The sequence below is a fragment of the Dipodomys merriami genome, unplaced genomic scaffold (genome assembly GCF_024711535.1).
Source record: "Dipodomys merriami isolate MVZ:Mamm:240054 unplaced genomic scaffold, mDipMer1.0.p SCAF_8, whole genome shotgun sequence".
Lineage (NCBI taxonomy): Eukaryota > Metazoa > Chordata > Mammalia > Rodentia > Heteromyidae > Dipodomys > Dipodomys merriami.
This window is the reverse complement of record NW_027206401.1, coordinates 16,006,114-16,077,361: the sequence shown is the minus strand read 5'-3', so window position 1 is coordinate 16,077,361 and position 71,248 is coordinate 16,006,114. Positions and strand designations below refer to the sequence as shown.

Below are 71,248 nucleotides of genomic sequence, written 5' to 3'. Positions count from 1 at the left end.
TTGTCTCAAAATAGATCCCCTACAAAATACTTGGTAATTACAAATGGAAGCAGTTCTTCTATAATGGACAAATTGGCAGTCAGCACCTTAACAAAGTGGTCAAAGGCAGCGTCAGCTGCGACTGGACAAATCAACAGGGGGTACCTCTTAGTATCACACACTGAGGAAGACACAAAATAATATCTGTAGTATTTTTGCCAAAAATTCATGATCTGAATTTATTCATGAAGAAACATTAAGCAAACACAAAACTGAGGAAATTCTGCAAAGAAAACAAGCCTGTACTTTTTTTTTTAAATATGAACAAAGGCAAAGAAAGTTTGAAGAACTGTTCTGTGCTCAAAGGAATGGGGTGGAGTCCACAAAGCAACCAGAGTTCACACTGCACTGAAAGAAGCCTTGGCTCGTGCGGTTATGAAACAAGAAGACTGGCCTTGAAGGAGATCTAGGAAAAATGACAAGTACATGTCATATGGTTTCCATTCTGGGCATTAATGGGAAAACCTGTAATAACGGACTAAAGTCTGTTGACTACTTAATAGGATTAAATATTTTACCATGTTCATTTTCCAATTTTTATAAACTAGAGGTACAAAAGGTGCTAGCATTTGGGAAAATCTGGGTATACAGGAAATTCCTGTACTGCTCATACAACTTTTTGTAAACGTCAAACTCTTTTAAATGTCAGCTTAAAGTTCTGAAATTGTCATTTTGAAAAGTATCTAAACAAACAGCAAGTGAGGATAGAGTTCGGGCTGACAATCTAATATAACATAAATATGTAAGTTTTTATTTGTTGGTACCAGGGTTTGAACTTGGTATCTCACACTTGTTCAGCTTCTTTGCTTGGTTGACACTCTACCACTTGAGCCACACCTAGAGCCCAGCTATTTGAAGGTTATGTTGGAGATGGAGATTCTCAGCAATTTTACTTAGGCTGGCTTCAAACTGTGATCCTCTGACCTCAGCTCCTGGAACCATTTATGAAGTAAGAAAACAATAATGCATGCTAAAGGCATGGACTTTGAATCACATAGATTCCATTCTGGCCTTGAGGCTTACTACTAGCCTAGTTACCAGGTCTCAACTTCAGTTTCCTCATGCATAAAATACTATCTATATCATGTAATTAATTACTATTATCTCCATTTATTGTGATCATTTATAACAAAAGAGTGGCATTTATAAAGGACTTACTGCAGACTCAGCCAAGAGTCCACAAGAGTTGTTTTTTGTGGTTGTTATGATTTGCCACACCAGTGACCTAATTTATTATTGCAGACAATTTGCATATGGGACACTGACAGACAGACCTCTTGTAAGCCAATAGATTGTACTTCTAAGGTTTTGTGAGATACCCTATTGTAAGCAAATCTGAGAAATTTTAAACTTATAAAACAGGTATGCTGAAGGCGATTGTTTTTTACTAAAACAGGATTCAGGGGATTCCTTTGCATTTGGTGAACTGTCGATTTTGTCGTGACAGATCTAAGACACGAAGCAATGGTTGGTGCACGGACTGAAGAAGGCCAAGAAGCGGACCAGATGGCTCAGGCCCAGAGAGATTGCGGCTTTAAAAGTCTTAACAACATTGACTCTCTCAAAGGGGTAAAAAGAAGCCAAACTTCCTGGTTTGTCTTTTTAAAGCAGATTCTGAACTCCTTCAATGTGATGACATAGACCAAATATTTGAGGTTAAAGATTGCTTGTAGGCTCACGCTTTCTCCTTTAATCCGTTTTTTGAGATGACTCCAGGATAAATAATGAGCAGGCACAGAAGAAGGGTGAGTATGGCTCAACAGGATCCTGTTTCAGGGCTAAGTCAAACACCAAAATGTCTGGTGTTTCTAGTAATACATTTATTTTATGAAAAGGATATAAGATCAAGAGACTTCTGTGGCCGCTATTCCATTTATAAATAAGGTGTGCAAACCAGCACAAAAAAAAAAAAACATGCCACTCCACTGTCTTCCAAATATTTCTAATAATCCTTTAAGTCGAAGAACAAAGACTAAATTCTTGACTAAATCTTATCTTCAAAATCTCCTCCAAAGTTTCAGAAACCTTAGCTTTTGGACAGTAACCAAGAAGAGTTTCCATCCAGTCACTTGGAAAAGCATCTTGAGTTCATGCTAATTTTAACTCGTGGAGAGGTTCTGTAATCCCTTTCTGACCTCTTCTTGGTTCCTATGTACTCTAACCACATAGGATTCCAAAGCCCCTTCATCTCTGAGTCTTAATCCAACATCCATCCCTTCACTGGGATTTCTACCTCCACTTGCTAAAGGGAGTACCACCTAAATCATTGTCTGATACCTACACCCTCATTCAGACCCAACTCTGTATCTTCATGTTCTCGAAACAAGAGAGGCCTCCATCCTTTAAGATTCGCCCGTCATTTCTGAGCCAGAATCTTCCTTCAGTGTTTCTTTTATGGTTCTGATTATCTTTCAAAATTACATAGCTCTCCCTTATAAATTCTCCGAATATGTTTTATACAGTTAGCTCGACACATAATTTTTTTCCTTGCCAACATCATTTGTTTATCCATTAAGCCTGTCATCTATCCTCAATTTCTTTTGAAATAAATCCGAGGACCTTTAATGAATATCCTTTGCTGTCTTTGTAGCTTCCTGCTCAGGGGACATAGGCTCATTTGCTCCTCATGCAGCACAGCCTGCCATCTTCCCTCTTCATTTATCTGTTTTCTCCTCATCTTTATTAGAGGCTAACCCTAAGCCTCAGCTCACGTGCTCAGGTTCACAGGGTCCTTCTCAGAATTGTTAGAATACTAACTGTTGGTAAGATCCACTGCTTCTCATAGCTACCCCTGATTGAACTTTGGGAAGCCACGTTGTCCCCATCTCGCATAGTCTTGCCTAGCTATTCTTCCTTGACCGGTGAGTGAGCATGTATCCCTAGCCATGCCAGTTGGATTCTCTATTTTGGGCTATTGCTATTGTTTAATTTGAGGGAGGAGTTACTAATTATGTCTTGAGGACCAATGAGATAGGGAATTTCTCAGGTGCAAGCACTCTGTCTTATGATTCTCTAGATCTTGCATAAATTATGAACATCATAATTGAGCTCTGCATTTTCACTGAATCAGCAAACAGCAGTGCATTCATTATTGTTTCGGGAAAAGAAACCTAGTACTTGAGCAAGTCAACTACATATTTATGGAGCTCCTATAACTGTGTAATAATGAGCACATGTGCACATTGTATCCATAAAACAAAGACAGTAGACTAATTGGGTCATCTTAGATCATCTTTAAGATTCTATGCTGTGGCTGAAGATCATCAGTTCCATAAAAGTAACCATTGATTCTGACCTGGCACTATGTCAGACACTGGAGTTATGTGTAAGATGAAGATAGACTGCCTACTCTGGTCTCAGTACATTTTCTTACTGTTATCTGGGGTCACTCTTCTCAATATATCACATATAACAATGATAGTGCCTGGCTTTAATTTGGAACCTTTATGTTGAAAGCATTTCCATGTATAACACATCTTTTGTTATTCCTATTATGTACAAGTGAAGCTACTGTTGGGTCATGTGACTAAAATCAAAAGCAGAACTACATGAAGACAATCCTTTGACTTACAGTGATATTCCTTCCTTCCCTTTCTACCATAATGAGAATTTTTTTCCTTCAGGACACAATAAAGTACTAGAATTATATTTTATTTAATTCCTGTAATAGATTCAATGGCTAGGTTATTCTCTTGCACAAGATGAAGACAGTTTTTGAATTTCTATGAGAAAGAAATGCCAGAAATTGTGTTTGGTTACTAGTAGACTTGGCCAGTGCCTGCCAACAAATGGAACTCCAGGTCGGACTAACACCAGTGAAAACATATATCTCTCTGACTAAACTGAGTGTACAATTTTGTGGGAGAGCAAACTAGTATCACACACATGAGGATCTAGGATAGAAGACACAACACATACTCAGGTCCCCCAAATATTTATGTTCATAAGGAATCAGAATCAAATTTCTCAGGGTGTCCCAATCACGTTTCGACTGGTTGAAAATCATCTTTGTTTTTTAACTCCTCATTCCAGAAACAAAATACTTCCATCCTTTACATTATCTCTTCCCTCTGTTTCCCCTTTGTTCTTCATCGTCTCTCTTCCTACCTCTATATTTCAAAGATGATCCCTAACAACTTTCTGATTCCTAGAGCATTCTGAAAGACCCTGCTGGATCCCTGGGGTCCTTAGAGCCCTGTGAAAAGCATCTGTCTTAAGAAGCAGAAAGCTGTCTCTACTATATTTTCAATGGTCCTGGGTAGAACCAGAGGGCTAAGAGCCAATGGGAACACTATGGAATTTCTACCTTAGGAATGTATTTTTGGCAAGCGCCGTATCTGAATGTACCCAACCCCGTGCCAGTTTGCTTCTAGGGTCAACAGAAGTATGTGAAGCGTTCCAGCTTCCTTCAGAACTCATGCCATGCCACTGACTTGAGAACAGTAGCAAGTAGGTTGGTTACAACATAACGCTAGCTTAGGACACGTGCTGTAACGGGCTTTGATATAAAGACCATTTTCTATCAGCTTAGAACCTTGTTCAAGGGTACTGTTTTCTAACAGACTGAAAGATGCGGCCATCCATTTTTTTTTAAGAAAGAAATCCCTGCAAAGCATAGTTTTTACTTACAGTTCCTGCTAATGTAGAAAGACGGGGGGTACTTTCAGGATGACAGCAGTGGGGAGGAGTGAAGAGTAGAGAAGGATTTTATGCCAGGGCAGGTGAGAGATCTGAGAGAATGCAAAATGTACAATGAAATCAGGCTGTAATTCAGAAGTCTGTGCATCTCTTTGATCACTTTCCAGGATAATTTTCTAACATGAATTACTCCTCCTCACAGTATTGACAATACGTAATATCAACAGCTAGATTGGTGAAGATGCATAAATAGGGGAAATCAATGATTGGTCATAGGTGGAGAGGAGTAGAAGGCAGAGTTAACTTCTAAATCTTGCATTCACAGCATACTATTAAGCACTCCAGCCTTGAGAGAGAACAAACTCAGGTTCAAATTCGAGCTCTGTCACTTAATAATTGTGTGATCTCAGGCCACTTAACTACTTAGGTCTCTGTTTCTCTATTGGTAAAGTGAGAATAATACATTAAAGATTTGAAAATGTGCTCAATTGCTTACTACTCCCTGAATCCAATCATTTTGTCATGTTGTTTTCCTGAGAGAGATGTAGTGCATTAAATATCTAAGCTACCATCTTAAGCGTGGTCATGTGACTTGATTTGGCCAATGAGATATTCACAGACATGTTGCTAGCACAGGTTAAAATGCACTTAATTAGGCTTACTCCACTTGAGATCAGAGCTTGGAGCTCTCCAAAACATAACCAGCCCAGTGTACTGAAGGCTGAGAGACAAATGGAGGGGCCGGTTTGCTCCATTCTCCCCAGCCAAGGCCTGGCTAGAAGAAACTTCAGTAAGCTGAACTCCACATGTCTTAAGTCATCCTAGAGAAAATCAAGAGGTTTTTTGGGTTTTTTTGAACCAGTATGCCAGACACATAAGTTATTTTTGTATACTCCTGGAGCTTTATGAAGATTTGTTATGTAGTGTTGTTGTATAATCAATAGATCTCTGATACATGATGGTAGTATCTATCATGATGTGTCAATTTGTGCAGGAAAATATATGTGTGTGACTTAGCTCAGTACCGATGATAACATGGAATATGTGCTGTTCTTTCAGAAAAAAAAATTCACCAAATATTCAAAAGTAGTAGAAATGTATCTGCAGATGCGGAACTAGACTTGCTTCATTGACAAGCTTTGGGAAATCATGTCATGTATTTCCAGTTTTTTCTAAAGGACCTGAATGATGGTCCAGTTGTGTTTTGTGGGGTGGGGATGGAAGAAATACTGGGGCTTGACTTCAGGCCCTCCAGCTTTTACTTAGCTTTTTCACTCATGGATCATGCTATGCCACTTGAACCATACTTCTAGTTCAGTCGTGTTGCTGGTGAATTGCAGTTAAGAATGTCATGGACTTTTCTACCCAGGTTGGCTTTGAATTGAGATCCTCAAATCTAAATAGGCAGGATTACAAGCCTAAGTCAGCGCCTGCCCTCCAGGCATTGTATTTTTTAAGCTTATAAATATCCTCAGATATGTCCTCATAACTTAAATATTTCTTTTCCCTCTAGAAGATTTACTTTGTTAATTAAAAAAAAAAAACAACCCTACACACATACACACATGGAGAAAAGACATTCAAATGCACAATCTACAGAAAGAAGCCAAAGGCCAGCTTCCTGAACAAACTCAAGTTATGGGGCTTTGTTCCAGGGTGGGCTGAGCAGACAAGAACATTCCTCACTATCTTCTGTATTCTTTTCCTATTTGGGTAATCTTCTGGAAGTAGTTTAGTATGGTGGGGAAGAAATGGGAGCTCTTGAGTTTAAATTTCTGGCTCTGCCATCTGTGATGCTGAGCAAGTTAAGCTTTATAAAACTCTCTTACCTCATTCCCTAAGTGGGAATGAGAACAGTAACTTCCTAAGGTTGCCGCAAGGATCATATAAATTATAGCTGCAAAGCCTTCAGAGCCGTGCCTGGCACACAATAAACAGTCAATAAACATTAGCTGTTACTACTTATTCTAACAGATGATGGTGAGTTCTCACAGCTCTATAGCTAGCTAGGCTGGATTCTGTGGCACACACACTTGTTCAAGTAGGTGAGCCTGTTGCCTTGATTTAAAACTAGCACTGAACTACCCATAGCCTTGGTACACATTAAACATGATATCTCACATTTCCCACTCCAGGGTGAGGAAAAGCCACACCCATGAAAAAGAGGCTCAAGAAAGTTTGGATGAATGCCAACAATGCCACTTGCCTTCTGCTGCCAAACCATCAATTTCTCTTATGAGAAATCGGAGCTCAGAGAATCCAAACTTTACGGTAGTTCTGTACATTAGCACACAGACAAATGGCCTACACATAACTAGCCAGAGCTGGGCAGACCATCTATCCCTTGACATGATCTTTATAACAAATTTGGTGAAATTTAAAACCACAGTCTTCTCTAAGTATCGCTGTCCACATCGGGCTAGTCTATCAGGAGGGAAGCCCCCACACCTCACCCTTTCCTTCATGGAACCGCTTCCTGCTCCTTCCCTCTCTTCCTCCATATTCTCCTGATGTCAAAGACATGAGTATTTTAATCCTCGGGACCTTTATGTTGTAATCAGGACCTACATGATATTCATTGCCTCAGTTACATTAATGTCAGCATCATAGTCCGACCCAATTCTCTTTCTTACCTTGAATCCTCCTCATCTAATGCTAACAATCACGCAGGATATACAATGAGCACTTGATGAAATGAAGGCCCAAGTCACATGCCAGCATGATGAAATTCCTGAAATGACTGTCACCTTATAAAATTTAACAAGACAAACTTTCCCCCATTATCAGTTCAATCTGTTTCTCCCACAGAGAAACTTTATCCAAGCTCTGTCGTATGCTGTTTCCCTTTACTCCATCCCAGGCAGGAGAGATGGTATTTGGGGTCTCTTAGAATCAGGGACCCTTCAGCAACTGCACCCTGGGTCTCTGCCAACATCATCAGAGTTGAACTTGTGCAATCCAGCCATTGATTATTTCAACCCAAAGATTTATTTTCCTGTTTTCTAAAACACCTGTCAATATTACAGAGGAGAATACCATAGCATCATCCTTCATCCCACAAAATTCAGAAGCACAAACAAGTTTCCAGTTAATTAAAGAAACATTGATCTCCATCTGATGGAAGTTCTCAAACAAAAGATTTCCCAGGGTCCCACGTGTGTTCTACCCCAAACTCTTCTTACTGGTGTCGGGGACAGACAACTGTAAAGATGTGGGGTCAATCAGATCTGCAGGGGAACAAAGGGAAAGTCCCCCTCCCTCCAGTGAATCATGACAGGGAACTTGTGCCAACTGTTAGAATTCAGGCTTTGGTAGTCACAAGGACACAGGGGAAGAGGGAAAAAGATGTGTGTGTGTGTGTGTTGAGAGAGAGAGAGAGAGAGAGAAAGAGAGAGAGTTCTTCACCAAGGCCTGAGTTGTGTCATGTGTTCCTTGCTATGCTCTCCTTAGATAACTAACAGACACCATTAAAACAGCAACTTAGGAGCAAAGATGAGGGAGTTCTCTTATACTCATTGCTGACTGTGCTATGGCCAGGGGTAATTATTGTGAAGAGATAATGCCATCAGTATTTGAATTTAAATGTTAACATAGTAAAATCTGCCTCAGGTTAGTTTATAACAAAAATAACTTCGTGATCCTGGAAAACTTATCTGGTTTCTTTCTTCCTTTTCATTCTCCACTTAATGACTGAAGTTATTATTTCCATGGTGGTCTCCAAACCACACTCGGTTTCTATGTAGCCTGGCATGTCACCTCTGACAATTTCTCCAGCTGCCTTGTCCTCCCAAGAGAATACGATTAAAATATGAAATTCAGCTTCTGGGATTGATCTTACAAAAAGAAGTTATATAAATCACTTTATTTGCTGTTAAATATTCAATGTGTCTTCTCTTTTGAGTTTTTCCTTTAATGCCTTTTGCAGAAAAGCTTCCTGAAGAGCAGATATTAAGCTCTGTGCCTCTCTGCTCACTTCTGTTTGTACTTCTTGACTTCTCAGACCTGACGATGGCAAACTGCAAGCCCGAGTTCAAAACGTAGGCTTCCCAGGAGCAGAAATGAGCTGGAGTAGAACACCTGGGATCGAAGTCATGAGCTACCTCAGCTGCCCAGCCCTCGGCAGCAGGAGCCTTGGCTAACGAGCCATTAAGACAGAGGGCCTGCTCCCTAATCTGTTCTGACAGCGTCCTCTGCTTGTGTTAATGCACCCATTTGTCCTGCTGTCTGAAAACCAACCAGAGCTGCGAATCTGTCACTTCGCAAGCATTTACCAAAATTGCCTCTGGGCCTAGCATTGGGCTAAAGGCTCACTTTTGAGGAGCTTACGACCTAATGACTGTAATTAGAGACCAATTGAGTACTAAACTAAGTGACACTAAGTAGGAGTCTGAAGAAAATGATCACTGTGGGCTGGACTTGTTGCAAACAATCTCATATGGAGATTGCAGGTCTTTGAGGGGAAGAGGTGCATACTGTTGATCAACGCGCTTAGCGATAAAGAAGGCAGCGTGGTGGTTCTGGTTCCAGGCACAGGTTCACCTGTGGAAGAGACCCACCCGAGAAGGCAGCTGCTGATTCCTCTGACATCTGGCCCATAGCTGCTTATTACAAAGACAATGGGATTTCTCTCAAGTCAAGAGGAAATGTAATCTCTCCTGAAATCAGTTAACATTTGAATCTTCATGGTCATACTGCTGACATCCTTCATTTTGGCTTCCAATCCTCAAATACCATTGAAGGAAATGACTTGTTCCCAAGGCCAGTTCAGGCTAGCTCGAAAGCTGAAAGCATTTTCCTGTGAAGCCAGGATTACTATGGAGCCATAGGCATTTTTCCAGAGGGTGCTGGAAGAAGGGAGAAGTGGTAGAGTACCACCAGCCTTGAGAGAAAAAGCTAAGGCAAGGGTCAGTACCCAGGCCCCAAGTTCAATTCACACACACACACACACACACACACACACACACACACACACACACACACACACACACACACACACACACACACACACACACACACACACACACACACACACACACACACACACACACACTTTAAAGCCATAGTAGCTTGTCATGGTTTATTCTCTCATGCTTTACTTCTTAGCCAATCAGTGCAGCAACTTTATCTGAAACACTAGTCACTGAAACCAGAGTATGAAGAATATGGTAAATGTTGTCTTAGTGTAGGGACTCATAAATATGAACATGCGTGTGAAATTTCTGATTGTCTGATCTCGGGAGGTTAGAGAGGTCATGGGATATAGTGTTTCCATCTTCTGGGTGATATTTATCTTCCTGTGTGGCTAGGCAACTTGAAGGACTTACTGGCTTTCGCCTAGAAGTAACATCACTTTTGGTCGTGTAAGAATCAAAACGTCACAGGGCCATGCTGAACTTTCAGGTGGCAGGTCCTGTGACATTGGATCTCCTTTAGGAAGAAGAGAATTGGAATATTTGTGAAACGCTCATGTACAGAAAGCACTGAAGCTAGGAATCGATTCCTGCTGAGTTCAGAATGGTGATTTTGATTAAAAGTGGCATTTGGGTTTTTTGTGGTTGTGTGTGTGTGTGTGTGTGTGTGTGTGTGTGTGTGTGCTGGTCCTAGTGCTTGAATTCGGGGCCTGGGTGCTGATTCTTAGCTTTTTTCACTCAAGGCTGGCAATCTACCACTTGAACTGCAGCTCTACGTCCAGTTTTTTTGGTGGTTAATTGGAGACCTGAGTCTCATGGAATTTTCTGCCCAGGCTGACTTTGAACTTATCTTCAAATCTTAGCCTCCTCACTAGCTAGAATTACATACAGGCATAATAAGCCACCGGTGCCTGGTTGACTTGAGTTTTTACCTGGCATAAACTAATCATTTCTAACTGAATTACTAAGTACTCTGCTTAGCACACTGGGAAAGTTACTTCATCAAATCAAGTTTTTAGGCATAAGGTTAGAGGATTCATGAGATAGATATATGTCCTACCAGCCAAAAAGTTCTAGGTGAACACTAGCGTTTACAACTGACACACTCCATTGTCACTTGACTTTAGAATTTGAGTCACTAGGCTTAAACTCTGCCTAGTGACTTATAATTCCAGCCTCTTTAACTAAGTTACTGGAACATCAGAAACTCTACCTCTTGTCAATTCTCTTCCCTAACCAGAAATACCCCAGGAATCACACTTCAAAGGAATGAAAACTGATCCTCTCTCCTCTAAAGGAAGGAGCTGTTTAGACTAGCAGGCCCCAGGCCCTTTGCCTATGTCCCCACATTCTGCACCAGCCTAACCTTGTACCGGCTGCCCCTTGCCAGAGGGACCCTCCCAAATCACTTCCTTACCATGCAATGGGTAATCGCCACAGAGGATTTATCTATCACACATGTTAAGGCTTTGTCCTGTATTCAATGCTAGAGGAAAAAAGACAAAATACCTCACAACTGTTTGGGATTTTTTTTTTTCCTTTTCTCCAACCTCAGAGTGTTCGATTGGAGCATTAAGAGGGATTAAACTAGTTGCAGATAAAATTGGAGCAGGCGGTGATGAGGACCCCATGGAGATCATTTCTGTTTGTGGCCTGGTTTTTAAAGGAGCCTGGTTACGATACTATAGTAACTGTTTTTTTTTTAAACAATGATCGATTCTTGATAGCATCTTAATAGGATCATAAATAAGACATAACTCTAATTCTAAACTTAAATAAAGTGGTTTGTGACCTTTTCTCCTTGTTCTGCTGTCAAAATGTAAAGAAATAAAATATTCCAAGTCAGAGTAAATATTTTACTATCTTCGATTTCTCCTCCATATTTATAAGCCAAGTTGAAAGCCAGAGATCTGAGGTCAAGCTGGCGGAGCCCCATTTTCCAGTATCGAAGTCACAGAACTTGAACTCACGCCTGACAGACTCAAGCTCGTTTCGCTTACTCCAGACCTTTCTTAAAGATCCAGATTTTATATATTTTCAACTCTGTGAGCCACATGATGATGGTCACCAAACCTCAATGGTGCCTTTGTTTTCTCCAAGCAGGCCGGGGCCACACAGAAACAAAGGAGTGCAGTTATAATCCAGGAAGATGTGATTTATGGGCACTGAAATTGTATTTTCATATTAGATTCTTGAGTTCCTAAATATTATTTTACTTTCCCCCCCCAACCATTTAGAAATATCTAAACATGTGTAACCCATGAACACATATAGAGGTATCAGGATAGATTTGACCCATTCATCATAGTCTAGATTCTCAAGGTCAAACTTTCAACTTGCTAAAGAAATTATTTGGACACAAAAATGGTAATGAAGGAAGAAAAATTCTTCAAGACTGTAGTGAGAGTGAAGGGGTACTGGGTTCAAGTCCAACAATTCTGGGTTTATAACCAGTGAGCAGGATGGGTTGGGCATGGGGATGAGACCAAAGGGTTAAGGTGTTCTTACTGAACTGACTGCATTCTGGCTGAAGGCAAGATCAAAAGCCTTACACATCCAAGGCAGAGGATGCGAAGTGTGATCCAGAATGGAGGGCAGATTTCTCTCTAAACGGAGTCAATCAGATTCCTGCAAATACGAGTTGGGCAAGCCCAGCGTGGGCCAAGGTAAGAGACTGGGTTAAGAGGAGGCTTGGAGTCCGGCTAAGTTTGGTGAAACCACACCCACAAACCTCCTTCGTAGTTATGGGTATAGGAGATCTAGCCATGTACAAAGACACCGAAAAATCAGGTGAGAACTAAGCACATGCACCTGTTTTTATTAGACCAGCTTGCCAAAAATGTAGGATCCTAAAGATGTCAAACCTTCACCAAGACTTATGCCAGTCCGCCCCATAATAACGCCGCCTGTCCTTTTCCCGCTACTTACAGTGAGCAATTTATGCAGTAAGGAAATAGCTGGCAGTTGTCTTCACAGATGAAGTCAATGCCGTCTCGTTTCTTTGCCAAAAAAGCCAGGGAAACCAATTGCTGGGCTTCTCTCCCCCAGGGCTACGCAAGGCCGGTTGATGCAGACACCGGGCAGGGCTCCACCAGAGATGGGGAATGGGGAGCCTACTCTAGTTTTTAAAAAATAGTAATTTGTTAAGAGTCTTGGCTTTTGGTTCTTTTTTACTGACACTCAAGCAGCAGTGCTTAAAACATTTTCAGACTAGATGTCTCTATGGAAACCCAAGAAAACGTATATGTTTATGGTCAAATGATGGCCTAGAGCTCTCTGTCCTATTGGATCATGCTAGGCCACCAGTGATGTTGGACAGAACTTAGACTTGTTTTTCTGAAATCCTGTCAATTCCAGTGAAAGTTATATAATTATTACTTTTGCTGAGACAAAAGTGAAGAGGGGAAAGAGATTATCTCTAAACATGTTCTTATGAGGAAAAAAAAAAGGGTTTGGTGAATTGGGCAGCCATCACGAAAGAGAAAAAATGCAACTGAATGATTGCACAGCTGCCTTTAAATGTATATCCTTAAATCTCCTTCTCATCAGGGTCAAACATACTTGCTTTAAAAGCTGTAACAATTCTCTCCCTTACAGACTGCTTACACAATGCAATGGGGTGGGAGAGGGGAGACAAATTATACAGTGAACCAATGAGTGCTTTTGAGCAGGTGACCAAAATGATCATCACCTGTAGAGTCGGTCTGCTGGGAGCCTCCAGTTTAAAGATCATGAGAGCAACATGCTGCCCAGAACCCACATCATGAATCCAATCACGAGAAAACATCAAGCCAGGGTTTCGTTGGTAAGGAGCGTTCTATTATTTAGACAGTGACGATAATGACAAAGCAAGCAGCAGTCAAAGCTGGGGGGCAGAGCAAGGACTGCTACCAAAACTAGTCAGTGGGGCTGAAGATGGGCTTCAGCGAGAGCGCGCTTAGCATAACAAAGATCAGGGGTTCCATCCCCAGCACCACCCAGAAAACGTTCATGGCACAGAAGACAAGAAAGTCTATGTAAAAGTTGCTGAAGATGTAAGACAACTAAATGCAACTATACAGTGGCTATGCAAGATAATATCACATGATGTTTATCATATGATCATCAAACACTCAAGCACTTCTGGGTAAAAGCCCATGATGCATCATACGCGCGTGCTCACACGCGCGCGCGCGCGCGCGCGCACACACACACACACACCCACACACACGAAACCTCCAAAATGGTGAAAAAAAATGAACAGTTCTTGCCTACATTGAAGTTTTCCCTATGATATTCCAAATACAACTTGGGAAGAGGCACTTGTGCCAGAGAATAAGAAAGCACAAACAAAGATATTCCAGCACAATCCTTTATCCGTGATTGAAGGCTGCCATCCCATTATAGACACCCATTCTCAGCAGAGATTGTTCCAAAAACCAGCAAACACTGGATACTGTAGCAGCTCAGATGTAATCCTTTCCCCCAGTCTCTCTGAATAGGGCAGTGACTATAACCTTTTGGCATCCCACAACTTCCAGAACTATCTCTTGGCTGGTTGCTTAGGTGGTTCAAGTATCAACTGGAAGCACATTTTGGAGCTAGGACATCTTACCATTATGAGGCATGGTGAGTTGCTATACAGTATGTTACTCAAGAAACTAGAACACCTCTTCATACGTCCACAGCACCACATTAGCACATGGAAATGACTATCTGAAATTCTACAGACCTGATGTCCTAAAAGACCTCTTGAGGTTCTGCATCGGCACTGCAGTCTGCAATATTCTACCTAAATAAAGTGATCTCCCCAAAGGATGGGGGCAACTCTACTCTACCTCCATTCAAACATCCAGGTCAGTCAGTCAGTCACTGGATCATTCAAACAGAAGTAAACTAAATTGTTCAGCCATGTTTAGGAACTAAGAAATACTACTTACCATTCTCCAAAAACACAGCAAAAGCAGAACGTATATATACTGCACATTCCTAACCTTCCCTGCTTATCACTTTAATTCTTTAAGGAGTGATACTATATATTATTCGTCTTTATGGTTTTTTAAATCTAGATAGTCTCAATCATTCAACCTCCCTCCCCAAAATAATTTTATTTATCCAAGTTTACCAAGAACCTACTGGTCACGAGATGCTCAGCCCGTCTTACTGGGTGGTACTCTACTCTCCTATAAATAATCTACAAGAAAATGATACAAAGACAATAAATGTAATGAACTCTGCATGCAAAACAACATTAAGGAGCCAAAAGTGAATTATGACTAACTGCAAAAAAAAAAAAAAGAACAAGCTAATCAAGGCACTAAAATTTAATGAGAAGACAAATTTTAGAGTAGATAAAATTGAAGGTGCATGCATCATTGTTGTAGATTTGAAACCATGCATATCCTTCCCCATAAAATGTCTCAAATGCCGTTAAAAACACCACACGCAAAACCAAGCAATTATAAGTCCTTCGAAGCATGTAACTGTGATTAGCTGCTACTCTCAGCAATATAAAAATACTTCCACCACAATTACATTCCAGTCTGTAAAGTAATTCAAAACAAACAAGTTGGAGACATCGCTCAAATGGCAGAAGCAACAAATACAGATGCTTTGTATCAAGGAAATGAACCCACTGAAGAAATGAACCCATCTGAGGAGCGGTCCTCTGGGGCCTGGCACTAGGCTTCTCGTGGAACGCTGAGGCCCCCTTCTGGGAAGAGACGTATACTGCACCTGGGGCAGCTCTGCTAAACGTCAGGACACTTCTTGCACCCAATAACACTGAAAGTTTGCTGTGGATATTCTTTCCTGTGCAGTTTCAAATTTTAGGTATTAAATTTAACAGTTATAACCTGTATTTTCAAACGAGGAACAACTGATTTCGGATTAAATGTATCATGCTACTTAATTCTGCAACTGGCATTCACACCAGTGGGCATTCTTCTTCACCTTGTTCCTTTTTACTTTCGCTGTAACTTTTTGCTTTGACAGTGTCTTGTTGAACTCCCTCTGCCTTCCAAGTGATGGGGTTACAGATGTGTATCACTATGCCCAACTTTTGTTGGAACTCTTCACCCTCCAGTATATAACTACATTTTTTTCATCCATCTCTCCTTGTGAGAATACAATCTCGCTGAGGCAGAAGACCCTGTTTTGGTTCAGGGAACCAAAGAACTGTCTTGTTTATGTTATTGTCCTTTAATGCTTTACCCCTTCAAAACAGAAATAACTTAAGATTCTATTATAGCAACGTGGTACAATTTTTAAATGACCCTTAGGCACTTGTTTTAAAGCATTTTTCTATGTATTTAATAAAATCAATAGATTTCACAGTCACATGTATATAGTGTATACAAATAATATACAATGTAGAAAAAAGCCAGACTTGCCCAGCACTGGTGGCTAACACCTGTAATCCTAGCGACTAAAAAATGCTGAGATCAGAGGGTCACAGTTTGAAGCCAGGCTGGGGGGAAAAGTCCATGAGACTCATCTGCAGTTAACCAACATAAAGCTAGGACTGGAGGTGTGACACAAGTTTGGGCGAAAAAGCCAGAGAGTGACATCTTGAGTTCCATCCCTAATGCCAACACACACACAAACACACTCACACTCATGCAGCCAATACACTGGGAGACCACAACAGCTATAAAAAATGAAAATCCAACTCCACCTCCAAAAAGCCAGTTGTAAAGGACACACGTGACCATGGCTTTCTCGTCCAAATGAGTGCAGGTGACGGGGTGTGCATGGACACTCTGAAATCCCAGCCTGCACTCAGCTGGAATGAAGCTGTGGCTTAAAGACATGTACTGTTTGCTAATTCCTAAAACCTCAAACTTTAGTTTTTCCCCCCTTCATAAAAATGTTCTTTCAGCTGTGCAGAAGCTAATAGTTGTTTACAACTGTCAGCCTTTTAAAAAGCACTAATTTGTTCCCTTAAGAGAGCAAATGTTATTCTCCGTCTTCCCGGAGAACAACAAACAACACATAATACATGCTCCCTCCATGCCAGCAGCTTTTCAGGCTGGGGGTTCCATCCAGGTCACCGTGGGGCTTTCGTCTTTCATTACAAGTTCAGGATTTCTGACATTCCTTCTTCCGAACTTTTGATTTTGGTGCTGTGAAAAGAATAGAAAAAGAAATAGAAAAATAAGAACTAGACTCTTATCAGATTCTTTCCATACTAACTTGCTTTTGATTTTGTTGTGTGTGTGTATGTATGTGTGCGGCAGTATGGGAGACTGAACTCAGGGCCTTGGCTTTTCCATTCAAGGCTGGTGTTCTACCACTTGAGCTAGCGCTCCAGTTCCAACCTTTTGCTAGATAATTGTAGCATCTCACAAGCTTTCTTACCTGGATTGGCTTCAAACAGAGATCCTCAGATCTCAGTCTCCTTTGTAGTTGGGATTATGGGTGTGAGCCACCAACACCCAGCCATACTGACTTGTTTGAACAGAGGTGCATTACATGCAGCAGGGGAAAACTAACCATTAGGATTTTCTTGCTTGTAGAAGGCCTTTAACAGTTCCACAGCTTCCTCAGCCCGATATCCAGGGATGCACTGATGAAATGAAGGAGAGAACGAACACAAACCTATGAACACATGGTCGGTGTCCATAAAAACACCAGTGCATGCCCTGCTGCACATATACAGCCTCCAGACACATAGCTCCTTTGGAGATACGAGGACACTAGTAGAGGTGAAGATGTACATTTCAAGAAGAATGGACAAAATTTAATTCACTTTATCATTTATCATCGCTTTATCACAATTACATGAGTCAGGTAATGAGTACATTTCCTTTTATACAGAATGCAGTGGACGTCTTGACTAAGTCAAACACGGTTGAAGTTGCCAGCTGTGGAATCTTGGGAAAAGTACTTAAACCCTCTGCGCACTCAAGTAGGTAATGACTTCACTTACCCAAAATACATTGTCAGGAGTAAATGACACAATCTGTAAATGCCTGGCACATCCTAAGTGCTCATTAAGCATCACCTATGTTACCTACTTTTGTTAAGTGGTGTCCTGATAAGTGATGGTATACGGGTGGGGTACCTGGCTCAGAGTGCCAACAACAAAGCTGCTCATAGAGGCTAAAATGTCTATCTACTCTTTTAACTAAAAATCTGTCAGGGTTTGCTACATAAGATTTAACAAGTATGTTCAGTTTGTGTTTGGGATCCAAATGGAGAGAAGGGATCATAACACGGGAAAGAAGAAGGAAGGAACTGTGGGTGGTTAGGTGGTGCAGGGAATACTAGATGTGAATGATAAAAGCTGAGTGAAAGGGGCCAAGCGGCGTGCTTCAGGGAGGGTGACTGTCAGTGGGTTTGAGCAACCAGGGATGGACTGGCTGGAGAGTGGGGGAAGGTGGGAGCCAAGCACACAGGGCTTTCAGAGCTGGTCAGGAGAGTTTAGAACTGACCCAGTGAAATCTTGTGAAATGCACACAATCACACATTTGTCCCTAAATGCAGTGCCTGGGAGAGGAAGGGGCCCACCCGCACAGACAGGAGGACGGACCACCTTGGGGTGCTGTTCAGAATGAACCTCCCTTCCCGGAGTCTCAGCCTGCTCCTGCCTAGGCCGTATGAAGCCGGCACAGGGTTTCTCCATAGAAACGGGAGAACTTCCACCCTGTCCCCTCACCAACTGCTGCCCTCCCCCTGCCACAAAACATTCCTGCTAACATGCTCAGTGCGAGATGCGAGTCCTGGAAGAGAAGGAAGCGGCACAGCAGATTGTATTACCTGAAATGGTTTTCCCGTATTTGGTAAGTCAGCAGAGGCAACATTTAGAACGGAGCCACAGCCACCAAATCGTTCATTCTGACAGCCGTAGACGACCAGCGGGATTTATAAACAGAGTTAAGGCCCGGACAGGATGTACAGTATGGTGGCCACATGAGGGTGGGTTGAGATTGGCCACCCTGGACAATAGTTCAGCTGGAATGAGTCTGGTTACACAGGACAAGGAGGTTTAGGATAGTTAGAAATTACCATCTGATAACTGCAAAGAGAATTAAAACTGAGTGTATGGTTTCACAGTTGAGTGGGTTCTCTGACTTTTCCTCAAGCATTTATTCAGCATCATTAGAAAACCAGAGATAGGAAGTTAATCCCAGGACTTTCCTATCAACTGATTGCTTCCTGCAATTTCCCAAGTCCACCTGAGCCCAGTAGAAATAGACTATGGCTGAGTGACTAGGAGACAGGAGAGAATTCTAAGTTGCACATCCTTTATTGAGATTGTATAGTGTATTACATGTTAAAAACCCCCTGTGGTTTTTTTTTCTTTTTATACTGGTACTGGGGGGGGGGGGGTCTTGGACTTAGATCTTCACACTCTTGCTCAGCTTTTTCATTTATGGCTAATGCTCTACCACTTGAATCATACTTTTAGTTCTGGCTTTTTGCTGGTTAACTGGAGATAAAGAGTCTCATGGATTCGTCTGTCTAGGCTGGCTTTGCACCATGATCTCCACATCTCAGCCTTGAGTAATTACAATTATAGATACATGCCTCCAGCACCCTAATTCTGTGTTATTTTAACTTTATTTATTAATTTTTCTTTTGGGCAGTACTGGCATTTCTGTTCAAGGCATTGTGCTTGCTATGTAAGCATTCTGTTCAGCCTTTTTTTTTTTTTTTTGGCTTTATTTTTTTAATCCAGTCTCAACTTTTCCCCAGGCTAACTAGAATCGAGATCCTATTTATGGTTTCTATATTGCTGTGATATGCACCAAACCCACCTGTTTATTGATCAAGAGGGAGGTTTGTAAACTCCTTGCATGGACTGGCCTCAAAGTGAGATCCTCTCCATCTCGGTCTCCCAAGGAGCTAGGCTTAGAGTTGTGAGCCACTGAGCCCAGCTTGTGCTATTTTTAAAGTAATAAAAAATTATTTGAAAATACATCATTTTAAAAGTACATGAAAATGCAGGAATGAAATTGAGTTTCTGAATTTTTACCATGATTCAAGTATCTCAGCCTCCTGAGAAGCTAGGATTGTAAGCCTGAGCCACTGGGACCTGACCTTTCAAACAAATATTTCTCAAAGACCGTTAGTGATAAGGAGTGTAGCTAAGTGATAAGAGTGCTCATCTAGCACCTGTAAAGCCCGGGTGTTTAATCCTTAATCACCACAAACAAACAAGCAAACCAACCCATCTTTAGCAATGATTACACTCAGTATTTGTTGCTTGCTCTATGCAAGAAACTCAAACAACTGCAAGTATATTCATTTCCATGTATGTAAAGTAGAATATTATAAATCAATGCTTAGTTTATTTACTTTCAACTTAATTTTTTAATACTTTGGCATAGGTATTCATGGCAAAAACAGATAAACATATTCAAAAATCCACTATCCAAAGGCCAGACACAGGTGCATATTCTTCAGACCTCCCCCTACCACTGACTTTAAATGAATTTGGGTGTCATCCTTACTCAACTGAAATTTGTCTTACTCTTTCCTTTCTCTGCCTTCTTTATTCAACAGTTCTACATTTATTAGTATGAAAAGAAATAAGTAACCTTACTATGTAAAAGGCTTTCCCTTTTTGGATAGGAGATACTGTATTTTACCACTTATTTCATTAAGTCTTGTGTTTTCATATATGTGCTTTCATATATTTGGTTGGGGTATAGGTCAAGGATATAGAATGGGCAAGGGAAAGGGAAAGGAAAAGGAAAAGGGGGAAGGAGAGGAAGAGGGGAAGGGGACGAGAGAAGAAGGGAATGAGAGAAGGAGGGGGGCAAGGAGGCAGGGAGCGGGAAGGGTAAAAGGAAGGAAAGAAGGAAGGAAGGGTGGAATGAATAGGTTATGTCATGTGCAGGGCCATTTTCACAGGGCCTCTGTTCACAGGAAGAGCCAACCCCGAACCTCTCTCTGGAGTCCAAGGATACTCATCAGGCGGAGAGCAGCTGCACACATAATGCACGGCTCCACAGTGACATACAACACGGTACGTTCAAACACAGCAGAAGGACTCTGGCCATTTCGTTGACACCAATCTAGGACTTGATCAATGGCCACCATTTCTGCATGTCGAGTAGCCTTAAGAGAGAGATACTTACATTGATGCTTACATTGATTATGTTTCACATAACTGCTATTTTATAAATACCCAAAACACACTTATAAAAATCATTTCTAATGAGTGAGGCTTCAGGACTGCTTAGCAGCCGACCGTCTACTCTCCATCTCCAGGTCTCATATCTCACCAACAAAAGATGGCTTGTCTTCAGTTCCAGGAGAATCTGCCTGGATTCTCAGCTAAGTTCTTAGAGAGGATTTTCAATTACAATGTGACACTGATGAGTGTTCAATGTACTCATATACTACTACTTTGTTGAATGGCAACTCCTTTATCCAACTACTAAAAGATAAAAATGTTTAAAAAGTACTATATCCACCAAAAAAAAAAGGTGTCTATGGTCTCTGGTATTCTAAGGAAGCTTGAAATTCTTGTTCGTTTTTGCTTCCGTTTCAGGGCTCTTGTAGAGGTCACTCAAAGCTAACTGATACTTAGTCTCTTAGAATGCCATCACTTACATTTGTGGGATGCAGTTTTATATACTGGCACACTCTGGAGAAGGAGAGATTTGGTGATTAGTCCCCCATACATGACTAGGTATATACACAGGAGGCAGTAGCATGGGAGAAGTCACACAGAATGTGGAATTTCAGTTCAAATCCTGACAGGAACTCCACTGACTATGTGTCTTACTATTATGTGGGTAAGTTACCTCCCTTCTCTAAGCCTTAGTTTCCTCTCTATTCAGTGGGGCGTACTGGTATCCACCCTCCCTACCTCTTAGAACAATCTAATTCTATTCATATCCTCACTTTCCCTTTGGTTCCCTGATCAAAATACCTTAATGTGAACACTAGATCACCTATGCAATAATTATTTATCATGTCCATTACAATCACATGGCACTGCCATATCAATAATTTGTTGAAGTTCAAGATACTGTGCTAAATACATTCTGTGTAGGATTTAAAAAAAAACAAACTGCCCAAAACAAGCATAAAATCAGGCAGGGCCAATTGAAAGACACTCATGTACCTATGACCTAGGGCCTGGTGTGAAGTGAGGCCAGTGCTCTGTGGAAGCCAGAGGCAGGTAGCAGCAAGCTGCCTGGGGTTTGCACAGAGAATCCCAGCATCAAAAACTCAGAGATCGCCGGGCGCCGGTGGCTCACGCCTGTAATCCTAGCTACTCAGGAGGCTGAAATCTGAGGACCTCGGTTCGAAGCCAGCACGGGCAGGAAAGTCCGTGAGACTCATCTCCAAAAAACCACTAGAAAACCGGAAGTGGTGCTGTGGCTCAAACGGTAGAGCACTCGCTTTGAGCTGACGAGCACAGGGATAGCACCCAAGCCCAGAGTTCAAGCCCCACAACCAACCAAAAACAAAACAAAACAAAACAAACTCAAAGATGGAAGGTACTTTAGAGAAGACAGAGCAGTCCTAGCTGAAGCTTTCCCAATCTGAGTACTATTTAAGACTCACACTCATTATTCCCAAATGTATCTCCCCATAACGCTCAACAAATAACTGATGGATGGAATCAGCTCAGTCAACTCCTCCTTTCACTGCTGAGAAAATGTCAGCATTCACTGAGCATACAGGGAAAAGAGGAAGTGGTATGGTTTTACAGCCAAAAGTGGAGCTCAGGAGTCCTCAGTTGGGGTTCAAGAGTATATTCAAAGGTTAATCTAAATGACACATGATACCAAAACAGATCCAGTTAAACTCAAGATGTGAAAAAAAAATCCATGCTGTGGGAGGTTGTTGGAAACTCTGTACCACTGAAATATCTGGTATGGAAATAAATTCTTCTTAGACTGAGCATGGTGGTACATCTTGAAATCCTAGCTATTCAGGAGGTAGAAATTGGGACGATTATGCTTTAGAGGCCAGCTCAAGTTAAAAACAAACAACTAGTAAGACATCTTCATCTCAAGAAATGAGCTAGGCATAGTGTTATGTCCCTGTAATCTAAGCTACACAGAAAGCAAAAGAAAGAGGACTGCTGTCTGAGGTTGGCCCTGGGCAAAAATGTGAGACCCTATCCAAAAAACAACTAAAGCAAAAAAAAGTCTAAGGATGAAGTTTAACAGTAGAGCACCCGCTTAGCAAATACAAGGCCCTCAGTTCAAGTCCCAATAGTGTCCCCCCCAAAAAAATAAAAAAGGAAATAAGCCCCTTTATATAATTCCTTTGTATCTCCCTCCAAAGTTATAAATTGAGGTTGATTTTTTAAAAAGTTATTAAGAGGAAAACATTTAAAGGCCCTAAAGAATGTATTACAAGTTAAATTTATCTATTTTGTAATGTGGGATTTTCTATGTATTAGATTTGCTTAGAGACACAACTGTTTATATCTTGCTGACACTTAATATAACAAAATTCCTCCTTGGTTTCACTCAAGTGTTGAACTTTGTGAAACAGAAAATCCACAAGGATCTTAAAGCTCCATCAAGTTTTTCTGAATTTTCCACAGCTAAAACAAATTAACAAACAAAAAAAATTACTGTATCACCGTTACACTCAGAAACAATACCACTCAACAACAAGACGCTAAGGGCTCCTCCTCCAGCACAGACCACCGAGGCCCCCTCCACCTCACCATCCGCCAGCCAAGTGCCGCGAAGCCACGCTGCCCCACCTCTGACGCCTCATTCACGTACATTTTTGGTTTGATTTACTTCGTTTCTTCCCTTCCCCACGATTTCATTGTTGTAGACCATAAGACAGCCAACAGGAACTTCGGTATTTTCAAGGGCGTCTTTGGCCTAAAACAAAGTAGAAATGCCTGAGATGTAAAGTTCCCTACTTGAAAAGCCCACAGGGAAGAAACAGGTGTAGCATGGACAGGACATAGGTTGTAGAATCGCTGGACCTGGAGGAAGATTTGCAAATGCTAACACATTGTCCTGTGAGGCACGTGAGCATTTGTCAGTTATAGTGACTGGATGTATTGTAGCGACAAGATTCAATTAGTCAGACTTTTCTGGGCAATCTCAGTAACACATTTCCGGGGCTGTGGTTGTTCTGAAGACAGAGTAATCACTGTGAGAAGCACAGGGAAAAACCAATCCCAAGTAACACCAAAAGAAAATGCAGCAAAGCTTTCCCTTTTCTCAAATCCAGCTCTTCTGCCATACTGAGGCACTCATGTTCTGCACTGTATGCCCATGTGCAGGAAGACTCTTCAAAGGCTCTGGCCTGACTTCTCACCTGGGAAGCACAAGGAGCCAAAGGAACATTACTGACCAGAGCCCAAAGTCACTTCCTATTTACAAAGAGGTGAGAATCAACAACCTCTGTAAACCTTCCACTGAACGTGCTCCTTCGTAAAAATCCTATTTGCTTAATTTTTTTGCTTCTCTAAAATTATAGAACTGATCCCCTAGAATCTCAATAGCATAAAGGTGATGAAGCTGGGTGTCACTTTGTCCCATGTTTTTTCTTGTTTTTGTTTTTGTGTTTGGGGGTGGTGGTGGTGGTAGGGCTTGAACTCTGGGCCTGGGCGCTGTCCCTCAGCTCTTCAGCTCAAGGCAAGCGTTCTACCACTTGACCCACAGCACCGCTTCCAGCTTTTATCTGCTTATGTGATGCTGAATCCTGGACCTCATGCATGTGAGGCAAGCACTCTACCACTGAGCCAACTTCTCAGCCCTGTCCCATGTTTTTTATTCTTAGTGAGACAATCAAAGTTTAGGTGTACTATTAACATTTTGAAAACGCTTTTCTTAATGTATTTAATATACATATAATTATATATAATATATAATATATGTATATATATAATATACATATAATTCATGACCCAAATTTCACAGAAATATACACATAGACACAAACACTCCTATGTGCATAAAACGGATGAAATCTGAAGTCCTGCAGAGTGTGTCAATGAAATATGCCTACTTTTAATACTGTACTGTAGTGACGCCAGGTGTTCAGAGGAGGAAACTAGAAACTTGGACCTTCCCTGTTCAGTTTTTTTTTTGTTTTTGTTTGCAATTTCCTGTGACTTATAATTATTTCAAAATGAAAAGTTACAAAGTTGAAAAAGTTAAAGGTTGAAAAGTAAATATAAGTAAACAAGTACCACCTTGCAATGGAGATTAGGAAGGGATGCCTACTGAAACAGAAGGAAAATAGAGAGTATTTAATACCATAAAAGACCTCAGGAAACGCAAAGACAAAAAAACCACTAAGCCAAAAGAGATAGGGGGTCTACTGCCTTGCAGGATTCAGTGACACAGAGCAGAGGTCATTTGTATGGGATGGGAGAAGTAAGGAAGTGGCTTGAAAAGTGACATTTCTATGGGTTAAACTTCTGGCTTCCTACTATACTTTTCCCAACAAACCTCTTAAGAGGCAATGTTATGTCTCTGTCTCAAGTGTTCCAATTCTGAGGACTTGAAAATACAAGGGCTAATGACTATCTGAAAGCCTGGTTTTCCTGGGACTATTTTAAGCACTTCCTAAATATCAATTCATTTGGTTTATAAGCTTACGAGTCAGGTGTAATGGACCTCCTCTGTTCCACCAATGAAGAGACTGAGGCACAGACAGGTCAGATGGCTCGCCCATGCTAGAGAGCTGGTCTCGAATACAGACATCTTGGCTCTTCTTCATTCACTTGCTCAACACACTGTGTGGGAACTCACCAGATATCAAGTTCCAGGGCTCTTGGCCCTGTTCTGCCTTGCATCTCTTTAGGAACCACTTGATTTCACTGATCAGCTGTTTTACCAGGGTTTGGGTTTAGAAATGGGTCAAGTGACAAAAAGAGGAAAGGTTGGCAAGTGAGACATGGAAAATTTAGGGTTTAAAAACCAAAATCCTGCAGGCATCTGTTTGGGAAGGCCTTTGGATAAACCGACCTCCTTAAAGAACTCTTAAGTAAAAACAAGTATAACCGTGGGAGCCATTTCAAACATGCAGAAGATACTCTGAGACCATGTCTAATGCACTCAGGTGGAAGGGGAGGGGGGCCAGGGAGTCCCGTGTTGTCTGCGGGAGGCCTGCTTTATTCACCTCAGCATGGAAGTACTGCAGGAGTGCTATAAGCCTGCAGCCTCTCTCTGTTCCCAGGCGGCCAGAGGTCTGGGCCTGTGGTGCTTTCCTTTACTCCTTCTGGGTTTTTCTCTTTATTCCTCTGGCAAATTTGTGTTGTTAGAAAACATTAAGAACTGGAGTGTTTTTAAAGGACAAATCACATCATTGATGAGGAGTGGCCTAGCTGGTTGTGCTGAGGGTCTGATTGTAGGAAAGCCACTGATGGGCAGGTTAGGGAGGAGGTGGTGAGAAGGACACAAAGCCCAGGAAAGTGAGCCTAAGGGAACTCTTCCAATAGCACACACATGCACTGACTCCAGTGACAAACTCAAAACAGACTTAATTAAGCTGAAAATCAGTTTCACTCTATCCTGCCGCCTCATACTTTCCCAGGTTCGGCCCCACCTCTTTTGTCCAGTCTAATCATAAGAGTTTAAGCAAAGTGGGTTTGAAACATGGGCATAGCTTTGAACTTAACAGACTTTTTGTGATTTTTTTTTTGCAAGAAACCAAAGCTCATTTACAATTTAAAATGGCAACTTGATCTTACATAAATTAACAAACGACCATCTTTCAAGAGAAAGAACAAAAGCTCTCTTCTACCCATCCCCTATCCTGAATGCTAGTTCCCATTTTGTGTTATATATGTATTTTTTTTCTTTACTTAGGGTCTGTCCCATTACAGATAATGAAAAATATTCCTGCGTGAAGAGCTATTGTAGTATCTGACTATTTTCTCTAAAGGCAGCACCACTACACACTCCTTGCTAGTAATATCCTGCTACAGGGGGAAAAGAGGATGGCGTTAAGCTCCCCAAAAAATTTCCTATTAAGGACAAAAAAAAAGGAGAATGAGAGGAGGAAAAGGTGGAATAAGAGATTTTAAAAAAAACACATACCACCAAGAGTTAGAACTCTTAAGACAAATATAACACATAAAAATTAAACCATTTGGAGTCAGTGGTCTTACATATGATCATATAAGATGATGCTAAGTGAAATGAACCCCAAGATATGCACACAAGAAGTTCTTCTTTACTGTTTTTTTTAAGTACTATGTGATTTTTTTGTTGTTGTTGTTTCCTTGGTATGTTCTTCTGCCTATGGTATATCCCCTGTTGTACTTGATTTTGGTACCTTGCATGCATTTGTCTAATCAGAGGAGGGGAAAGGGAATAACAAAATGCTGAAACAAGGACACAGGATGATCCATTGCAACAATGGTACCCACAGAACAGTATATTGGAAACAAACTTTACAACTTCGGGTGGGGGGAGGCAATGAAGTGGGATGGGGAGGAGTGGGGGAGGAGTGGGGGAGGTGGGGGATGGAGGGATAGTGGGACAACAAGGGAAGGGGTACCAACGATCAACAAGTAATGGACTCATTGTCTTACTCATGTAACTGTAACCCCTCTGCACAGCATCTTTACAATAAAATAGAATTTTAAAAAAGAATGAAAGCAAAAAGAGCTGGGGACATACTCAAGTGGTAGAGCACCTACTTAGGAAACACAGGCACTGAGATCCGCCCCTACCAAAAAAAAAAAAAAAGGTAAACTGTTGCCACAATTACTCTCAGAAACTCAATATCTCTCTGTCAACTTCAAAGTCCTCAGCATGGTGCTGAAGGCCTCCTCCTCCCTCCACCCTGCCCACCAGCCAGCAGAATATTTCCACAATTCTCTAAGGTCTGTGAATTCTAACCTTGACAGAACCAGAATCCTCTTTGAGAACATGATGAAAGTCAGGGACTCATTCACTTGAAAAATGTACTTATTTAAGTACTTTATACATAGTTTTATAGTTCAGAGATCTGCCAGGTCAGAAAGCTCAGTTCTAGACAGACAGCAGACAAAGCCTTTCCTTTCTTTGTGCCTGACAGTTCTTTGATCAGCTGTCCCAGTGCTTTTTACCAACCCACATTCTTTTTCATTTAAAATTAGAAGTCTATAATTTAACTTAACTGACTTTTGAGGATTGTGTCAGCTATAATCTGGTTTTTGTCTTTTAGGTTGGTCCCCAGACATATACCAAGTTTTTCCATTTGGACATGGCCTAATCGTAGAATGTCAGCACTAGGTTTGGTGCTGTAGCTCACCTCTGCAGGCCAGTACAAGGTCTAGTACACAGGAAACCCTGGACCATACCACATGTGTTGGAAATAGATGTCTGTCTGCAAGCCAGAGGCATGGTGTGTCTGAAGGGATCAGTCAAGTGGACCACACTGTCAGCAATCAAAATGAATGTCAGGTTTTCAGCTGCTACTAAAGACGATGAGCATAAGCTTTCACTGACCAAGACTCCAGCCAGAAAAGTCTCCACATGTGTCCATATCTGGAAGTAACCCCCAAATCCAGCTTTGCTCAGGACACCCAAGTTAAAGACCAAGAGGAATTCTGCTGCTGTCATTACTACATTCAAGCTGAAAATGGTGGCAATGATGACTCCAGTCTCCAGTAACAAAGCAGTATTTGATCTGGAGGCAAGTTTTATCTAGTCCCTTCAACTATGAACCACACAAAAGAAAGCTGAAACCATGAAGGAAATCTAGAGAAAATAATTCTCTGCATAAATATGTAAGCAGAATTAACTTCTATAAGAAAACTTACGATCTCCTCTCCAGACCAGGGAAGAGCAATGGATAAGGCATGAGCAAGCAAGAAATAAGAAAGTAAACGTGTTGGGGCTTGAAGGAGCCTTAATATGGTTTAAAATGACTAATTTTTTTAATCTGTCATCAATATTCCTTCATTCTGACCATGGATTTTTGGGTAAATATTTTTGTATTGTCTTCCAATGCAGTAATCAGAAGCTATTTTTTTCCATTGTTGACTTTTATCCATTATCTATGTATTCTCCATGGTTCTGCAGGTCCTAGAGCTCTGAAAAGATGTTATAACCTTAAAGCTCAAAAAAATTTGCAATAGTTTTTTAACTAAGCCTTTCTACATTCCTTTGTCTAAAGAGACTCATCCATGAGATTTTTAACTAAGATTTTTTTTTCAGTGTCCAGATGCCTCTTGGTTCTAACATTAACAGACCTGCAGATTTCCTTTAGACAAAAGCACTTATCTGATGGCAAATACTCTACAAGCTTCAGTAGAGACAGAATAGGAAAGCTATCTCTTCACTCTCTAGTCTAGAAAATATAGGAGTTTTAAATTATTCAGTGATTTGATGATGGCATCAATAATGTGACCCTGGAAAACTTAAAAAGATTATAAGCACTTGTGTTCACATCTATTTTCATGTTACTAAATTCTTAAAAGTAAAATCCTACAGTTCATTTCATCCTTGCTTATTTAAAAATAAAAGCTACAAGTCCCAATTAAAATTTAAGAGGATGAGAGCTATTCAGTGATGGAGAACTATGCCCTAGGAACAACTGCCAGATCCACAGAAAAGATTCACTGCTTCTACAGATGGTTATGCCCTGTCAAATTTACTAAACCTTGGGGGGCGGGAGGGGATGTGGGGGGGAAAGACTTGAGATTTTATGTATATCCTGTTCCTTGTTGTTCCTATGCAGGACTTCTGAGTTGTAAAGATTTTCACTAATAAAACTTCTTCTCACTGTCCAAAACCAAAACCAAAAACAAGTCCTTAGACAGTCCAACTAAACAAACACCACGAAACGTACTAGAAAGATGGAGAAGGGGCTTAGGAAGATGGGAGAGGGTAGACAAATGAAGAGAGAGGAAGGCGGAGGCACAGTCATAAAATCTGATGCATATCCTACAAAATTAAGACACTTGAGGGGAGGAGCTGGGCTGGGTTCACCGGGGAGACGGAGGGAAAGGGGCAGCAGGTCAAGAAGCACGGTGTTCGTCAACGAAGGTGCCAAATGGCAACTCCTTTGTACAACTACTTTAATCATTTACAAAGAAAAATCCTAGAGACGGCCGCCCGCTCCCCCCACCGAAAATCTGCAGTTCCTAAAGACAACAGAAAAGAGCACGGACAGGAGTCCTGAGAGTGAAGCCCGCTGTTTCCCCGGGAAACCTGCGAGCCCGCGGGGCGCGGTGGGGGCCGCGCGCCCCGGCCCCGGCCTCCGCCCCGGGGTCGGCCAGGGAGCGGGGACTCCGCCGCCCACCGCCGTAGCCTCGCCGCCCGGGGCTGCTCACCATGCGCATCGCTTCCTCCATCCACCGTGCCGTCTCCAGGGCCGAAGACACCGCGGTCGAGACGCCCGGGGCTGGCGTGGACGCGGCCAACGCCTCCGCCTCCATCCCGCTGGCTTAACGCACGGCTCCGACCCGCGGGCCTTCCGGGACCGGAACGCAGCACGCGCGGGCCCTTGTTTCCGGGGGGGTGGTGGAGTCGAATCTCAGAGCACCGGGGAGCGGTTTATGGACGGACCGGAGCGCCCAGACCGGTGAGCGGCGGCGGTCAAGGAGTGCGGCTGCGCGGCGGAGGCCACGCCCCCTCCCGCCGGGTGACAGCCTCCGCGGGAAGCGGCCGGAGCGGCACCGCGGGACGCGGGTGACGAGGACGCCTCGGCCTGCGGGCGAAGCAGCCCCTCATCGCCACCACGTCCCCTCGGGCTCGGCAGAGATGCTGAGATCGACGTGGAATTTCCTGAAGCGTCACAAAAAGAAATGCATCTTCCTGGGCACGGTTCTCGGAGGTGGGTGGCAGCGCGCCCCGGGGGGGGGGGCGACCTCCGGCCCCGGGACGGCGAGGGCCGGGCCCGCCGCGTCGGCGCCCCGGAGCCCCGGGGCCTGCGGAGCCGGGGCGAGCTTCCAGGCTGCTCTCCGACCCGCCCCTCGCTCTGCCCCTTCCCCCACGCACACCCCTTTCCCCCCCCGGGCCCCGAGGACCCGCAGGTTCGGGGTTAGGGTTCTGTTCTTTCGGGGGTGCCTGCTTTCTCATTTTCTTCTTTTTTGGCACTCCTAGGCGTTGGTTCGGGTTTCACCCCCTTCACGCCGAGTTTCATAATATTCTAGAAGCGTTCGCTACAAGCCTGCACTTGGGGTGCCGAGGGTGAAGGGTATCTTCCCCATTGGAAGTACGTTGCACTGAAGGACGGAAGGATGATTGATTATATGGGAGAGGAACGTCAAGCCGTGTGCTAGTTGTGGCTCTGTCGTTTTACAATACGAATTGCACGGCAACGGGCGACTCGATTTAGGGTTAGGATGTTCTTGCAGCCTTCACAGGATTAGCGAGGTTGGGGGTGGCTGAGAGATTTAGAAACAGGTAAGATAAAAATCTGCATGCTGGGTGTGTAGCTAATACTACCTTGATTGAGGCCCTGAGTTTCATCCCCAGCTTCAGAGATACCTTGAGAACCTTTTCAAAGGTGAGAATTAAAAGCCTTTTGGACTAATAGAAGAGAAAGTCTAGGAGAGAATTTGAGAAAATTGCTTAAAACTTAAGTTCTAAAGAAATATCCTTATCTCTTACTGAATACTTTGGCTACTGAAGTACTTCAAAACCAAGAACTTGAGATGTGGCTCGAGTGGTAGAGTGTCTGCCTAAAAACACCAATGCTTTTAGTTCAAACCCCAGTACTGAAAATTTGAATAATAAAGGACTTTCCTGGGTGAAATGGCTAATGCCTGTAATACTAGCTACTCTGGAGGCAGAGATCTGAGGATAGAGGTTTGAAGCCAGCCCCAAGCAGAAAAAAGCACTTGAGCCGATTTATCTCCAATTAACAGAGGTGTGACCCAACACATAGAGCACCCACCTTGAGTGAAAAAAAAAAAAACCAAGAGAGAGAGCTGGAGGCCCAGACTTCAAGCTTTAGTCTTGGTACACATACAGAAAAAAAAAAAAAAAAAAAGAATAATAAAAGAAGAGGACGAACTGAAGTTCTCTAAAGAATTTGGTTTCTTTTCTCTATTATACTATATTCTATTACCTTCAATAATTAGAAATTATGTTAACAATTTGGCATTAGGTGTTTCTTGAAAGTATGAGATAGTATTCTCTTATTTATTTATTTATTTATTCATTTATTTAGGTCATGAGGCTTGAACTCAGGACCTGGTTGCTGTCCCTGAATGTTTTGTGCTCAAGGCTAGTAGTGTTCTACTCCTTTCAGTGTCAGTTCTATGTTTTTTGGTGGTTTGATTGGAGACAAGAGTCCCAAGGACTTTCCTGCCTGGGCTGGCTTTGAACTCTAGTCCTCTGATCTCAGCCTTCTAAATAGCTAGGATTACTGGTGTGAGCTACCAGGGCCTTCATGATAAGGCCATAATTTCATTCTGCATTTCTCTGAGGTCTAGCACAAATTGGTAATAAGCATATGTAAATTTTGATTACCTTTAAGAAGTTCTTTTTAAAAGCTTGGTTCCTTTGTTGACTTATTTTTATTTTATTTTGAGTTTATATTTGAAACATAAGGGGATTTTATTTTGGTATTTCCATACCAAATACACCTGGTATGCTTTGAGCAAATTCTTTATAGATCAAATGTACTCTCTGATGTATCAGGCCCTGATGTTTAAAGTTTATTTAAACTCTGCTAAGACCACAAAAGGTATTTCATTTTTAAATGCTAGCAATGTACATGTGATGGGAGACATAAAATATATTTTGCTGCTACTGAAGGAAAGAAATTCCCTTATCAATTTTGGAAGGAAGGCATACCCCTTCTGGCTTAGGAGACAGTTTTGAAAGTTAATAGTTCAAGGTATCTTCAGGATTTGTTCACTTTAGGTGATGCCTTCTCTACCTTTATAGTCATCTCTGCCTAGGCACCCTTTGATAAAAACACCAATCATGTTGATTTAGTAACTTAGCCATAGTGACCTCATTGAATAATTTGGTTACCTCTCTAAAGACCTCTCTAGACCAGGTTACTTTCTAAGGTACTGGGACTCAAACATATGAATTTGGGGGAGAGGGGAGTACACACAATTTTTTTTATTACCTCTTGTTATGAAATACTACAGTATACTTACCAAACAGCTGTACTAGTTTCTAAAATATTTTTTATCATTTGCTGGGAATCTGTTGAAACCTCCCCCCCCCCCTCACACACCAGAAAAACACACAGACCCAACCATCAGATTTACTCCAGAAAAAAATATTTTTATTCCAGAAAAACTTATATCTATGCAAAGGATGTCACTGAAGTATTTTATCTCACAAAGTAACTTGAGACAATAATCACTTGGCACAAAGCTTTTATTAGTCCATTATGCAAGAATAATACACGCAAATCATTCAGAATAGGCTATCAAAGTTTATCAGTTTCTTCATTCTGCTGGTTTTGTGGCTCCTATTGTCTTTATTTAGGATTGATCATCAGAAAGATGACAATGAAAGCCTTTTATTATGAACTTTTTTCTTAAGCATGATTATAATACATTTATTTGTATGCAAACATAGTGGCAACAACAATCATACTTTATTTAACTTTTAGAAAATACTCTTAGAGAACCATTATTTTAAAGGATGCATAAAAGCCCATCAGCCACAGCAGTAGTAATTAACAATCTGGTATGTGTTTTTGCTTTTGTAGTACCTAAAGCGATGCCCCCTCCTCGCTTGTGATAAACAGACCAAATTCAATTATTTAGGTCAGGCACAGTTTCTGAGTTCTTTGTTCAATATTATGGGCCACAGACAGTTGGAGATAGGTGAAGATTACTTACTTCCCTACAGCCTGGCTGCCAAGATATAATGAAACCAAGTTTTGGCACACATTTAAAAGGATCTATTAGCAAGCAAAGATGAAATAGTAACAGCCTGTTCTACAAGCTCATTGAACTCTGTCTTCCTTTAGTGCTATGACAAAACCATGTGTGCAAGGTTTACCTAAGAGAAAGGCAACAGAATTCTAGCTGTAGGATTCAGGTGGCCATCTGGTTAATTCTACTTGATTGAGAATCCTCAGGTTCCCAGGCTAAGCTATTCCTACTGCAGAACTTGCTGGATTCATACATTCAGGTCCATATGAACATGACTAAATATTAATAAAATGTTTTAGCTAGTCTAATGTCTTGAATACCAATTTGTTTTTCTCTACGTCATTGTACTTGTTTAAAAATAAACATCATGTCATACCAAAGTTAATGTAATCACAAAAGCATAATATGCTCAGATAATCAAGGATTTCCAACTTTCTCTTTTTTGTTTTTTGTTTTTGTTTGTTTGTTTGTTTTGGGTCCAGTCGTGGGGCCTCAACTCTGGGCCTGGGCGCTGTCCCTCAGCTCTTCAGCTCAAGGCTAGCGCTCTACCACTTAAGCCACAGCACCACTTCTGGCTCTTTTCTTTTTGCTTATGTGGTCCTGAGGAATCGAACCCAGGGCCTCAGGCATGCAAGGCAAGCTCTACCACTGAGCCACCTTCCCAGCCCCAATTTCCAACTTTCTGTATAACTAAATAAGAGGTATGTCAGTTAAACACTGGGTTTTAGCTAGGGGCAAACATCAGTCACTGATGATTAATTCTAAAACTCTATGCTACTTCCCATTTTAAGGGTCTATCAGTGTATTGCTCTTCCCCAATAAAAGGTACCAGGACAGTAACAGGCTTAAGGCAGGAAAGGAGAAAAGGACATAGGAGCTAAAGACAAAATTCTGCTTTTTTGTATAAGGAGAGTGTTATTTCCTCTAGGGCCACACCAATGAATTTGGTTACAAAACAGCCCAGGACAAGAATGTCTGATTATATTTACTCCAGAAAAACTTATATCTAGGCAAAGGGTGTCATTGCGGTATTTTATTTCACAAAGTAACTTGAGACAATAATCACTTGGCACATAGCTTTTATTAGTCTATTATGCAAGAATGGTAGAAGCAAATCATTCAGAGCTAGTTATAGCAGAATAGGCTGTCAAAGTTTATCAGGAATGTCTGACTCTTCCTTAGGCTTTGGCAGGGGTCCATGTGTGCCTATTCAGGGTTGGGCCAGATGCTAAAGTTCCCTAGGCCTTCCTCTAATGTCACAGTGGCTCCTGCCCTCAAAACGCTGAGTAGGTGGCTCTCCTTTCTTTAGGGATACTGGCTTCACACGAGGAGTTAGAGGTGCAGAAGGACTTATCAGCTCCAGAAGAGTCAAGTCCACAGTTTTTCCCACAGTGGGTAGATCCAGTCATTGTAGAGCTTCAGTGAGTTTGCTTGTAACACAGTCACTTCTTTGTACCTTTGTTTCTTGAGATTATCTTGGGCCTGGATCAAAATGGAAGAATGTTACTCTGTTATTCATGAAGATAAATATATTTCCGCTCAAGTTACAAGCAGCCTTAGTTCTGTCATTGAGCATGCACCGTATAGACAGGCAGTACACCGCTATGAGGCGGGTTTCCTCTCAGTGCTTTACTCCTCCTGACACTCAGTCTGAGAAACACAATAAAGCTCCCAAGCAGTAAAATTTACATCTTTATTTATCTATTTGATTAAGAAATTATAGAGGTCTTAGCTTCTTGATAATTACTATTGGGGGCTAAAAATTTAAATTCTTTCAAGAATATCATTCACAGCTGTCATTAACTTCTAAAGATATCTAAATTCTTCTCCAAATTATCCTTTTGAAATAATGAGAGCAAAACTGGAGTCTTACCTGTGAAACATATGCTCATGTGATCTATTGTAATCCAAATGTTCTCTAGGCTAGACTAGATTTATTGATCCCTATCACTGTGGAGAATTAGCCTTAAGTTTTGTTTTTACTTCTGCAAATGTTTGGAGGAAAGGCCTGGAACCCTGAGAATGTCATCTGTGAAACTCCATTTCTGGCATTCATTGGTGCTGATCAGAGATAAAAGTTAGTTGACATACTTTTGTCTTTCCAGCATGTCTTAAGCAAATGTTATTAACCACCTGAGTGTTCAGGTTCCCAGTTAGGACAACACTGTCCCCCACGAGGCATAGAGCAAAAATGTACACATTTGTATCTCATTGTGTCTGCTTAAATGTGCTAAATAACAGACCATATGATACCATTTGTGTTTTTACACTGAAGTATTGTAATAGTCTCTTCTTTCTTTCACAAATAAGTTATCAATTATTAAATGGTCTGTTTCATTTTTTCTCCTTTTCTCAGCGATTTTTTGAATACACAGATAAATAAGTATCTACCAGACAACTTACCTTTCTTTCATCCTTTTAAAAATTTTCACCTTACAGCTTTAAGAAGTATTATGTGTTTATTGAAGAAAATATGGAAAATACAAAGAGACAGAAGGAAATAATTTGTTGCCTCACATTGTTTATTATATATTAGGGATCAAAACTCATCCATTTTTCATGTATCTAGACCATTAAAAGACAAAATTTGGCCGGGTGCCTGTGGCTCACACCTGTAATCCTAGCTACTCAGGAGGCTGATCTGAGGATCACGTTCAAAGCCAGCCTGGGCAGGAAACTCAGAGATACTCTTATCTCCAATAACCACTAGAAAACCAGAAGTGGTGCTGTGGCTCAAGCAGTCGAGGGCTCACCTTGAGCTGAAGAGCTCAGGGACAGTGCCCAAGCCCAGAGTTTAAGCCCCATGACCAACCAAAAAACAAACAACAACAAAAAAAACATAATTTGTCAGGTGCGTTCACTTGTATCTGCTACTTAAGCATCAGAGATCTGGAGAATTACTTCTAGAGGCAAGTCCAAGGAAAAAATTAGCAAGACCCTCAATCTCAACACAAAATTATCCCAGTGTAGTGCCATGGGTCAGTAATCTAAAATATGGAGATAATCTCTGTCTAAGGGCAACCCAGGCAAAAACTAAAGACAGTATTGGAAAAATAACCTAAGAAATAAAAAGAGTCTTGGTGGGCCCTAAGTTCAAATCCCAGATCCTACTACCACTATCAAAAAGGGAATGATAAGAAAGAAAGAAAGAAAGAAAGAAAGAAAGAAAGAAAGAAAGAAAGAAAGAAAGAAAGAGAAAGAGAGAGAAGAGAGAGAAGAAAGAGAAAAGAAGACACCTTCTGAGATCTTACTTTATCATGTAACAGTGTATTTCTTTGAGTCATTAACTAATAATGTGGGTTTTTGATAGCTACATAAGATCTCATTGTATGGCTAGATCATAATTTATTTAAACAATTCCATATTGCTAAATGTTTACCATATTTCCAGTTAACTGTTAAAGGCATTGCCAGCCTCTCAATACTTGATTCCCTAGGGCTTGCTTCTTGTGTCCCCTTCATATCCTTGGTCCTTAGCTATGAGAATGTTTATCTTTCTCTTCAGTTCTGTCTTATACTGTGCTTTAATATGGTTTCTATAAAGCTCTTAATTTTTAGCTTCTGCTTGAGATAAGCCTTATAATTGGATAAAACTAGGTTAAAATACTGTTGGGATTTTTAATACCTTAATTAATATACTTCTTTATTTTTAAAAAACGATTTTAGGAGTATATATCCTGGGGAAATACGGACAGAAGAAAATTAGAGAAATACAAGAAAGAGAGGCTGCAGAATATATTGCTCAAGCCCGACGACAGTATCATTTTGAAAGTAACCAGAGGACTTGCAATATGACAGGTGAGGCGAAGAGAAATGTTTATTCATGTACAGAGTTGCTTGTTGATGTGTATTAATTCATAAATTTCCAGCACTGCAATTAGAGGAAAAGACAAAAAATGATTGATCTCGTGCATATTTGTATTAACTGAAATATATTATTTTAACGTTGACTTGTTAAAATCAATATAAATTTTTATTCTTTGTTTTGGGCAGTTTGGGTTTTTATTTGTTTGTTCGTTTGGGGGTTTGTTTTTGTGCCAGTCCTGGGGCTTGAACACTGGGCTTGGGTGCTATCCCTGGTTTTTGGCTCAATGCTAGCGCTCTACTTCTGGGGTTTTGTTGGTGGTGGTAGTGGTGGTGGTGGTTATTGGAGATGAGTCTCCTGGGCTTTCTTGCCCAGGCTGGCTTTGAGCTGTTGTCCTTAGATCTTGTCCTCCTGATTAGCTGAGGTTGTAAACATGACCCACCAGTACCTGGCTCTTATTCATTTATCTATTCACTCAGCAAATACTTGGAGTGCCCAGCACCAGGGAAATAGACAGGGAACAGTAAAAGTAAAAATAGCCAGGCACCAGTGCCTCATGGTAAAGATTCCAGAATAATGCCACCACCAGGTGCTAGCATCTCCAGGGAATAGATAACCCTTCAAAGTGAAAAGGCACTAAAATTTCAGTAGAGAGAGGAAGATGGGCTGGGCACTGGTGGCTTACACCTGTAATCCTAGCTACTCAGGAGGCAGAGATCTGAGGATCACCGTTCAAAGACTTAGCTCCAATTAACCACCAGAAAACCGGAAGTAGAGCTGTGGCTCAAGTAGTAGAACACTAACTTTGAGGTGAAGAACTGAGGGACAGCACCTAGGTCCAGAGTTCAAGCCCCACAACCAAAAAGAAAGAAAGAGAGAAAGGGAGGGAGGGAGGGAAAGAAAGAAGAGAGAGAGAGAGAGAAAGAGAGAAGGGATAGGAGAGGAGAGGGAAGTGAAGAAAAGGGGACAGGAGGGAAGAGAAGAAGGAGGAGAAGGGGAGGGGAGGGGGAGGAAAAATAACCATAATCCATACTGTACACATCACCACGGTGTTGACATCTAGGAATAATAACTCTCATGCATGTACTTAATTATATGGCTATAATCTTGGTGTATATGTAATTTTGTTCTATTAACATATGCCAGTAAATTATTATTAGCACATAATAGTAACTCTTTTAATAATAATATTTGAAATTCTCTAGCCTTGTCATTCCCTCCCAGCTCTTGCTGGTTACTAATATGGTCATGTGGGCAACTAGAGCATGCATTTCCAGTGATGGCAGGCGAATCACTTGTGATTTTCTATTTCTGTTGTCTATTTGTATTACAGTACTGTCCATGCTCCCAACACTAAGAGAGGCATTAATGCAGCAGCTTAACTCAGAAAGCCTTACAGCTCTGCTAAAAAACAGGTAATTGAAAATTATGGCATTTTTCAGTTTTGGGCTGCACTTATATAGTTTATAGGTTGAACTAAAATATTTATCAAAAGTCTTAGCTTCCTTATTTTCTTTATAAGAAAAGCTCGTGATACATAAACTCAGTTTAAAAACAAATGAGTATTTTACTAAATCCATTTTATTTTGTTCATTATTTAGACTCTTTCATTACACAGATCTTTTAGGGCAATAAAACATTCACACATTGTTTGTCATAAAACTAGATTTCCTATTATTTTGACATTATAAAGAAATCTTAGCATTGAGAGCTTATAGAATGTCTTCCTAACCCAGCTTACCTCCCTAAATTGTTTCCACTGTAATAAATATTATTCACATACATTCTAAATAGATAAGCCATATGATTTACTATAAACAAAATGACCAGGTAATTTACATCCGCATGTCACTTTGGGAAGCACAGGAGAGGGGTGTGCAGGAAATCAGTATGTACCAGGCACTCACCGGACCATGGAGCTCCAGCCCTAACACTCATTATTTTTTCTGACTTTTTTTCCCTTTAGGCCTTCAAACAAGATAGAAATATGGGAGGATCTAAAGATAATAAGTAAGCCTACATATTCTGTGTGACAGCACATCCTTGAACTGTTTATAAGGGAAGTTTTTTGTTCTATATCATGAGTGTCTTTTTACCTTATAAAGTTTTCAGGATTATAAAACACTCATCAAGTAGATGAGTAGATATAATATCCAGTCACAGAAAATAATGAGTGGTGGTGGTGGTGGTGGTGGTGGTATTATCATTGTTGTTCTTATGATAGTTCTGATATTTTTAACAGTGTATGTGTGTGTGTGTATGTATATATAGAGTTGTATCTATAGGTGATTTTTCCCCTTCTGGTAATAAGGTACTCATGACCTTTTATCCTCACTTGATTTTTTTCTACTCATGGCTGGTGCTATACCACTTGAGCCTTGTCCTCAGTTCCTACCCTTATATGTTAAAGGAAGTTTGTATGTCATCTAATAAAGTAGCTTTACCATGTTACTGTATGAAAACTTTCATTCCTGATAAAAATTTGAAGTATTTACCTGGAGCCTGTATATGTCTTTATGTCTCAAAAACTCAATAGTAGGAATCATCCCTTTGTTTTCCCATCCACTAAACTAATTTTTGTCAACAGAATAATGAATGGAACCTTTCTAGAATCCTCTAGTCCTTTTCTGCTATTACACTTTTTCTAACTCTTTGTGGCCAAAACTTTCCTCATTCCCTTTTTTTCAGTCCTTCACTCCCACTCATTCTTTGATACATTGTAGCCTGGCTTTTCTTCTCTTCCCTCCACCCAAGCAAATCTCCCAGCATGAGTAGTAACTTCTATGTCTCTAAATCCCCTGGATGCCTTCCTCCTCCTACTAGATCTCTTGGTCATCTCCTCTGCCCTCTGTCTTCAACAGCCACATGCTCTTCTGCCTTGAAGCTTACTTTTCCTACTTTTCTCTCTTTCTATACCTTCCTTCAGTACATGGCTGGCTTCTACTCCTTTGCCTGCCATAGAAGAACAATAGCCCTCTTCTCTTAAATCTATAATGGCCCCTTTGAACAACTCAGAGTTCTGAGGCTTCAACTCAGTCCTTAGTTTCTGATGACGGGTGTGTGTGTGTGTGTGTGTGTGTGTGTGTGTGTGTGTGTGTGTGTGTGTGTGTGTGTGTGTGTGTGTGTGTGTGTGTGTGTGTGTGTGTGTGTGTGTGTGTGTGTGTGTGTGTGTGTGTGTGTGTGTGTGTGTGTGTGTATTTGTTTGTTTTTTCTTTCTGGTTTTGTGATAGTGGGGATGCTCATATGTTAAGTAGGAGATATTTTGAACTAATATATTTTTATATTTGATATAGTTATAAATACATTTTTAAAGATACTTTATTCTTTTTAAAAGGCATAGGGATAGTTCAGGATTTCACACATTTCCTGGTGTTTTAATAACAACACAAGGGTTATTTTTTTCTCTCTCTCTGAAGGTTTCACAAGAAGTGTTGTGGCCGTGTACAGCACCTGTATGCTGGTTGTTCTTTTGAGAGTCCAGTTAAACATAATTGGTGGATATATTTACCTGGACAATGCAGCAGTGGGCAAAAATGGCTCTGTAAGTTTAATGGACATAATTGCATGTTGCTCTTTCAGGAAGTTCAGTTTGGGCATTTACTCATTTTTGTAATGTATTTTACAATGTATGTACCTTTATATTTCATAAGATTGTAAGCTTTTAGCACTCTGATTTTTAAAAATATTTTGGAAGTAGACTTTCTGTATGTTAAAGGATATTATTCCTACCATCCCAGAGCCTGAAAAATCTCAAATTCTACCAAAAATATTGCTTCTTTAATAGTGGACGTCTTGAATAATGTAACTTTATTTCTGTTTTGTGCAGACAGCTCTCGCTCCCCCAGACGTCCAGCAGCAGTATTTATCAAGTATCCAACATCTCCTCGGAGATGGTAAGATTCTACTTTGTGGCCTCTATACCGATTTCATTTATTTGTATTATTGAGGACTTATCGAGGGGAACAAGGCTTCTCATCATGTTTCTCCCTTAATAGGTCTGACAGAACTGATCACTGTCATTAAACAAGCTGTGCAAAAAGTTTTAGGAAGGTAAGGTATTTTTCTGACTTCTTGATTCTGGTGAATAACAGAAAAAGTAGAATTGTTCCAGTGAAGTTAGTGACTTGACAAATGGTGAACTGTGAAACTATTTGTGATAATACAGATGCCAGCCCTCAGTACTGCTTTGTAGAGTCCCTTTTTTTCTAAGTCTCCACCTTTACATATTGGGCAGAAACATTTATTTATTTCCAAACAAATCAGAAGAATTTGGATTATGAAATTAACAATCTACTTTAAAATCTGCTGCTGAGACTTTTACCTCCCACTTATACTAACAATATCTATAATTATAGTAGGGATTTTATTATGTAATCTGTAGCAAAGCTGAATTTCCTTGGCTTCATAATAATGACCTGCAACTGGTTTCTCCATTCTAGTCCAGTTAGCATTTTGTGATTTGACCAGATAGAACAAGTTTGCAGACAGAGGTCTGTTATGAAAGAGTGTGTTAGCCTGGTGCCAGTGGCTCATGCCTGCAATCCTAGCTACTCAGGAGACTGAGATCTGCGGATCATGGTTCAAAGCCAGACCAGGCAGAAAAGTCCCCATGTGAGACTTATCTCTGATAAACTACTCAGAAAAAGCTGGAAGTGGCACTGAAGCTCAAGTGGTAGAGCACTAGCCTTGAGCATATAAAGAGGCTCAGTGACAGTACCCAGTCCCTCAGTTCAAGCCTTAGGACTGGCGAAAAAGAAAAAAAGAAAAAGAAAAGGATGTGTTTGAAATGTATTATCTAGTTTCAATTTATTCCAATTGTCTATGTTTCTAGTGTTTCTCTTAAACATTCTTTATCCCTTTTGGACTTGGAGCAAAAACTAAAAGAAATCAGAACTCTTGTTGAACAGCATAAATCTTCTTCTTGGATTAATAAGGATGGATCCAAATCTCTATTATGCCATTATATGATGCCAGATGAAGAAACTCCACTTGCAGTCCAGGTGTGTAATTCTTAACCATTGAATCAAGTTGTTGTTCTCTGTTTGTTATTCTTGAAATTAGATTTCTGAGTCTCTTGAAAAGTGATTGAAAGACATGTGTTCCAATAATTTAAATAAAACCATGCTAAAATAGAAAATAAAACATGGCTGATTTCTAGTTTAAATCACTTACAATTTTAGCTACTTATATTATTTAGTAATAATATGAAACAGACACTGAAATATAGATATATATCTCTATGTAGATATATATATATATATATATATGCCAGATGTAAAACAAGGAATATATACATTATACTTGGAAAATTCTAGAGGCAACGTCTTTAGTGTATCTATAGAGCTATGAGTGTGAGATCAAACAGCAGAACCTAGGGCAATATTATGTTAGGGCAAGATCATAAAGAGTTTTGTATGCCAAGAAAAGGAATCTGAGCTCCAATTTGTGGCCATAAATTTAAACTACATTCAAACATACTTTCAAAAATAAATAATGTCTTTGGAGTGGCACTATAGCTTAAAGTGGTTAAGTGCTAGCCTTGAATGAAGAATGCTCAGCGACAGTACTCAAGCACTAAGTTCAAGCCCGACCACTGACAAATAAATAAACAATATAAATAAATAAATAAGTAATGTCAGGAGGAAAATGACTGGAAGAAAGCTGTAATCATCTAGTTGAGAAACAAAAAAAGACTATAATATTAACAGTTATCACCTCTGGCATTGGTACATACTATCCTGAGCACTTGTTATGTAAGTTATTCATTGATTAAGAGCAATAAAAATGCCAAAGATTGCATGGTATGTAGCTTATCTTTTTTTTTGGGGGGGGGGGGGGGGGTTCCGGTCGTGGGGCCTGAACTCTGGGCCTGGGCGCTGTCCCTCAGCTCTTCAGCTCAAGGCTAGTACTCTACCACTTGAGCCACAGCACCACTTCTGGCTTTTTTCTTTTTGCTTATGTGATGCTGAGGAATGGAACCCAGGGCCTCAGGCATGCAAGGCAAGCACTCTACCACTGAGCCAACTTCCCAGCCCCTATGTAGCTTATCTTAAAATTAGTAATTTTTCATTTATAAATTGAATTAAACTTAAATTTTCAGCAATTGGGATATTAGCTCTTACTTATCCAGCAGAGCCTCGGAAGCTGTAATACCTCAGCATAGAGCCTCATCAATAGAATGCCATGTTCTCATTGATGGCAGATTTTTCCTTTCCCTTTCCCTAGACACTCCACAGATGACCCCCTAGGGAGGAGACACTGTATTTATGAGTGGTCCAGAAAAGAAGAAAAAAGTCACAATCCATTTGAGGTATTCTGTTATTTGAAAGACAGAGACTAAACTGAACAAAGGGGACAGAAGTAAAGAAAGAAAACAGAAAAAAAAACTTACAAAATAGGGCCTCAAGAAAATACAATAAAAACAATCATCAGTGACCTTTCACCAAATTAGAAGCTTTCTGGAGCTAGGAAACAGTAGCAAATTTTAAAATTTAATAGTGGAACTAAAAAGAAAATGGTTCAAAGGGATGGGTAAAGATAGGACAATGCACCAAATCCTACTGAAACAGAAAGTCAGACTGAAAAAACACCTATATTTCCTGATAAAATCTCTTCAGAGTGACAGAAAAATATACCTCCTCTGCATTCTTCAAACCTACCTTCTTCCTTGTCTGTATATGGTAGAATTCAACCAAAGAAGGTCCAAATAAAGATCTTACAGCCTTATGTAGGTTGAAGACTTTGGAATTAGTTCTGATTCTTGATAGAACTTATGCTTTTAAATTTCCAGAATTTTTTAGTTTGTGACTTTGACCAGTTACTTCATGATCCTCTGCTGATATCTGCACACTACAATGTGGCATTCTCATTTTACAGGCCTGTGGGCTTTCTCCGAGAGACATTACCACTATTAAGCTTCTCAGTGAAACTAGAGACATGTTGGAAAGGTATGTAGACTGCATGTAAAGGAAACTGTGTTTGTACTTTATATGAACTTAACACTTGTTAGTGTTTCTTGAACAGATAGCCAACATTGCATTAAAAATTAAATTTTAAGTCTGTTCCTGTGCCTTCAGGAACGATTTCCTGCCTAAAGTAGAGGGAATGGATTTTTTTTAAAGATACCCACTGTTTAAGATCCTGATCTACTATTAAAGAGTCAGAAGATAGTAGCATTTATATTTTGATAAACCATCCTATAATAATTCTCGTATACTATATATATATATACACACACACACACATTACATACATACATACATACATACATACATACATACATACATACATACATATACTAGCACATGGTCAACAAGCAGCTCTGTTAAACAGAAACAAAAAAAGTAAAATTTAACCACCAAAAACTGAAACTGTAGCCACATGCTGTGGCTATCAAATTGAAGTTCAGCTACCCAGTTGAAGCTACTGAATGATAAAGTGGGGAGGTAGGAAGAATTGTTCTTGTTTCTTGAGAGCAAGCACTAATCAGCTCTACTCAGCCCTCTAGTATGCACATATGTTTGTACACACATACACATACACACAGACACACACACACAGTTAGACACCATCTTCAGAATGACTCATTAACCCTAAATCAGTTAGAGTAGACAATGATGTTAATAAAACCTCTTTTGGTTGTTTGTATTTTGTTAGACAGGGTCTTGCTCTCAAGTCTTAACTGATCCTGAACTCACAGTCCTCTTACCTTAGCATCCTAAGTGCTAGGATTAGAGGTGTGCAATATCACACCTAGCTCCTAAAATCTTTGAGTGATAAAAATTTCACTTCCTGTCTAAACTGTTGCTGTTTTGAAGCACCCAAAATAGAGGCAGAGTCAGAAACTGAGAAAATAACATATAAAAGACAGTGCATATAAGTACCCATGAACTGAATTCAAGGCTGCTCAACCTTGGCTGAGCCACTTAAACTTTTAAGGTAATTTTATCATTGAGAAATACCATAGTATCTGACCAACCAACTATATGTTAAAGGATACAAATATCTGTTATTTTTTATTATCTTTAAGAGTTGTACAAAGGAGTTGCATTTAACAAAGCAATTTATGGAAACAACGTATCTTAATCAATGTCACCCCTCTGAACATTCTCACACAACCATCTTCTGGCTACCCCTTCCCTCATTCTTCTTAATTTTGTAGCACATACATTGGATTCTTGACTGCATTCTCCCCCTCCTCTTCATTCCTCTACCCCTTTCTGTTAGATTCCACCCAACCCTTTTCTAGTAATTGCTTCCTGGTGTTTTATTTTGTTCACTTTCCTTTCTAGGAATTAATCTATTTCATTTCTCAATTAAAGATGTCAGATGCATCCTTGGGATAATTTATGCCTTTTTTTCCCTCTAAGTTCTCTTTTCTGAGGAAATGATAGTCTTTTCTTAGGATAAATTCTTCTTGATCTTGAAGAAAATCAGCACTGATAGTTAACTGAGTCACGAATCCCATGTCAAAATTTGTCAGTGCTTTGTCTTTGCCCAGTAGCCACTGATTCTTGTTTTCTTTTCAGATCTTCACCAAATCATTCCATGAGACTCTAGGAAAGGTCAATGTTGATCTTTTGCCAAATACAGGGAATATGTAATGTTCTTCTTTCTCAACTTTTCTCTGATTTTTGACACTATTGATAAAGCATTTCTTATTGTTTTGTCACATATGTGACCATATATTATATTTTCTCTCCTAGTTCTTAGGTTCTTGTAACTCTGTCTTTCCTTTAAACATTAGTGCTTCCCGGGTATTGTTCTTATTTTATCAGCAACCTCTGATAAAATTGCATTTACACTTCCATTGCTCTAATTGCAATCTGTATGCTTATTATTTCCAAATGTAGTATTAACCTAGTCCTCTACCATGGGGCATACCCACTTCACAGAGCAAATGTTTAGTAAATCAACTCTGCAAAAAACAATTGGTCTAGAGTATGATTTCTGCATTTCAACATTAGGATTAATATATTGATTCATTTATCTTCTTCAAATATTCTTTGGTCTATTATATTAGATACTGCTTTAGGTGCCTCATGTTCATTCTTTCTGGGACTTCTAATGGGAAAAACAAAAATCCAAAAATTAATAAGCTTACTATGTTAAGTATTTGTGACTTCATTGATGAAATGAGCATGTTGCCAGGCTAGAGAGAGAGCAGAGATGCTGTTTGTGTAGGTTGGTCTGAAAAGACTCTCTGGGAAGATTCGTTGGAGCAAATATGAATCCCCTATGGATGTGAGAGTTATGATTACAGAGAGTACAGTTTGAAGAAGAACAGGTGCACAGAAGCTAATGTTTATCTTATTCAAGGAACAGCAAGGAGGCCAGTGCTGAGCACAGTGACCAAGAAGTGAGGATGGAGAAATAGGATGTTGGACCTTTTAATCCATAAGACAATTGTTTATGTGAGATTTGTGATTGCTTGATTCTTTTCCATTATCATTACTTATTTAGTATTAAAAACAATACATTATGTGTATTTCAGCATTTTCCTTTTTTTTCTTTCTTTCTTGTTTTAGTCAGTTGTAGGGCTTGAATTCTGGGTCTGGGCACTATCCCTGAGCTCTTCAGCTCAAGGCTAGAGTTCTACCACTTGAACCACAGCGCCACTTCTAGTTTTCTGGTGGTTAATTGGAGAAAGGAGACTCATGGACTTTCCTTGCCTGGGCTGGCTTTGAACTGCAATCTTCAGATCTCAGCCTCCTGAGTAGCTAGGATTATAGGCATGAGCCACCGGCGCCCGGCAGCACTTTTCTTATAACATATGTAGAACCATGTAACTTACGGCATGTAAGCCTTGTATGTAATGCTTTTTAAATTCTGAGATTTATAGGAAGCTATTAGAAAGTTTTAAGCAATAAGCATTGCTTTATTTTTGACTATAAAGAAACAGAAATGGGAAAAGGGAGCTAGTTTTAAATGTGATAGACTTAAACTAACATGACATGTTGAATTGAAACCTCTCTGTGCAACTACTTTAAAAAAAATTTTGAAAGAATTTGAAGCCAGGTGCGGTGGTTCATGCCTATAATCCTAGTTATTGAAGAGGCTGAGATCTGAGGATCACAGTTCAAAGCCAGCCGGGGAAGAAAAAAATATGAGACTCTTATCTCCAATTAACTACTCAGAAAAGCTGGAAGTAGTGCCATGGCTCATGGTAAAGTGCTAGCCTTGAGCACAGAGAGGCTCAGGGACAGCACTAGGCCCTGAGTTCAAGCCCCAGGACCAGCAAAAAAAAAAAAAAAAAGGAATTTGAGCTGAGTGTCAATGAATATCTAAGAAGACTAGCAATTAGTATTTTTGATCACTTGTACTCCAAGTGTAGTTCTCTACTATCCCGTACAAAGTTAATGAGACCCTATATTAAAAACACAAAACAAAGGAAGCTGAGTTGAGCTCAAGTGGTAGACCATTTGTAAAGGAGAGTTCCTGAGTTCAACTTCTAGTTAAAAAAAGAGAGAAAATAAAACTTCAGTGGGGGAGGAGTGAAGGAAATGAGGGAGGGAAGGGATAGTAGTAGAAAAAACAATGCTGGACAAGATATGTACCCATTACCTTACTCATGTAACTGTAACCCCTCTGTGTACAGCATGTTTACAATAGAATAAAATTGTTTTTTAAAAAAGTAACTACCAAGCTAATGTCTAAAATTTTTAATTAAAAGTTAAATGTATTTTTCCTTAAAAGAAAGAGAGAGAAGGAAAGAAATGGAATACAGAAATGAAAAGAAAAAAGAAAAGTACCAGTGGCTGGTACCTGTAATCCTAGCTATTCAAGAGGCTGAGATCTGAGGATTGTGATTCAAAGCCAGTCTACAAAGAAAAACCTGAAAGGTTCTAACTCCAGTTAGATCTCCAAATAACTAGCACTAAGGTCAGAATGTCAGGCCATAAGTAGAAAAGATGAGCAAGTACAAGGCCTTGAGTTAAAACCCTGGTGGCAGCGCGCACGCGCACGCGCGCACACACACACACACACACGCACAGAAGAGAAGAGGAAGAGAGAAAGTTATAGAGAGGAAAGAGAAGAAGACCTAAATTTACACACACACACACACACACACACACACAGAGGAAGAGAGAAAGTTGTAGAGAGGAAAAAGAAGACCTAAATTTACACACACACACACACACACACACACACACACACACACACACACACACACACACACACACACACACACACACACACACACACACACACACACACACAGAAGAGAAGAGGAAGAGAGAAAGTTGTAGAGAGGAAAGGGAAGAAGACCTAAATTTACTGTGTGATCTAGCGAGTCTAAAATAAAATGAAAGCCAGCTATGGTGACCCAGACCAGGAATCCCAGTTGCTCTGGAATTGGAAGCAATAGAGAATTGTGTCTCAATAAAGATTGTAAAGCAAAGATATAGTTGGTCATTGTACGAGGATTCAGGAGATTCCCCAAAAAAGTAATACTATTGACACTTTTAAAAACACATTAGGGCTGGGAAGGTGGCTCAGTGGTAGAGCGCTTGCCTTGCATGCCTGAGGCCCTGGGTTCGATTCCTCAGCGCCACATAAGCAAAAAGAAAAAAGCTGGAAGTGGCGCTGTGGCTCAAGTGGAAGAGCGCTAGCCTTGAGCTAAAGAGCTGAGGGACAGCGACCAGGCCCAGAGTTCAGACCCCACGACCGGACCAAAAAAAAACAAAAAACACATTTTACAAAATGCTGATTAACCTAAGAAAATCTAGGGATTTGGGTGAATTCCTAATTGTGTTGTGCTAATTATAATAAATGAATTTAATGTTTAACTTTGAAAAATTAACTCCTCCATAAATCTTTACAATACTTCAGGCTGTGAGATTGTAACTAGAATTGTAGTTCTCAAAAGTAGACACATAATTATTGAATTTTTTCCTTTTTATTGAAAAATCTAGAAAAAGTAATAATATACTTCTTATTTTATGTAGCCCAGATTTTAGCATGGTTTTGAATACCTGTTTAAACAGAGGATTCAGCAGACTTCTGGACAATATGGCTGAATTCTTTCGACCTACAGAACAGGACCTCCAGTATGGCAACTCCATGAATAGGTAAGGTAACACAGAAAAATGATACCATACTCAAAACATGGTGCTTTTAGCTGTGTTTATTTTGTTGTTGGTGGTGGTGGTGGTGGTCATGGGGCTTGAACTCTGAGCCTGGCGGCTGTCCCTCAGCTCTTCAGCTCAAGGCTAGCACTCTACCACTTGAGCCACAGTGCCACTTCTGGTTTTCTGGTGGTTTATTGGAGATAAGAGTCTCAGATTTTCCTGCCCAGGCTGGCTTTGAACCGTAATCCTCAGATCTCAGCTTCCTGAGTAGCTATGATTACAGGTATGAGCCACTGGTGCCTGGCTCTATATAATCATTTTTCAAAAATCAAACTTTGGAATTTTAAAGAAGATAGAAAAATTCTTACACCCCAAAAAAGCAAAAAGAATATATTCAGAGAGTTAGGGCTTAAGTTAAAAAATAAAATACAAAATCATGAATACATACATATATGTATATAAGAATTTATCCATTAAGTCAGTTTTAATTGTTATTTCTGTGTGGAACAATTCTATTTGAGTTTGTTAAACATATTTTTGTAAGTATCCTTCAATGTCTATATTGGTTGTATAATTAAAATGTTAAAATAAAGTCGGGCACAAGTGGCTCACACCTATAATCCTAGATACTCAGGAGGCTGAGATATACAGATTGTGGTTCAAAGCCACATCCAGGCAAGAAAGTCTGTGAAACTCTTCTCTCCAATTAACTACTACCAAAAAAGCACCAAGTGGGCATGTAGCTCAAATTGTAGAGTGCTAGTCTAGAGCAGAAAAGTTCAGGGACTGTACCCAGGCCCTGAGTTTAAGCCTCAGCACGGGAACAAAAAAAAAAAAAAGTTAAAATGTCTATAAGGGAATTTCAAAACTTAATTACTGTGCTAATTTTTTCAGTCTCTCCAGTGTCAGCCTGCCTTTAGCTAAGATAATTCCCATAGTAAATGGACAGATCCATTCCGTTTGCAGTGAAACACCTAGTCATTTTGTTCAGGTAAGAAGAAAGCTTGGGGGTATTTTTGAAAACAAATTGCATTCATGATGTGATCATGTTTTCTAACATAAAACTACATTCTCTGATGGTTTATTTTATAAAAACAAAAATTGGAAACTGCAATATGAGTGTGGCAGAATGCCTATGGGAGTAATAATATTTAATAGTAATTTATACAGTCGGGAATACATTTTCCATGTTACAACATAAATACATGTTTACTGCACTATAGTCCAGACACATTGTAAGCGTTAGTTGAATTTACGTAGTGTTATCATGTGTTGTGGTAGAGATTCGGTGCCTCATAGAAACTGAGGAGGACAAGAAAATTTTGTAAAAAAATAAAAATAAAGCATTGTAGTAATTAACAAAATATAACTATAATAGTGCATCAATAATCCGTCACTAAAAGCTGCATAAGCAATGAAGTACTTAGTTTTTTCACTAGACTACCTCCAGCTCCATCTTTTGGGGGAATGCATTGAGTAAAACTGATTTTAATAGGAGTACAATGATTTTTTTTTCATAGTTTTACATTCCCAAATCCCTTGGGAGAAGTTAAGCACCTTTGCTCTAAATTATGTTATTTGTCCATATGTGTTATGCATATGTAAAATATGCATACTACACATACACAAATCATGTTAAAATACAAAATTGTGTTATGTGTATATCAAAAGTATCTGTAGGCTTACGACTTTTGTATTGCCCTCATTTATTCAGTAGAAATTCTTGTAGCACCTAACCTACACAAAGACTATTTTGGATTCCTTCCCCTACATTATACCACTGTCTTTCTCGTAAGAACCTAAACAATGCATTATTTCTTATAGTCTATTACAAGAAAAAGATTCCTTCCCATAAATGGCATCCTTCTTACCCTAAAATACCACGAAGTTACAAGCAAATTCCTGGCTTATTTGAAGTGAGTTCAGATTCATCAGTGTGTCCGAACGCTAGGTTTCCCTGTCTTCTTTGCTAGGACCTGTTGATGATGGAACAGGTGAGAGACTTTGCTGCTAATGTGTACGAAGCCTTCAGCACCCCTCAGCAGCTGGAGAAGTGAGACCTTTCCCTTCAAGAAAAACTCGTGGGGTCCATTCATGCTACAAAATACATGGAATGAATCAACTATACCGAGAGCAACAATTTGTTACCAAAATGCCTAATAAAAATATATTCTTAATCAAAGTCTTCATTTCATAATGAAGTAGATTTATTTAGCATCTTAATATATTTTTAAGTCCATCAAAAAACCAGTTTTTGTGAATATATGTACACACAGTGCAAATAATGGAATTTATAGTTTGTTACACCATGGATATTTGATCCAAACTGACTAAAAACAAATGTAGATACTTTTATACATATATACTTATGAGATGAAATGTTGTGTACTTTGACATTAATCTTGAGAAAAAAAATCTGTTTGGGAAATAGGTCTAAGATGTGTGGAGTTTGGGAAATCTGCTCTTTAACTAATCAAAGTTAATTGCACTCTGCCTTTATAACAAAAGTAAATCAGACTTTTCTCCAGTTATCCTTTAGAGGAATAAATGGCTGTCTCAGATACACCCAGAGGACTTTCCTTCTTATGAAAATCAGTGAACTTTAACAATTCAATCAGCTCCTTTTTCCTTTGCTATTTCTCTGTGGTATTTTCTAAGGCTTACCTTAGAGAATTTTAAACTGACCTATAAGCTAAAATTGTGTTGACACTGTGCATGGCTATTATTGATTACATAGTTTTATGTAAATAATTCTAACAACTTACTTTGTATTGATTTTGAGTACATTGAATATCTTATTGCAATAAACTATTTTAATAAAATAGAATTTGTCTAGTTAATACTTTTCAACCATTCATGTATTTGTCCCCTACTATTTTTGCTGTTATTTTTGGAGAACAGAGGTTTTTAAATTTTCATTTTAGCTGGTAAGGTGATGGTTTTAACTTTCTTATAGAAAAAATAAATAATACTACATTCTAAAAAAGAACTGATTGATTATATGTATACATTTAGAAGTGCAATGAGGTCAGAAGTAAATGAATCGTCATCAGTGTCAGTATCTTGCTAGGAATGGCTTATTTTCATAATATCAAATTTATGTTCTCCCTATAAATTATATAGCTAAATAGAAGAGGGTAAGAAATGAATAGTGAAGTCTTAATTGTACAAGGGGTTATTTTGTTGCAGTATTTCCATATGTGTAGTATACTTTAATCATTCCTTTTACTCTTCTTTCTCCCTCCTCTTTTAAATTATTTTAACAGGTTTCATTTTTTCATGTGTATTTAAAATACTTCCAATGTGTTTGTCACCCTTGAGCTCTTCACCTCCCCCTCCTCCCACTGTTTCTACTCTAATAGTCCTAGTCTTAGACTTAGGTCATTTTTTTTAAGTCTAGATTCCACATATGAGGAAAAACATAATATTTCTTTCAAAAATGGCTTATTTCACTTTAACATGAAGATCTTCAGTTCCATTTTCTTGCAAATGACTTCATTATTTTAAAAAGACTATGTTTCCTCATTTGTATTTTATTTTTAATATAATTTTATTGTTATTCTTAAAGTATTATACAGAGGGTTTACCATTTCATTAGTCAGGCAGTGAGTAGATTTTTCTTTTTTTGGAGTTTTTTTGTTTTGTTTTACTGGTTATGGGGCTTGAACTGAGGGCCTGGGCACTGTCCCTGAACTCTCTTTGTTCAAGGCTAGTGATCTACCACTTTCAGCCACAGCACTACTGCCAGTTTTCTGGTGGTTAATTGGAGATAAGTCTCACAGACTTTGCTTCCTAGGCTGGCTTTGAACTGCGATCCTCAAATCTCAGCCTCCTGAATAGCTAGGTTTACAACTATGAGCCATCAGCACCTGGCTGAGTACATTTCTTTTTTCAAAAATGTCACCCCTTTGCTCTGCCCCAGTTCCCGCTCCATCCCTGCCCACAAGTTACATAGTACATAGTTCATGTGGGGGTGGGGGGGACGGGAATACTAGGGATTGAACTCGGGGCTTTATCATTTGAGCCATGTTTTCTAGTTTTTATTATTTATTGATTTTTTCAGATAGGGCATCATTTTGCCAGGGACTACTTGACCACTGCTCTTCTCAGCCCACTACCCTCCTACCTACACCTTCTGTGTAGCTAGGATTACAGGTGTGTGTCACCATGCCCAGCTTATCATAATCTTGTGATCAGGTTTCTAGTTCTCCTGCACTAGATAGTGGCTTCCAACCACAATCCTCCCTTACCTGCCTTCCAAGTAGCTGAGATTACAGGTATGAGTCCATCACATGTTTTGTTCATCAGTTGATGAGCACCTAGGCTGGTTCCACAGTTTGACTGCTGTGATAGTACTGCTATAAGCATGGGTGTGCAGGTATCTACAGCATGCTCATTTATATTCCTTCAGCTATTTGCCCAGGAGTGCTATAACAGAATCATAGGGTAGTTCAGACTTTATAGTGTTTTGAGGGCCCTCCATACTGACTTGTATAGTGTCTGCACTACTTCACACTCCTAGCAACAATGTATAAGGCATAAGGTTCCTCCTTCACCCCATCCTTGCCAGTGTCTATAGCTATTTCCTTTTTGTTGGTGGTGGTAGTCATGGGGCTTGAACTCTGGGCCTGGGCGCTGTCCCTCAGCTCTTCAGCTCAAGGCTAGCACTCTACCATTTGAGCCACAGTGCCACTTCCGGTTTTCTGGTGGTTTATTGGAGATGAGTCTCACGGACTTTCCTGCCCAGGCTGGCTTTGAACTATGAACCTCAGATCTCACTCAGCCTCCTGAATAGCTAGGATGACAGGCGTGAACCACTGGAGCCTGGCTATTGCTGTTTTCTTCATATTAGCTACTGAGACTGGGGTAAAATGGAATCTCTGTGTCCTTTTGATTTGAGTGTCCCTGGTGGCTATGTTGAACATATTTGCATCTGTTTTTTTTTTTTTTTGGGCAGGGGGAAGGGCATAGAGGTGGGCAAGTACTGGGATTTGAACTTGGGGCCTAGGTTCTATACCTTAATTTTATCACTTAAGTCTGGCATTGTACCACTTGAACCACAGCTCCACTTGCCGATTTTTTTTTGTCGGTCACGGGGCTTGAACTCTGGGCCTGGGTGCTGTCCCTCCACTCTTCAGCTCAAGGTGAGTGCTCTACCACTTGAGCCACAGTGCTACTTCCAGTTTTCTGGTGGTTTATTGGAGATACGAGTCTCACTGACATTCTTACCTGGGCTGGCTTTGAACCGTGATCCTCAGATGTCAGCCCCCTGAGTAACCAGGATTACAGGAGTGAGCCACCAGCACCCAGCCCACTTGCTGGTTTTTGCTGGTTAATTGGAGATAAAGAGTCTCACAGACTTTCCTGCCTGGGCTGGCCTTGAACCACGATCCTCAGGTCTTGGTTTCCTTAGTAGCTGGGATTACACTGGTGCCCAGCTCATCATCTATTTATTGGCCATTTCTATTTGTTTGGAAAACTGTTTAATTCATTTACGCACTCATTAATTGGGTTGTTTGTTCTTTGGCATTTAATATTTGGATCCCTTCTTATATTCTGGAGATTAATCCTTCAGCCAATAAAAAAATAGCCGGCAAAGATTTGTCCCCAATTTCAGATTGTCTATTGATTCTGATAAAGGTCTCTCTCACTCTCTTTTTTTTTTTTTTTTTTTTTTTTTGCTGTGTAGAAGCTTTATAGTTTCACATGATCCCTTCATGCAACCTCAATAACTTCTTTAAAGGTTCTATTTCCAGGTACCCTACATAGGAATAGGAGAGCATCACCAATTCCTAGTTGCTCTAAAACAAAGTTCTACCTCTGACTTACACATAGACACAAATCCAATGTTAAAGAGACTTTATGGAAAAATTCAGAGGAAAGCTAAAATGGTTGCCACGTGTGATTTAGTGAAGAACTTAGGGAGAAGGGAAAAAAGGGCTGCATTGCCTAATTATTTGACTTTTCTTGGTCAGTGGTACATTTGCTTTCTCCATGTGCTATCACAGTAAACACATGGCGTCCTTAGAGCTCAGGTTAACCAGTGTGGGCCTCTGGTACATGTTAGGTTACATTTGTCAGTGCAAGTGCCCAGCCCCATTCACAGGGCATCTCGTCAATGCTCAGCTGCGGCAACTCTACCATAATGCCACTTGGCTTGGCCAAAGTCCAGTTAAGTGGTTGTCCATGGCCTAGTAGCTTCACCTGAAATAAAAAACATAAACACAGATGTTTTCTAATGTATCTCTTTGACTCATATGTTCTATGGGGAAGGAATGACTGGTATTTATATATATATATATATATATATATATATATATATATATACACACACACACACACACACACACACACACACACACATACATACACACACACACACACACACACACACACACACACACACACACGGCACAGAATATTCATGTTTTTAACCTTTACCTGTTCACATGCTATTTGAGTAAATGGTATTCACAACCCTATATAAATGCCTCTATCTTACTCCTCTGTTACTCACAAGAGGGAAAAAAAGTGTGCAGATTGGAGAATAGTGAAGGTTGAATGGAGCATTAGAGTAGGGATTGAAAATGACTGAAATAATCTGCCCAGCGTGGGCCTGCCCATTTCTTACATGAAACGTTTGAAGAAAAGCTCCCTTCTCCAGGTCAGCCTCCAATCCTCCCCATGTTTGCCAATAATCTCCCAAGAATACATAATAGTGTAAGTCTAATCAACAATTACTAGAATTGTTTTATACCCTGTCTCAATTATACTCAGTGAATTCAAGAAAGTAGTTCTCTATAAGTTCTACAGTTACTCTAAGCCATACATTTTTACCTATCAGATGGATCAATTGAAAAAAAAAAATGCACTTTGACAGTACTTTTTTTTCCAAAGAGAATCTAGGCAAAAGGTTAATGTTATTGTCTATCTTTTCCAGTTGTACTTAGTTTTGGCAGTACTGGGGTTTGAGTTCCGTACCTTGTACTTGCTTATCTGGTGCTCTACCATTTGAGTCAAGGCTCTAGCCCTGTTTTTTGTTGTTTATTTGTGTGAAAGAAGTTCTTTTTTTTTTTTAATCAAAATCATTTGCTTCCTTTCTGTCAACCTTGTGAGAAATGTTTTCCTGAAGAGGTCAAGTGGCTTGGCCCTTGTTACATTTTAGCTACATCCTTCTGCTGCATTTTAATTAAAACATCCTGTTAGAATCTCCTTGAATTTTAGTTATACCCTGTTAATGAAGCCACATCCTTTTGCATATTGTGAACTTGGGCTTAGCCAGTGCAAGCAGAGGGCTTGACTAAGAATAAAAAGGGAGTGGCCTGCATGCTGAGTGCTTGCTCCCCAGACTTTTTGGCTGAGGATACACCTTTCTGGACTTTGCCTTGCTAGTTCCTTTTTGAGTTGGTGTCCTTACTTCTATGGGACATCTCAACATCTCAAGCCATTTCTAACACTTTAGAGATCGAGTGTAGTGAACATTTCTGTCCTGGCTGTCTTTGATCATCCAGATATCAGCCTCGGTAGTTAGAATTATAAGCACGAGCTTTAGCAGCACCTGTTAAAGCTATAGTTCAATGTTAGAGTTGAGCTGTCTTCTTTCTGCCTGATAGGTGTTGGAAATTAATTGCAAGAGGTGGCATAGGAAAACTTCCAAATGAATCAACACATTAACTAATGACTACCACCATCTTGACTGGAACAGCAGGGTCATGCCGTCTTACTTTTCTTCAGATGTGCTCTGGGGAATAATTAGGGGAAATCCTGAATTCTAGTTTTAAAAAAAAAAATTCATGTTGGGTGCATTCAGTGAACTTGAACAGAGAAAAACTATGAAGGATATTATTATTACATTACATGCATGGAGATCCTGCAGCTTACAAATTGAGGAATTTGTTTTGTTTTAGCAGTGTTAGAGTTCAAGTTCAAGGCCTTGAGATTGCTAGGCAAGTGCTCTACCACTTGAGCCATGCCTCCAGTCCTTTTTATGTTTCCAGGACAGTAGAGTACCTAAAGTCTTGTCTAGGTGACAGATCCATACCACTAAAGCCAGCTTTTTTTTGAATAGGTTGAAATGGAGTCGTAAACTTTTTGCCTGAGCTGACGTTGCATTGTAATCCTCACAATCTCAGCCTCCCAAGTAGGTAGGATTATGAGCTTATAGCCAAAATATGTGGCTCTAAGCTTACTTTTCTTAGGAAAAATTTCAAAGTTTTTGCTAAATATTTATCGATTTTAAGACTCATTTTATGGTTATTCTAAGAGGAGAAGTTATGTTCTTACCGGACCATTTTAGTCAACAATTTAAAAACTAATAAATGCACATTTCCCTCTTACCTCTGTTGCCCCCACACTAGCTTTGGGCTCGCCAAGGAACAGCTGTCCAGAGGTGGGCCATCTAAGGAAAATGGCATAGACTGACTTTTCCTTAGATTTAGCTGTGTACCTGGTTAGAATTTAAAATAAAAAGCATTATGACAAGTTATAGCCTATGTTTCTCATCCTTGGGTCAGGTGTGGGATTGTTTTACAGAATTATTCTCATATTGCAAATATCTACCCACTTCCTAGTGCTATAAAAAGCACCCCCCCCCTTCTACTACTCCAACATTAAAAAAAAAAAGTTGTTGCTGGGTACCAGTGGCTCACACCTTTGATCCTAGTCACTCAGGAGACTGAGATCTGAAGACCACATTTTGAGGCTAGTCTGGGCAGGAAAGTCCATGAGACTCTTGTCTCCAATTACCCAGAAAATAGACCCAGAAATGCAGACCAAATGTTAAGAGTGCCAACCTTGAGGGGAAAAAAAGGTAAGACACAGCACCTAGGGCCTCAGTACTAGCAAGCAAAGAAAAAGAAAGAAAGGGGGGAGGAAGGAGGGTGGGAAGGAAGGAGGGAGAGATGGAAGGAAGGAGAGAAAGGAAGGAAGGGATGAAGGGAGAAAAGGGAAGGGAAAAGACGGGGAGAGGAAAGGAAAGAACCTGTTCCTATGTGACTTTTGGAAAGCAGCTACTAAAACAGGAGGAACTGAAGATGAGGACCAAAAAAGGAGAACTCAAAAAAGGAGAACTCTTGCATGGAATGATTTGGGATCTAGAAAACAGGGTTGGTCTTAAAGCCAAGATGAGCTAATTTACCCTTGTCCAAGAATGCATGTGTTTCTAGACATACCCAGAAGTTCATGGTAAAGTGGAAAAAGTACAGTTGATTATTTTTCTGTATGACTGTGTGTGTGCTCACACACACAAGAAATAGGGCTTGAATAATTCAGGGCCTTATGCTCTCACTTGGCTTTTTCACTCAAGGTGGTGGTCTACCACTTGAGTCAAGTCTACACTTCCAGCTTTCTGGGGTTTTTTGCTGGTTAACTGGAGATAAGAGTTCCTTGGATTTGTTGCCCAGGCTGGCTTTGAACCGTGATTCTCAGATCTCAGCCTCCTGAGTAGCTTGGATGGCAGGTGTGAGCCACTGGCTTGCCCGCTCTTTTTTAAGGAACTACTACAGTGTTTCCCAAATGGCTATACCACTTTACATTCCCACTAACAAGGCACAAGGGTTCTAATCTCTCCAATGTCTCCACTACCATTTATTACTTTTTTTTAAAGTAGTAGCTTTCTAATGGATGCAAGGTTGTACCTTAGTAGCTTTTATCTGCATTTATTCCCATAATGATTATGGAGTCAAGTTATTTTTTCTGGTACTTGTTAATCATGATACAAATTCTACTAGTACAACTACCGACTAGGGAAGCAAGCCAGATACTCCCAGTGCTTCATACCCTACCATTTTCCCACTATCCTCTCTGTTTTGGCTGATTTTAACTTATTGTCTCTGGGGGGAGGGGGTTTCTTGCTAATTTGGTGGTATGTCTTACCTGAAAGTTTGAATTTACCAAACTGACTAAATTGTAGTCTATCTTAGATTCGCCAATCAATTAACCATTTTTACTTACTAGAACAGCTTACAATTTTATTTTTTTAAAAAGCTCACTGCTCTTAACTGAAATTTGTACTCTGCTATCTCTAGAAATGACTTCAGCAGAAATGGATAGACATTCCGTTTAAAAACATGCCAAGTCTTCTCCTTCCTTCTTCCCTTTGTATCTCACTAAATTATCATGCAGTTTCTGTATAGTATTCTTCTGATTTCTCCCTAATCTTCCTTTTCTCTTTCTATCTCTGAGAAATTCTAAGTGCCTTGCCCTATCGAATATTACTTTTAGACAACCAGAAAGACTTACCACACCTCTGGGGTAAGAGTGTCGTTCTGAGATCGCCAAGGGCTGGTTTCATAAATGGCTTTCCCATTGACTTTCAGCCAGCTCCCCATTTGCCTCAGTCTCTCCTCAAAAATGACAGAAATGATGCCATCTGATGTGGGGCCAATGTTAATCAGAAGATTTCCTCCACAAGCAACTGTCTCCACTAGTTGCTGAAAAATTAAGAATAAACACAGTTCTCAGAAAAGAAAAATTCTACTTACATTGCTTTTCTTTTTTTTTTCTTGGTGCAAATCCGGGTCTTGGATGCAGGGTCTGGGTACCTTCCCTTAGTTCTCTTGCTCAAAGCTAGCACTGTACCACTTGAGCCAAAGCTCCACTTAAGAGTTTTTTTAGTAGTTTATTGGAGATAAGACTTTGCTGCCCAGGCTAGCTTTGAACTGTGATAGATCTCACCCTCCTAAGTAACTAGGATTAGATAGGAGCCATTAATGCCCAGCTGATCATGCTTTTTTTTTTTTTGTCAGTCATGGGGCCCAAACTTTGGACCTGGGCACTGTTCCTGAACTCTTCAGCTCAAGTCTAGCGCTCTACCACTTGAGCCACAGTGCTACTCCAGACTTTTCTGCTTATGTGGTGCTGAGAAATCGAACCCGGGGCCTCATGCATACGAGGCAAGCACTCTACCACTGAGCCAACTTGCCAGCCCTGATCATGCATTTTTATATGTACATAGTCACTACCTAGAAGTAGAGGCATAGATTATACTAATAATCTGTGTTTGCATGCCACCAAAGAACCCAGATTACAAGAAATAGTTCTCGTACAATCTCACATTTAAGAATACTACAAGCGGGGCATTGGTGACTCAGGCTTGTAATCCTACTCAAGATTGAGATCTGAGGTCCAGAGCCAGCCCTTGGAGAAAAGTCTGTGAGACTCTTATCTCCAATTAATTACCCCAAAGCCAGAAGCGGAACAATGGCTCAAGTGGCCGAGCACCAGCTTTGAGTGAAAAAGCTAAGGAATAGAGCCTAGACCCTGAGTTCAAGACACCATACTGGCACCAAAGGAAAAAAAAAGAGAGAGACTATTTCAATATTCCAGTAGAGGAGCCAGGCATGGTGGTATAGGCCTGTGATCCCAGCATTCTCTGAGGAGGCTGAGGTAGGAGAACCATGAATTTGTGACTCATCTAGGTTATATAGTGAAACCCTATTTTAAAAAAAACAAAAAACTAGCTACCAGACATTGTACAGTACCTTCACCAATTCTTCAATTGTTAGATAGTCTCCAATCCAAGCTTCCTTCCTGTAGCCCCAAGACGATTTGTCTATTGTCATGCAGTTTTCCCACTTATGTGGCAAAAGATGTCCCGGGTTATATCGATCGCTGCAGGTGTAGTAACCGCCATGCTTGCACATGCAGCCCACTCCCCAGCGGTCATTGGTGACCACAGTATCCCGAACTGGGCTGAAAGGAAAAACACTTTAAATTAACAACAACAATAATAATGATGATAATAATAATAATAACAAAGTGGTTTCTAATACAAAAGGAAATGCCACTTGTAGACAGTTCTATCTGAAAGTCACTCCTAAAAATGGCCATAGCCTATGAGTGGAAAGCCCAGGGTTATGAAGTCCAACAGACTTGGGGTAACTGGGGTCCTTACTCACAGAACAACAGCATGTTATCTAACTGCTCTCCATAATGAATTCCCTTAGCATTATTAGAACAAAAGTAACTGATGAAATACTCAGGCCAGTGCCCCGCATAAGGAAGGGTATTATGTGATTATTTGAACCTCCACCTCTGACACTGTGAATGGCAGCCAAAACTGAATTTAAACTCAATTAGTATTCTTTCCAAGGATTAATCTACATGTATTTCATATATAATATTAAACCTATTATATAACATGTGTAATATACATATATGTTATAGACACATGTACACACAGCTTTTATATTTGTGATATGTATTATATACCATACATATATGCAATACATATCACACAGATAGTGTACATATATATATATATATATATATATGGCATGTACATATACATACTAGGCTAATGAAAAAGTGCCTAATGAAAAAGTGCCTAATGAAAAAGCTAAATAAAGCAGAGGCATGTGACAGATGCCTATAATACCAGCTACAGAGGAATCATAATAGAAAGATTACAGCCCAAGGCTAGACCCTTTCTGAAAACCTAACACAAAAAGAGCTGAAGGTGTGGCTCAAATGGTAGAGCATCTGCCTAGCAAGTATAAGGCCAGAAGTCAAATCCCCAAAAGTATCCTCAAAAGAAAAAAAAAAGAAAATTTTTTAAAAAACACCTTAAATTCCCCCATGTACATTCCACAGCTCAGCTGATGTGGAGATGCTCTTAGCAAGTTTTACTTACTTGTCGCTGTGTTTAAGTCACTGAGTAGTCTGTTTAGTGTTTCCCTGCCCTTAGTTTTGTGCAAATATGTCTTCCAAAAAGCAAGGTAAAAATGTGCTCAATCTAAACAATCATGTGAAAGTCAGAGATTTGTTGAGACGTGGCACATCGTGTGCATATGGGAAAAATGAATCCCTTTTCTGCTGTACAGTCCTGAACTCTAGGCATCCCGAGCATGTGTGGTTTTTCCACAGTGGTAGTCTCCTTGGAACAAGATTCCTGCAGATAGCAAGAGTCTACTGTACTGTCTTCAAGTTCATCATTACTTTTTCTTAATCCCATTCTCTCCTCTCCTTTTAAAACATATACTATTTCATACATGTATAATGAAAGATAATGGACCTAGATCACATTTCTTACATCACCCTCTCCTTCCCCCCCACTCCCTTTCTCAGTCTCCCCTTCCCTCATCATGTGATATTTGTCTTTCTGAATTTGGTTTCTCTCTCTCAACATGATGATCTCCAGTTCCAACCATTTCCCTGGAACTACATGATTCCATTCTTGGTTATGGCTGAATATGCATTGTGTATATGTTCTACGTTTTCTTTATCCATTCCAATTTCCCCACAATATTTCTTATCATGACTGGTAGTTCACACAGAGGAAACTGGGTTCCACTTACAGTGAACAGTTTTGATTCACCACATTGAAGAAGATGGGTTTTCCCCTTGGAAGAAGGTCTGGAGACACTGCTGCTTTGAGTAATTTCAAGAGTTCTTCAGAACATTTTTGTTTGGGCCCTTTGGGAATCCAGGAAGCACATATAAAGGACTGCCTGTTTTCATAGCAAAGTACCGAGCACCTTCTACTTAAGCAAACTAACGGAGGACCTCCTCAGAGCTCCATGCTCTCTTAGACAACCTTGAATATGCCAGGAAAGAACAGAAGGTAAGATCTTGATAGTTAAGGAAAAGAGGAGGCAGACTGACATCAACAAGGTGGCCAGGCCTGTTGGAAGGTAAAACAAACAAACAAACAAAAACAACAAAAAGAAGGAATCAAAAGAATGGAAGGACACATAGTCAGGAGCAATGATGTCTTGGTCCTAAAAGAACAGAGTAGGAGATAAAAATAGGGACCAATGAAATGAATACTTTTTCTTTTTAATGGTTCTGACGTTTGAACTCACGTTCTTAATGCACTTGAGCCACTTATCCAATCATTTTTTCTCAAAGAGTCTCTCATTTTTTGTCTGCACTGGCATGGACTATGATCCTATTTACGCTTCTCACGTAGCTGGGATAAATGGCACACACCATTGTGTCAAGCTTTTTGCTGGTTGAGGTGATCTTGAAAAATTTTTGATCAGGATAGTTTTGAACAACAGTCCACCTGTCATTGCTTCCCTCGTAGCTAAAATGAAAACGTCAAAAGTCTTTGGTGCTGCGCACGCATGTGCACACACACCAGTTCTGGGGTCTGAACTCAGGTCAGTCTGTCCCTGAGCTCAAGGTTAGTGCTCTACCACTTAAGATACAGCCCCATTTCTAGCTTTTTGGTGGCAAATTCGAGATAAGAATCTCACAGATGAGCCGGGCACCGGTGGCTCATGCCTGTAATCCTAGCAACTCAGGAGACTGAGATCTGAGGATTGTGGTTCAAAGCCAGCCCAGGAAGGAAAGTCCATGAGACTTTTATCTCCAATAAACCACTAGAAAACCAGAAATGGTGCTGTGGCTCAAGCGGTAGAGTGCTTGCCTTGAGCTGAAGAGCACAGGGATAGCACTCAAGCCCAGAGTTCAAGCCCCACGACCGACAAAAAAAAAAAAAAAAAAAAAAAAAGAATCTCACAGCGTTTCCTGGCCAGGGTGGCTTTGAACCACAATCTTCAGATCTCAACCTTCTGAATAACCAGGATTATAGGCATGAGCCACTGGAACCCAGAGATCTTGTGTTGTTGTTTTTTTGTTGTTGTTTCTTATCTTAATTTCAAAATAAGGCATGTTTTAAATTTAACTCCTGAAGAGTTTGGAGAAAATATTGCTATAACTAATAAGCACTGTTTGCAATGATACCCTCCCCCCACCTCAAATTATGAATACATCTAAAAGGAAATACTTTAAGAAGCCTGGGAGTTAGAATGCTCCACGTGTCTTAGAAGCGTCTGAGGCAGATACAACATACCTGTCATTATACAGCCACGCAAGGAAGCCTGTGCTGTTCCAGTATTGATCCGTTGCTCCTCCATCTCCATCTGACCACAGAACATCTGGCTGATACCTGTTTACTAGCTCATAGAGCTCAGGCAATGCCTTTGAAAATGGAAACTGTCGCGTAGAGAAGGAAGTGGATTCATCCTGAAGGAAGTACGGATGAAACCACTCAAAAAGCGAATAGTAGAGTCCAAAGCGCAAGTCAGTTCTGTTCCTAATGGCCATCTCAAGTTCTCTGACAATGTCCCTCTTCGGCCCCACATCCAAAGCATTCCAGTTCCAGGAATTCTCTGAACCCCAAAGGGTAAAACCTGAGGAAGAAGATTTAAAATCCTTGTAAGGCAATATCAACTTTACTTCAGTAAATGTAACCCACAAATATGTCAGAACAAATCAGATACGATACATAAATAACTGCTTATACAAACAAGTGCTTCATGATGGTTTTTTTCATGGTCTATCTTCTGCTTTTTATTTACCTATGATTTTACTATCTTCAGGTAGTTGTACAAAAAGGTTTCGTTCAACATGTGAGTTTGTGAGTACAATGCATCTTAATCGATGTCACCCCTTCCATTGTTCTCTCCCCTTCCCACCTATACTCCCCCCACCCATCTCTCACATTCTGTTCTGATGAGAAACAATGTGGGAAAGTTCGGGGCTCCTTGTGAGGACTGGATGGCCCAGTATTCTTCCTTACAGACTTTGAGATCTGTGAGGAAACCCTCATGTTATATACCTAGCAACTTCTGGCACAGAGAGGAACAGCTTCTACCTCTCCCGGCTAATCAAAGGTCACCACCATTGATAATGAAGATGCTGAGTTAGATTCCTGCAAGATTCTTGTCTGCTCCAAGAGCCAGGTACACTGCTTGCTTGAGGACTGTGTTTCCTGACAATGTTTTCATCCCTACACCTTGAGAGCTCATTAAGGGGTAGGAGGAGGTGACAGAGAGGACACACACCACAGGACATTCTTTCCCACTAATTCTGTACTTTAAATGCACCCGCTGTAAAGCTGTAGACTGGGTGGTTGCTCTGGACTTACCTTCATGATGCTTGGAAGTTAAGACAACGTATTTGGCCCCCGAGGCCTGAAGAATTTCTGCCCACTGATTGGCATTAAAAAACTTGGCTGTAAACTGTGGCCCAAAATCTTCATAATTAAAACCAGGGGAGTAATTATCATTCATAAAGTTTACAAACTGTGGTCGTTTTTCCTTTTGCCAGTACCACCTATGGGAGAAGAGGAATAAACACAGGCACCACATGGATGCATACATTTGAAATTACAACCCCGCCCTCCCCTTCCTCCGGTGTCCACCCCCTTTCTCAAGTGTTACCTCCACATCCTGTGACTACAAGCCACGCCACCCTCCTCCTGTCCCATTGGCACCTGTCCCACCATGAAATCTTCTCAGCTCAGAAACAGGAGTTCTAGACAACCCATTCTCATTCCCCAATCTTTAAAGCACCACATATAACACCTGTGTTGACGTATTAAGTGACTTTGTAACCAGAGGGATGAAGGTTTCTAAAGCCAAGAAGATATGTAAAACCTAAACAATGTGATGAGGGAAGGTGGGGGACAGAAGTGATACAGAAAGGCTGGTAAGAGTAAAATTATGAAGACGCTGTTGTTTCATAGATTGATTCAAATTTAAAACATACTTGTGACACAGACTCTTTCTGGGCAATACTATATTGACCCCAAACAGCTTCACTCTGGTAACTTAACAAAAAGAACATCTGAACCAGGCACTGTAGCTCACACTTGTAATCCTAGTTTTATTCAGGAGTTGAGATCTGGAGTATTACAATTTGAAGCCATTCCTGACACACACACACCCCAAAAAAGTCCATGAAAGTCCAAAATAAGCAGCAAAGAGCAGGACTAGAGGCATGACTCAAGTGACAGAACACCAGCGTGAGCAAGAAAGCCGAGAAAACTCAAGGCCTTGAGTTCAAGCTACAGGGGTAGGGGCGGAATGAAAACTATCTAAAACACGGTAGATCTACCCATCAGGAACTGTCCTCATGACCTAGATGCAAGCCCCTGTCTCTGGCCCACCTCTACTTGGTCCAGCTCCTCCCCCTCTGTAAGAATATTTCCATAGTGAGCCCTACATCTCCCAAATGACCAGGAGCCTATACTGGCTGACAAGACTTCACTCAAGGACATCAGATGCAGTGCCAAAGACATGTTCCGGTCCAAAGTCACCTACCTACTGTACCAGCTTACGTGGCAGCTACAGCATGGGTGTGCAACCCAGCCAGGCTGTGGATGAGGAGGAGAAGGCAATCTGGGAGACCAAGAATGGTCTGCTTCCTGAGACAAAGAGAAGTTGGCTCTCTACTGGGGCAAGCTTGAAGGCCATGTGGGCTTATGATGGCTGGCCTCCGTCATATGACTACAAGGGTCAAGTCCACGGAAAATGCCTATGTCATCAATTTCATCAGTGTGCTGACAGATTCCCTCTAAATGTCTAGTTCTGTGAGATCCTGAGCCCCTATTACATCTTTCAGTTGGGTTTTTGGAACCTCAAAATGAAAAGCCAACTGATGAATTGAAGCACTTTTGTTTAATGTGGGAGTTTGGGGTCTGTTTGGTGGGCCCTACTACTAACTCATACCTCCAGCCTGCACTGTATATGGACATACGTATGTGTGTATATATGTATGTAGGCCTGTATGTATGTATTTGAGGCAGGGTCTGCACCAGCTTTTACTTACTTGTTTATGTTTGTTTATTTGAGGCAGTCTCACCCAAGTTGGCCTGGAACTAGCTATGAAGACCAAGCTGGCCTTGACCTCCTAATCCTCTGAGTCAACTGAATGCTGGGATTACAGGCATGAACCACCATGCCCGCCTGCCTTTTTTACCTTTTTTAATTGCACTACAAAGAAATAAACTGTCCAGAGCAACACAGCCAGACACACATACACTGAGATACACATCTACATATATAAATACGTGTAGTAACATGTTTATCTTATTACTTGGAGCAATTAATTGGGAAAAGTACCATGGGATCACGTTCAAGGGATCATGTGCAGATGTTGACTCTGATCCTTAAGTAAAACCAAATGCACTTTAACGTGCTTTATCTTTCATACAGTGATCTATTAACAACGTAAAGGTTTGTTGTTCTTTGTTGTTTGTTTGCTTGGGGTACCATTCTTTAAAAAACAACAACAACAAAAGTTCCTACCACAGGGACCCACAGTAAACCGCACTACTCGGGAGGCTGAGATCCGAGGATAGGGTTTGAAGCCATCAGGGGCAGGAAAGTCTCTGAGACTCTGATCTCCATCCAATTAACTAGCAACCGGCTGGAAGCTGACCTGTGTCTCAATTACAGCCTTGTGCTCCAGGACAAGGTCCGGCCCTCAATTCGAGGCCCAGGACCGGCAGGAAGGAAAGCAGGAAGTCCTGGTGCCACAACTGCAACGCTCCGCCCTGAAGAGCCCCTCAGTGGCTCCCGCGGGGCGTTCAGGGGTCAGGAGGTGGAGCAGGTGCAGGTGCACTTGCGGGGTGACACCCCCCCCCGCACCCCTGGCCGCAACGACCCGCCCGGGCGGGAAGCAGCCCACCGTGGCCTCGCGAGGTGGAACCGAGTACACACCGGGGCGCAGAGCCCGGGCCGCGGGGACTCACGCCCCGGAGCTGCGCGCTCGCGCAGCCGGACGCCAGCGCGCCCCGCCCGCGCCGCGGGGCCGCCAGCGCGGGAGGCGCAGCCCGGAGCCGCCCCGGAGCTGCGCCCGGGCCGGGGAGCCCGAGCCGGAGAGCCGGCCCGGCGCACTCACCAGAACCACTCGCTGCCGAAGGCGGGCACGGAGAACACACCCCAGTGGATGAAGATCCCGACCTTGGCCTGGTCGAACCAGGCGGGCAGCGGCCGCGCGTCCAGCGACTCCCAAGTGGGGTCGAAGCGCGCGGCGCGGCGGGCCGAGCTCCCCGGCGGCCATAGCAGCAGCAGCAGCGCCAGCGCCAGGGGCGGCCGCCCTGGGAACGCGCGGCGCGCGCTCGCCAGCCCCGGGGCCATGCGGTCCTCCTCCGCCGGGCCTCCGCCGGTCCTCCGCCGGGCCAACTAGCCCAGCTGCCGCGCCGCCCGCCCTCCCGCGGCTCCTCCTCTGTCACCTGACCAAGGCCAGCTCGATCTGGTGACCAGATGGCTCTTGATGGGGGCGGGGAGAGCGGCTGTCACTCACTCGCCAGGCCGGGGTGGGAGGGGGGAGGAGGGGGGACAGGGGCAGGCCTCTCTGCCCTCCACAAAACCCACCCGGAAATCAGCGGGACCGCCCCCCCTTCCCCACCCCCACCCCCCCACTGTCAGAACCCGTGCGCAGCCCAGCGGAGCACTGCAGGCTCGAACTCCAGCCCAGCGCAGAGCTTGGGAAAACCCACCCCGGGCCCGCCCTCCGCCTCTGCCTCTGCCCCAGAGCGAGCTCCGGGGAGGGGAGAGAGGACCCGAGTTCAGGAGTCCTAGACTGAGCCCCAGTAATGGCTCCTCCTCTCCTCCCCTCTCCCCCTTCCCTCCTCTCTCTTCACCTGAGCCTCCGCTACCAACTGCAGCCCCAGAATCCTCTAGCCTTTGAAAGTCCAGAATGATCTAAACCTGGACCAAACACACGGGCATCTTGTGATGCCCCTTAATCAGAGGTTTGCACCATGGGGCAAAGGACACTTTTCACGAGGATATTGCCACCGGTCGAAGGTGATGGCGAAGGCGCAGGCAGGGCTGGGCCCCTGCGCTCTGGTCAGCAGCCTCTTCCCCTGTGAACCCGGGTCGCGCACGATTGCACCCTCCACAGCCTTCCTGCGAGCAGGAAGAACGTTTCTTCCATCTCCACGGCTTCCAGCGTCGGTGCCAAGCGGACCGGATCTGCACCAATGCCAGTTGAGTCACTTCCTTTGAAAGCAAAGAAAGTACAGCGGTCCACCACAAAAGCACAGCCTGTAGGAAATACTGACAAGATGTTTAAGGACCTGGGTCCCAAGGCACCCTGGGTGATAATGCACAGAAATCCTCATACTGCCGGGTCAGTCTCGGAGATAACAGGGGTTGGAAAGAACACCACAAAGGACATAAAGAAGAACTTCTACAAAAACAAACCAACCCGCATAGGGTGCCAAGATTGGAAGAATGAAATCAGGGAGGTGGTTTAGAACGTGTCACACTGGGGAACTAGACTTCCCCTTACCTTTTTGGACTATGACACTTTGCAAAGCTCATTTTTGTTTGCACTGAAAGCTACTGCTAATCAAATGATAGAAACAGAGCCTATGAAGGCTTACATCCTGCTTTTAAAAGTTTGAGAGAGCCTGGTGCCAGTGGCTCACGCCTGTAATCCTAGCTACTCAGGAGGCTGAGATCTGAGGATCATGGTTCAAAGCCAGCCTGGGCAGGAAACTTCGTGATACTCTTATCTCCAATAAACCACTAGAAAAATCGGACATGGCACTGTGTCTCAAGTGGTAGAGCATTCGCCTTGAGTTGAAGAGCGTAGGGACAGCACCCAAGCCCAGAGTTCAAGCCTCATGACTGACAAAAAAAAAGTTTGATAGAGCCTGGCACTGGTGGCTCACACCTGCAATCCAAGCTACTCAGGAGGCTGAGATCTAGGTCACAGCTCAAAGACAGCCTGGGTATGAAAGTCTATGAGATTCTTATCTCCAATAAACCTCAAAAGAAGGAGGAGGAAGAGGAGGAGAAGAAATAATAGTGGTGCTGTGGCTTAAAGTGGTACAGTGCAGAACAGAAAAGCTCAGGGACATCACCCAAGACCTAAGATCAAGCCTCATGACAAAAAAAAAAAATTTGATATAGGATCTAGAAAACAAGCTGAGACAAATCTCTGGCTCCCCAGGTGTTTATGAAGTATGTGGGGAATAGGCCTCAATAGGGAGGATTGTCAAGTGACCCTGATATGGTGGAGTTTGACTGAGGTCACAGGAGGTACTGGATGAGAGAATGCTGGAGTGTTTGTCCCTGCCGTATCACCAGACATCACGGAGACACCTTGGCCAATGGCCACTGTTGGCAACTGTTGATCTACCCAGCCCCCACACAGGAAAAGCTGGGAGTGCCAGAGCTTGCCATACTCTGTGTTACTACCGGAGGAAGCAATGGCATCCTGCCCTTGACGTCCTCCTCAGGGATGTCATTAGCTGTCAAGAAGGGAGCTGATGGGTGAGTGAGCTCAGAGGACGCATTTGGGATCTCTGTGGGAATTGGATGACCGCCTCCAACCAGTCCCAGTACTTCCGAGAACTGCTCTCAAGTGGCCCGTGGAAGAAGTGACACGTTCACCCCAGCTGAGAGCAGCACCCAGGCCCAACCGTTCCTGCAACAGCCGCCCAGAGGCTGCTTCTGCTGAAAAGCACTCACTCCTCACAGAGGCCTGCGCAAATGTCCAAGGATAAGTAAAAGCAAGAGATTCGGGCACCGACCTGTAATCCTAGCTTCTCAGGAGGTGGAGATCAGAGGATCATGGGTTGAACCTCTTCTCCCCCCACACCCAGGAAAGTTTGAGAGACTCTTCTTATCTCCAACTAACCACCAAACATCTGGACTTGGAATTGTGACTCAAGCTGTAGAGTGGCAGCCTTGATCCGAAACACTAAGGGAGGGCAAGGCCATGATGTAGATAGATAGATAGATAGATAGATAGATAGATAGATAGATAGATAGATAGATAGATAGACAGACAGACAGACAGATAGATAGATACATACATACATAGAAAGATAGATACATAGATACATAGACAAGACAGATAGAGAGACAGACAGACAGACAGACAGACAGACAGACAGATGCAGGAGAAAAGCTTGCCATTTTTTCTGCATTTTGCATAAGTACCCTTCGCTCTGAGCGATCTTCTGTGCTCTCTTCACAGTTACTTTGGAGTATAGGAAGGATGGGACTGACAGATAAACATATTCTGTCAGGAATGAAATTGAAGCTCTCCCTGCCAGGAGACAATGTCTTTATTTTTTTTTTCTTTTTTGAACACAGAGCCTCACCTGCCCTCACTTACTTACTCCACTTACGTGTTCAGCTGGCACTCTACCACTCCAACCACACCCCCAGCCCTGTTTTTTGCCAGTTATTTTGGAGACAAACTCATGTTGACTTTTCTGCCCAGGCTGGCCCCAAACCTTGATCTTCTAGATCTCTGCCTTCTGAGAAGTAAAGATTACAGATGTGAGCCGCCAGCACCCAGCCAAGACTTTCTTA

The 71,248-nt window shown here is 41.2% G+C and overlaps 3 protein-coding genes across 5 annotated transcripts; 1 reads left to right on the top strand and 2 right to left on the bottom strand.

Moving 5' to 3' along the window:
* Positions 1-14,975: 14,975 nt before the first annotated feature.
* Adat2 (adenosine deaminase tRNA specific 2) lies at positions 14,976-30,099 on the bottom strand. 3 transcript variants are annotated; one of them, XM_070010104.1, is made up of 6 exons: positions 29,785-30,005; positions 23,276-23,380; positions 20,483-20,633; positions 18,327-18,433; positions 17,061-17,133; positions 14,976-16,690 (listed from the first exon to the last, which is right to left on the bottom strand). In XM_070010104.1, exons 1-6 carry the CDS (start codon positions 29,887-29,889, stop codon positions 16,647-16,649), a joined length of 585 nt encoding a protein of 194 aa, XP_069866205.1. In that variant the 5' UTR covers positions 29,890-30,005; the 3' UTR covers positions 14,976-16,646. The 3 variants fall into 3 exon arrangements, with proteins under 3 accessions (XP_069866205.1, XP_069866208.1, XP_069866207.1); XM_070010107.1 differs by lacking the exons at positions 14,976-16,690; positions 17,061-17,133 and adding an exon at positions 19,328-19,453 and having other exon boundaries at positions 18,346-18,532; positions 20,460-20,633; positions 29,785-30,099; XM_070010106.1 differs by lacking the exons at positions 14,976-16,690; positions 17,061-17,133 and having other exon boundaries at positions 18,346-19,453; positions 20,460-20,633; positions 29,785-30,099.
* Positions 30,100-30,128: 29 nt separating this feature from the next.
* Positions 30,129-51,989, top strand: Pex3 (peroxisomal biogenesis factor 3). The gene is made up of 12 exons (XM_070010103.1): positions 30,129-30,287; positions 36,969-37,100; positions 38,441-38,522; positions 39,074-39,117; positions 40,524-40,648; positions 40,934-41,000; positions 41,103-41,157; positions 41,939-42,107; positions 43,984-44,054; positions 49,056-49,178; positions 50,073-50,169; positions 51,152-51,989. Exons 1-12 carry the CDS (start codon positions 30,215-30,217, stop codon positions 51,233-51,235), a joined length of 1,122 nt encoding a protein of 373 aa, XP_069866204.1. The 5' UTR covers positions 30,129-30,214; the 3' UTR covers positions 51,236-51,989.
* Positions 51,990-55,022: 3,033 nt separating this feature from the next.
* Positions 55,023-68,103, bottom strand: Fuca2 (alpha-L-fucosidase 2). Its single transcript, XM_070010102.1, has 7 exons — positions 67,812-68,103; positions 65,053-65,240; positions 63,976-64,315; positions 60,659-60,869; positions 59,418-59,608; positions 57,516-57,624; positions 55,023-55,382 (listed from the first exon to the last, which is right to left on the bottom strand). The coding sequence occupies exons 1-7, from the start codon at positions 68,048-68,050 to the stop codon at positions 55,242-55,244; spliced, it is 1,419 nt and encodes a 472-aa protein (XP_069866203.1). The 5' UTR covers positions 68,051-68,103; the 3' UTR covers positions 55,023-55,241.
* Between the last annotated feature and the right edge of the window lie 3,145 nt (positions 68,104-71,248).

Excerpts from the sequence above, each read along its gene's own strand:
- Pex3 (XM_070010103.1), top strand. The coding sequence starts at position 30,215 with ATGCTGAGATCGACGTGGAATTTCCTGAAGCGTCACAAAAAGAAATGC. Across the intron at positions 39,118-40,523 it reads GGAGGATCTAAAGATAATAA|GTTTCACAAGAAGTGTTGTG; the intron begins GTAAGCCTACAT and ends CTCTCTCTGAAG. Across the intron at positions 44,055-49,055 it reads ACTAGAGACATGTTGGAAAG|CCCAGATTTTAGCATGGTTT; the intron begins GTATGTAGACTG and ends TATTTTATGTAG.
- Adat2 (XM_070010104.1), bottom strand. The coding sequence starts at position 29,889 with ATGGAGGCGGAGGCGTTGGCCGCGTCCACGCCAGCCCCGGGCGTCTCG. Across the intron at positions 23,381-29,784 it reads TGGAGGAAGCGATGCGCATG|GCCAAAGACGCCCTTGAAAA; the intron begins GTGAGCAGCCCC and ends ACTTTGTTTTAG. Across the intron at positions 18,434-20,482 it reads AGCTGCTCTCCGCCTGATGA|AAATCCCGCTGGTCGTCTAC; the intron begins GTATCCTTGGAC and ends AACTCTGTTTAT.
- Fuca2 (XM_070010102.1), bottom strand. The coding sequence starts at position 68,050 with ATGGCCCCGGGGCTGGCGAGCGCGCGCCGCGCGTTCCCAGGGCGGCCG. Across the intron at positions 65,241-67,811 it reads TTCGGCAGCGAGTGGTTCTG|GTGGTACTGGCAAAAGGAAA; the intron begins GTGAGTGCGCCG and ends CTTCTCCCATAG. Across the intron at positions 60,870-63,975 it reads GCGTGGCTGTATAATGACAG|CCCAGTTCGGGATACTGTGG; the intron begins GTATGTTGTATC and ends TTTTCCTTTCAG.